General features: G+C 37.9%; 4 protein-coding genes across 4 annotated transcripts; 2 read left to right on the plus strand and 2 right to left on the minus strand.

Annotated features, from left to right (window-relative positions):
- Positions 1–9,914: 9,914 nt before the first annotated feature.
- On the minus strand, positions 9,915–13,741 carry LOC133704876 (LOB domain-containing protein 29-like). Its single transcript, XM_062129921.1, has 2 exons — positions 13,039–13,741; positions 9,915–10,075 (listed from the first exon to the last, which is right to left on the minus strand). Exons 1-2 carry the CDS (start codon positions 13,739–13,741, stop codon positions 9,915–9,917), a joined length of 864 nt encoding a protein of 287 aa, XP_061985905.1.
- A 7,849-nt stretch (positions 13,742–21,590) lies between these two features.
- On the minus strand, positions 21,591–26,153 carry LOC133681244 (mediator of RNA polymerase II transcription subunit 9-like). Its single transcript, XM_062104369.1, has 5 exons — positions 26,106–26,153; positions 24,834–24,875; positions 24,624–24,708; positions 21,834–21,888; positions 21,591–21,675 (listed from the first exon to the last, which is right to left on the minus strand). Exons 1-5 carry the CDS (start codon positions 26,151–26,153, stop codon positions 21,591–21,593), a joined length of 315 nt encoding a protein of 104 aa, XP_061960353.1.
- A 13,835-nt stretch (positions 26,154–39,988) lies between these two features.
- LOC133681260 (L10-interacting MYB domain-containing protein-like) lies at positions 39,989–41,068 on the plus strand. The gene is made up of 2 exons (XM_062104370.1): positions 39,989–40,309; positions 40,412–41,068. Exons 1-2 carry the CDS (start codon positions 39,989–39,991, stop codon positions 41,066–41,068), a joined length of 978 nt encoding a protein of 325 aa, XP_061960354.1.
- Positions 41,069–42,663: 1,595 nt separating this feature from the next.
- On the plus strand, positions 42,664–44,239 carry LOC133681276 (uncharacterized). The gene is made up of 3 exons (XM_062104372.1): positions 42,664–43,353; positions 43,457–43,688; positions 43,788–44,239. The coding sequence occupies exons 1-3, from the start codon at positions 42,664–42,666 to the stop codon at positions 44,237–44,239; spliced, it is 1,374 nt and encodes a 457-aa protein (XP_061960356.1).
- The last annotated feature ends 27,850 nt before the right edge of the window (positions 44,240–72,089 follow it).

A 72,089-nucleotide genomic window follows, 5' to 3' on the forward strand; every position in this document is an offset into this window, starting at 1 on the left:
AACGTTTCAATTCTTGCTTTAGCTTTCTTAGTTTGCAACACAGCTGATACATTGGACAACCCCCCGAATTCTGATCCCATACCTTCTTCACCAAGGGCATGAACTCGTCATGATCCATCCACATATCGAAGAATCTGAGTGGTTTCTTTATGTTGAGAACTCAATGGTAACAAGTTCACCTTCTTTCCATTCAGCATAAAAGAATAAGTGGTATTATAAAGGGCATACCCCAGATTTACAATGATAACATAAACATAAAACAACAGATGGCTACAGGCTAGCCACCGACCAAAAAACTGAAACCTCACTAGATTCGTTTGGGAAACCAATACAACCAGCTAACTAACAAATTAAGAAACTATGGTATTCACCCTCCAAGCTCGTTGGATCCTTTTGTTTTCATTTGTTGGTACGACATTCCTCATCAAATCAAGCTTATCACGAATGATACATTCGATTTGATTAAAGACCAAATTCGAAGTTCTAGACATTCCAGCAAAGATCCTTGCATTCCGTTCTTGCCATACATGATACACTGTAGCTGCAACTCAGTTTACGAGAAAAATTGACGAAACTCTTGCCATGCCAAGAGACAGTGGCCCATCGAATCCATTCATTCCAGCCTTTTATCATTCTTGGAATGTCGCATCTGTCACAAACATCCCACCAGATCGCTTTAGTATAGGAGCATTCAAAGAACAAGTGGTTGTGATCCTCATTGTTGCGGAGACAGAGTGAGCATCTATTGGGACCATGTATACCAAACCGATGAAGTTTATCTTGAGTTGTGAGTTTCTGTTGGACAGCCATCCATAGAAGAAAGGAATGTCTTTTTTTTTGTAAGTTGACATATGTATGAAAAGAAGAAGATACAAACATTATAAGGGGCATACCCCAGATTTACAATGATAACAGAGACATAAAACAACATATGGCTACAGGCTAGCCACCGACCATAAAACTGAAACCTCACTAGATTCATTAGGGAAATCAATACAACCAGCTTACTAACAAATTAAGAATCTATGGTATTCACCCTCCAAGCTCGTTGGATCCTTTTGTTTTCATTTGTTAGTGCGACATTCCTCATCAAATCAAGCTTATCACGAATGATACATTCGATTTGATTAAAGACCAAATTCGAAGTTCTCCAGCAAAGATCCTTGCATTCCGTTCTTGCCATACATGATACACTGTAGCTGCAAAACTCAGTTTACGAGAAAAATTAACGAAACTCTTGCCATGCCAAGAGCCAGTGGCCCATCGAACCCATTCATCCCAGCCTTTTGTCATTCTTGGAATGTCGCATCTGTCACAAACATCCCACCAGATCGCTTTAGTATAGGAGCATTCAAAGAACAAGTGGTTGTGATCCTCATTGTTGCGGAGACAGAGTGAGCATCTATTGGGACCATGTATACCAAACCGATGAAGTTTATCTTGAGTTGTGAGTTTCTGTTGGACAGCCATCCATAGAAGAAAGGAATGTCTTCGAACACCATTCTTGAACCACACAATTTCATGCCATTCAACCATCTGACGATGACGTCTTAGTTGTTCCCAAGCTACTTTGATCGAGAATCTGTGATTTGGCGAATCCAACCAAACTATCTCATCCTTTTGCCCCATCTTAGGATTAGAATTGGAAGGAATAGCTTCTATAATGGGGTGCCAGCCAATAGCTTGGGTGGTAGGAGTTTTCCATTCTGAGTTATGAAAGTGGATAAAAGAAAGAAAGTGTAGGAGCTAGTCTCTTCGCAAATGATTCATTCATGGACAGGCTAGATAAGCCGTAACTATTCTCTTACAAAATTAACGATGCTCTTCAATGAGCGAGTATAAACTGAGTCTCTGTTCTCATGGCTCTTCTCTCTTAGAGCCTTGTAAATATACTTCCTTGTTTCTTTCTTTTTTCCATTTTTTCAGGTCTCTTTCATGCTGGAATTTCTCCTCCTGATAAAATTTAATACTTTTTGTCTTATTGGATCTATTTTTTAAAATTTTAGTCGAGGAAAAGAAATGAAAGGTAGAAGCATGTCAAAGCGTGAAATCAATTATAAAGTAGATTCTTGCGTGATAGGCTGGAAGACGAATTCTCCTTCTCGAGGTTCAGTTCAGGTTTAGCTCTTCCATCAAACTATGGAAGACTGGCTTAATCCATTTCTCTTATTAATGTGATTTGAATTTAGCAGTATTGGCCGTAGAATCCAATATTGAGGGTGACTAACCACTAGATATGTCGATCGAGACCTTGGTCTTCCTACAGTGCTACAGCCTTTTGACTCTCTATGGGTTTCAGGCTAACGCCTTAAATCCTCCAACGGTGAGACTAAGTGTATTACTTTACTTTCTCTTAAGACTAAAGGGGTACGTAAAGTAGAGGTCCCTCAACTATCTTTAAAAACTTTTTTGGGTGACCAAGACATAGACTAAGATCCTTTGTATCCGCGCTTACCTCGCTTGTTAGAGATCGATGCTTCGCTTCATCCGTGCTCATTGGAAAACTTGACTTTTCAATAGATTCATCTTAACTTAAAAAAGTAGTACTTTCTATTTGCCTTCCCGTCTTTTCTCAGCGGATCAGCCACATCCTCCGAAGTAACATTAGTTACGGGAACGTAGCTATTTTTTGGTCAGGTTTTCTGGGGGGTTGGTTCCTCTACTAAAGTAGATTCCGAACGCCTCATTTCTCTTACTTTCGGTTCACTATAGATATCTCAAGAACTTATCTTCTTTACTAGGATAACACTCTTCCTTCTCAAGGATTTGCCTTTTTGTTCACTTGTCCCCGCACTACTCAAGTACCCAAGATTACCTTGTAGCTTCTTTCGCACCCCTTACATCCTTCAGAGGTGGAAGAAAGGTTACTAACTATATATATATATAGTTAGTTAGTTAGTTAGTTAGTTAACTAGGGCCCCAAAATGCTAAAAAGGTGGGGGAACAAGAGTTGTCATGATAAGAAAGAGAAATGACTTAAGAGAGTGTTTGGATGAGAGGTAGCTTATGCTTTTTTTTTTAGTAAAAAGCATGTTTTTATAGCTTTTAGAGGTGTGGTTTGTGCTTAAAATGTATTGTACCTTTGAAAAAAAGCCATCACACCTCCAAGCCAAACACCCTCTAAGTAACCAACGATTCTCTCTTCTTAAACAACCTATATCCTCCACACTTAATCAGTATTTGATAGATTATCCAACCCCGAGCAATCTTAGTTATTGGTGGGGGTTCGGTTTGTTAGCTGGTATTTGTTTAGTCATTCAAATAGTGACTAGTGTTTGTTTAGTTATGCCATTACACACCTCATGCGGATCTAGCTTTCAATAGCGTAGAACATGTTATGAGAGATGTTTAAGGGGGCTGGTTGCTCCGTTATATGCATGCTAACGGGGCAAGTATGTTTTTCATTGTGGTTTACCTTCATATTTTTCACGGTTTATATTATGCGAGTTATAGCAGTCCTAGGGAATTTGTTTGGTGTCTCGGAGTTGTAATCTTCCTTTTAATGATTGTGACAACTTTTATAGGATACGTACTACCTTGGGGTCAGAGGAGCTTTTGGGGAGCTACAGTAATTACAAGCTTAGCTAGCGCCATACATGTAGTAGGAGATACCATAGTGACTTGGCTTTGGGGTGGTTTCTCCATGGACAATGCCACCTTAAATTGTTTTTTTTAGTCTTCATTATTAACTCCCTTTTATTTTAGTAGGCGTTCGTCTTCTTCATCTGGCTGCATTGCATCAATATGGATCAAATAACCCAATCGGGTCAGCGCAAAACAACACACCATCCCCTCCCGATGGAGAACTTAAATTCCAAATGCATGTCATGACGAAGATGATGGAAAGAATGAATTTTATGATGGGGAATGTGTGTGACAGACTTGAGAAGGTGGGAAAACATGGTAACATGGCTGGAACATATACCCAAGACATGAGAAAAGTTGGGGCTCAACACAAATCTAACAATGGCAGTGGGGCTAAAAGGCCAAGGTAGGCTGATTATGAGGATTTTGAGGAGGACACTGATGATATTGGTTTAAGGATGAGATCATAGGCCATCGAGAATGTTTTTGGCAGCCTAGAAATCAAAGGGATTTCATGTATTTTGATGAGGTGTTATGGCAAAAGAAAAGGAGGATTCAAAAAGAGAGGTGGTATCAAATAGAGAGAAATAAAGAGATTAGTGTTCTAAAAAAAGAATCCAAGAGTCTATCCCGTATTCTAGGGGAGATGAAGCAAGAACTTGATGTGCTAACGGCATCATTCAACGCCCAGCAAGCTTCAGAAAGAGAGGAGAAAATACACTGCAATGATGATATACGAAATAAAACGGCTGCTACTTTCATCCAAAGTTGTTGGCGATGATTGTTGGCAAAAAAAGAACTCCAAAGGCTTCAAAAAGAGGCTAAGGAAATGTCCATTCAACTTCTTGGTGATTCGAGGAGGAATCATCTTGAAGAGAGAGGGACTGATACGATTCAGGAAATGTCAAATTCGGATTTTGATATAAAATGTGCAACTATCAAGCTGTACGACAAAAGTCATAATTCTCCGTTGGATCGGGCTAAAATTTTACGTGGAGTCTCTTGACATGTTTTCCTACATTGAGATAAAATGTCAGATCAATAGGAGTTTGAGAAGGCATCGAAACACAGGTCAATAGAGGCTATATGAATATTATTATTTATTTCCTTCTGACTTGTGGACTTCCTATTTGGCTAGGATTCTTTTCTTAAAAGGATGTGGCAGCTTATTTTGGGAATCTCCTAATTCTACAAAGATCTTGAATGGACTGCAACATAGTTTCCAAGGGTAGCAAGGATTCATAAATATTTTAGAATCCTTTTCTTACAAGGATTCCTTATTCATCCTAGTTACAAAAAAAAAAGGAAAGAAGATTTCAGAATTAATTCTACCTTCAAATTTGATTCTCCTAGCTTATATGGGACTTCTAAAGGGCAACAAATCTGATCCTATCATATTTAGAATATTAAATTCATATTTATTATTTTTATTATTATTTTCTTCTTAGTTTAGGGTTTATTTATATTATTTGGTCACGCAACCCTCACGCAAAGACACAAATTCCCGGAAAGCCAAGTAAATAAGGTTTTATAGGAGTGTGACACAAAGATAACTTGTATTTAGGCACCAACACTATTGAAAACGGAAAACCCCCACCCAACGAATATTGATTCGCGAACGAGAAGTATAAGGATGATGCCACGAAGATAGTTGTTCTTTGATAAGTCATTTTTCAGTTCTTTAGAGAACCATGGAAGGGAGATTATCTCACCAACACACAAAGTGCGGCAAACAAGAAGTTTTATTAATCTGAATTGTCTAACCTTACATGTCTAGTTATGCCCTTATTTATAGTGACTCCAAACTAAAAATAAATCCTAATGGACCCCTTATGTGGACTTATATAATGCCCACTTACAATTAAACCCAAATAATATAAATAAACCCTAAACTAAGAAGAAAATAATAATAATAATAATAAATATGAATTTAATATCCTAAATATGATAGGATCATATTTTTTGCCCTTTAGAAGTCCCATATAAGCTAGGAGAATCAAATTTGAAAGTAGAATTAATTCTGAAATCTTATTTCCTTTTTTTTTTTGTAACTAGGATGAATAAAGAATCCTTGTAAGAAAAGGATTCTAAAACATTTATGAATCCTTGCCACACTTGTAAACTATGTTGCAGCCCATTGAAGATCTTTGTAGAAATAGGAGATTCCCAAAATAAGCTGCCACATCCTTTTAGAAAAAGAATCCTAGCCAAATAGGAAGTCCACAAGTCACAAAGAAGTAAATAACAAAATTCGTACATACTCTATTGACCCATGTTTCGATGCCTTCCCGAAACCTGATTGACCTGGAATTCTAACTCAACGTAGGACAACATGTCAGAAGACTCCATGAAAATTTTCAGCTCGATCCAACGGTCGGATTGAGAATTATGAGTGTTTCCGTAAAACTAGATAGATGCACTTTTTATGTCAAAATCCAAATTTGACCTTTCCTACATAGTATCACTCCCTCTCTCTTCAAGATGATTTGTCCTCGAATCACCAATAAGTTGAATGGACAATTCCTTAGCCTTTTTTTGAAGCCTTTGGAGTTCTTTTCTTGCCAACAATAATCGCCAACAACTTTGGATGAAACTAGCAGTCGTTTTATTTCGTATATCATCATTGCAACGTATTTTCTCCTCTCTTTCTGAAGCTTGCTGGGCATTGACTGATGCCGTTAGCACATCAAGTTCTTGCTTCATCTCCCCTACAATACGGGATAGACTCTTGGATTCTTTTCTTAGAACACTAATCTCTTTATTTCTCTCCATTTGATACCACCTCTCCTTTTGAATCCTCCTTTTCGTTTGCCATAACACCTCATTAGAATACATGAAATCCTTTTGGTTTCTAGGCTGCCAAAAACCTTCTTGATGGCCTATGATCTCATCCTTAAAACCGTCATCACCAATATCATCAGCGTCCTCCTCAAAATCCTCATAATCAGCCCACCTTGGCCTTTCGGCCCTACTACCATTGTTAGATTTGTGTTGAGCCCCAACTTTTCTCACGTCTTGGGTACATGTTCCAGCCACGTTAACATGTTTTCCCACCTTCTCAAGTCTGTCACACACATTCCCCATCATCAAATTCATTCTTTCCATCATCTTCGCCATTATTTAGAATTTAAGTTCTACATTGGAAGGGGGTGGTGTGTTGTTTTGCGCTGACATGATAGTACTTGTAAAAATTGGTTAGTGGTAAAAAAAAATCCTCACATCACTCGTGTTTCGCTCAAACACTCTTAATATCATCACATGCTCACACCTCTCGTCCACCTTCTTGCGGTTCTTGCAGAACTCAAACCAATACCAAATAGAACCAACTTGGCAGCGTAATCCAATTATGTATTGTTGCGATGTCGTGGTCGCATAAATTAATTACCCTAGCTTAAAACACAACACACAAGATAGTATAGAGCAAGCAAGGGGTTGATCCTACGAGGAAGGTTCAAGTCAAATTTTTATGCTAGATGATATGCAATTTAGGGGGTTTGGACGTTATCTAGACTAAAGCAAAAGAAATAGAAAACTATCAAGTGAAATTAAATAAAATCAGAAAACTATCAAGAGAACAAACCTTAGTCGCAAGTAAACATCCCACCTACAGAAATCAAAACTGATCATGGAAACAAAACATCAATTTATATTTTGAATATTTATCTCTTCTTAACATTGGTTAGTTAACGGATCCACCCTATAACTAACCCTAACCATCAAACAACCACAGTGTCCGCATTAGTAATTTAATTCAATGGCAGCCTTAGGAACTAGATAAGTTGATTAATCAAGAAAACATAACTGTCCGCAGTCTATGTTTGATTTGATTAAATATTCTTCCTAAGATAAATAACGTAGATCCGCCACAATTATTAAACTCAGTTGCTTCACAAGTTCATATACCACAACTCCGGTTTTGATATCAAACTTAGCAATAGATTGTCTACAATAATAACTTAAAGTCCGCTTTAACAATTAAAATAAACAATCATTGGAAAAATAAGCATAGAAGAACAAACATATTAATCATATAAACAGAAAAGAAAAGGTAAAATAAATCTCACAATTCTTGAAATCCGAAGGTTTCCGTGTCCTTGCAACCAAGAAAAAAGTGTTTAGCTTTGCATGTTTATTGAACAACTAATAAAAAAGAAGGAAGAATGCATAATTTTGAGTTTCTTAGAGGAGGGGGCGTTTTTCTCCTCTTTGCTGGCTGCCCTCCTTCTCTTCTCTCATTCTTTTTATATCCTAGGAAACCCTAGTCTCTATTTTACAAAATAGTCCTCCCTTAAGTACATTGTTTACATTTAAGTACTTCAATAACTATTTTCCTAAAAAAAGAGAAATAGCCTTGCATGAAATCTTCAAGCTTTGACTTAGAGGGGCTAAATTGCTGAAATAAAAACTTGGATATAGGTTTAGATGCTTCGGAACGTAATTTGCACTCGTTTCGTCACGAAACCTGTTTGCTGGCAGAATTCAGATGTCATCTTTGAAAACTCATATCTCCCTTATATGACATATTTTTTGACTGAAATTTGAAGCGTTTATAGACCTTTGAGTCATGAATCCAAAAAAATTTTGTTTGCATCAATTGGACTTCTGTAGCTCCAGATATTCAAGTTGGAATGGCCGAAGGTCAACACTAGCAGATTGCGAGATTTAACATTGAAGGCTGCGATTTTCATGCTCTTCCTTATTTTATTTTCTTGCCTTAGATGTCCAGAAATGTATGGATATTACCTTTTTAATGCCATTAGAATCACTTCATTTCAATCACTAGAGCTCACGCTCTGCACAAAACATCGACTGATGGTCAAATCTGCCAATTATTTCCAATTTACTCCTTTTTGCATCTTTCATCCAAAAGTGCCTTCAAAACATAAAATAAAGAATATCATGGCATTTTATATATAAAACATAAGCAAAACACTAGTTAAATATGGGTGAAACTATCGAATAATATGGTTACATCAGTCAACCACTGGGTTAAGTTTAAAAACTATGATTATTATTACTTATTTAGGTCAATTGTAAGTGGACCTCATATAAGTCCCACCTAAAGGGGGTCCATTAGGGTTTATTTAAGTCTAGAGTTAGTACAAATAAAGGCATAATCAGACATGTAAGTTAGACAATTCAGATTAATAAAACTTCTTGTTTGCCGCACTTTGTGTGTGTGTTGGTGAGATAATCTCCCTTCTTTGGTTCTCTAAAGAACTAAAAAATAACTTATCAAAGAACAACTGACTTTGTGGCGGCATCTTTATACTTCTCGTTCGCGAATCAATATTCGTTGAGTGGGGGTTTTTGTTTCTAATAGTGCTGGTGCCTATGTACAACTTATCTTTGTGTCACACTCCTATTAAACCTGATTTGCTTGGCTTTCCGGGAATTGGTGTCTTTGCGTATGAGTTGCTTGACCGCATGATCAAGAGGTTTGCATCACTATTTAAAAAATCATGTAACCAAAATTTCAACAGCCATTGATGAATATTATTTCTAAATTTTTCAGATAATTTTTGTATTTTTCAGTTATTGAACGAATTGAATCTGACTTATCGAAGGTTAACTGGTTTCGAGACGTCATTCTACTTCATTCTAATAGTGTTGGTGTCTTGAGGCAGCTTTTCATTATGTCACACTCCTATCAGACCTTTTTTCGGCTTTCCGGGATCAGATCTCAATCTTGATTATGGGTTGTATGACCAATCACGAGGTTTGCATCACACATGTTTACCAATCCTTGTGTATTAAGAAATCCTTGTACCGACTGAAATTCATAATACACAAGGAAACAATGTTTCTCCAATTTTCACACGTTCCTGACATATTTCGGTCCTAACTTTAAACATGTCGTTCTCCCTTTTCTAACATATATTGTTAGAAAGGTATGGATGTCTATTTTTCAACCCAATTGGAATCTTAGCAGAATTCCTTCTATTCTACAAAAGTCCAGCCAAACAGATTTGACAAGATTCATCCAATAACTTCTACTCTCTAAAATAATCCATTTCTAAAATCTGATTAAGTTGAAATTTTAACCGAATGTAGAACATCATGCATATAAACTCATGTAAAGATATCATCTCAATCCAATGCTAAAGTTAAAAATTATGCTTAATCACATAAAACTGGATAATAAAAAAATTTATTCTAAAATCTAAATCTAACATTCCTTGAATAATAATTGTTACCAGATCAGAAATCGAAGCATGCATGCAACAAGCACTTCAATTATTCTCAATTTCAGCGGCTCTGCATGCGTCATCTCTCTAAGCTTAATAACAACAAGGATAATACTTGTAATATTGTGATCAATTGATTATCTACGATGATATAAGCAACTGCGTCGACGGTACAAATCTTGTATCAACTAATGAATCCCGATCAGGCTCAAAGTTGACGTTCCGTACATCAAGAAGGGGCTTCATATTACCATGCATAATACATTGATCATTACCATGATAAGAGTATTGGGCACGTGGATCTCTTGCTACTACTGCATGGAGAGAGTCTACGTGGAATTACTTTATGTTTTGTTTGTTTCATTGTTTAATTTATTTCATTGTTTAAATAAGTAATTGAATGGGTTAGAGAATAAGTAACGGGATTAGCAAGAGCATCCCTAGTCTTCAGCTCTCCACTACTGGAGTTCCTATTATTTAGTTTACAGTTGTATTGAATGACCTATTTAGGCTCACTGTTTGGAGAGGAAAAGCATGGAATCAATAAACAATCACCTTTTCTCTTATTATCTCTTCTTCCTCTAAATCCATCTTATCAGTGGTATCAGAGCTAGGTGAAATCCATGGACACGCGTGGTAAAACTAATGCGGAGTTTCGTGCTGAGATCACAGAAACTCTCGGACGACACGACGCCAATTTTGATGAATTGAATCACAATTTCAATCGAGTCAACGACGCCTTTCAGGGAGTCATGGCAGAGCTACAAGCGATGAGGATCGCCCATTCCCATCGTTCCAGTGAGAGGGAAGTAAATCCTTTTGCTGGGGGAAGTACTTCTCACGACAGGTCATCTGCAACCTTCAATGCCGACAGAAACCACACTACCCTCAAGTTGAATTTTCCAACCTATTCTGGAGAAGGGGAGGATCCCACTGGCTGGATATTACCGAAAATTTGTGAGAGGATTTGGCGTCATAGCTGCACCATTAAATCAGCTCCTATCCAAGGAGGGGTTTCGCTGTTCTGAGGAGGCGCTCATGGCTTTCAATAAACTAAAGCAAGCCCTCACGTCCCCACCTGTGCTGCGACTTCCAAACTTTGCACAGCAATTTGCAGTGGAGTGTGATGCGTGTGGTGATGGCTTGGGAGCAATTTTATCTCAAGACAATCAGCCAATTGCTTATTACAGTGAGGCCTTGAAGGGCAAGGCTAGATTACTGTCAACATATGACAATGAGATGCTCGCAGTAGTGAAGGCAGTGCGGAAATGGCGACCGTATTTATTGGGCAGAACCTTTGTGATCAAGACCAATCATCAAAGCTTGAAGTACCTTCTTGAGCAACGACTTACCACGCCTTCTCAAGCCCGTTGGCTGCCGAAGATTATAGGGTTCGATTACAGCATTCAGTATCGCAAGGGCAAGGAAAATCAGGGAGCTGATGCTTTCTCTCGCGTGGCAGCAGCACAATTACACGCTATATCAGCTCCTATTACAGACTGGTGGGAAACTCTACAACACGAAGTCCAGCAGCAGCCCTATTACAGCACTGTGGCCACCAGTCCCACTTTAAAACTGGTTCAAAGAGATGGGGTTTGGATGCAGAAAGGGAGGATACACGTGAGTCCTACATCCTCTTTGTTACCTGCTGTTTTGGCCGATGGGCATTCATCCCCTGCAGGTGGACATTTTGGCTATTTGTAGACCTTGACCCGCATCTCCTCCAGCTTTCTATGGCCTGGCATACGAACATCTGTCAAGAACTTCATTAGAGAATGTGAGGTGTGCCAGCGTTGTAAACATGAAACTTTAAGGCCAGCGGGGTTACTTCAGCCTCTCCCAATCCCCCAGCGCATTTGGACGGACATATCTATGGATTTTATCGAGGGCTTACCATCTTCGCAAGGTTACAGTGTTATCATGGTTGTGGTGGATCGCCTCTCCAAATACAGCCATTTTATGCCACTTAAACATCCCTACACTGCAGTGACGGTTACGAAGTGTTTCTTAAATAATGTGGTCAAATTACATGGCATGCCGCGTTTTATAGTGAGTGATCGGGATAAAATCTTCATCAGCTCCTTCTGGAAGTCCTTATTCACGCTACATGGCACGACACTTAACTACAGCTCCAGTTACCATCCGCAAACGGACTGCCAAACCGAAGTGGTTCATAGGACCTTGGAACAGTACCTGTGCTATTTCACTTGCGACCACCCAAAGGCATGGATGGAATGGCTGGCTTGGGCTGAATATGGTTACAACACGGCCATTCATTTAACAACGAAGGTTTCTCCATTTGAAGCTGTGTACGGGGTCCCTCCTCCATCTATGATCTCCTATATACCAGGAACTACAAAGCTTCAAGCAGTAGATCAAATGCTGCGTACAAGAGAGGTCATCCTGCGGGACCTCAGATGGAATTTAATTGCTGCACAGGGACGCATGAAATCTCGGGCAGATTTGCATTGTCGAGAGGTCACATTTCAGGTTGGAGATTATGTGTTCTTAAAATTGCAACCATACCGCCAAAAAACGGTAGCTTTCAGGAGTTCCTTAAAGTTATCACCCAGGTTTTTTGGCCCCTTCAAGGTTCTCGCTCGCATTGGACCAGTGGCATACAAATTAGACCTTCCCACCGGGTCACGCATACATGATGTTTTCCATGTCAGTTTACTCAAGAAACAGTGGGGAGATATAGCCAAGGACACGGTGATCACCCTTCCTCCAATTACGTCAGATGCTGTGGTGTTACCAGAACCAGAAGCAGTCCTTGATAGAAGGGTTATCCAGAAGGGGAAATACAGGCCACGAACGGAAATCTTGGTGAAATGGAAAGGGGCATTGCCAGAAGATTCTTCGTGGGAAAATTTGTGGCGATTTGCAAAAACTTATCCTCAATTCAACCTTGCGGACAAGGAGAATTCAAGGGAGAGGGAATGATAAGAGCATTGGGCACGTGGATCTCTTGCTACTACTGCATGGAGAGAGTCTACGTGGAATTACTTTATGTTTTGTTTGTTTCATTGTTTAATTTATTTCATTGTTTAAATAAGTAATTGAATGGGTCAGAGAATAAGTAATGGGATTAGCAAGAGCATCCCTAGTCTTCAGCTCTCCACTACTGGAGTTCCTATTATTTAGTTTACCGTTGTATTGAATGGCCTATTTAGGCTCACTGTTTGGAGAGGAAAAGCATGGAATCAATAAACAATCACCTTTTCTCTTATTATCTCTTCTTCCTCTAAATCCTATCTTATCATACCATTATAATTAGCTTGATTAAAATCATCTAAATAAGTTGCTGATGATATTGACAAGCAAGGATTAATATCCTGCACTGGCACCGCTGCCCATGCATTTGGATTTGCATGATCTTCTTGTAAATGTGCTTGATTATAAATAACAAATTCTTGTTGATCTTGATGTGATTGTGGGTACTGATCATGATATTGCATCACAACTGTATCATACATGTCAAATGTATCTGTAATAATGATATTTTCGCAATCAAGCCGTGTTGAATCATCATGATCGGTCTGATGATCAGGGCCTGCTGCTGCTGCCGCAGCGGTTTGGATCAATTGAGTTTGTTGTTGAGCTGCTGCTTGTGCACGATATAAAGCCAGTTGATGAAGAGTAATATCAAGTTCAGCCCTAGTATATTCGATTTGACGTTGAAGCTCTCGTATCATTCGATAACAGCCTCCGACAGGATCATTTGCTCGTACATCTGATTGAAAAATGATGGTACGCATAGCTTCATCCTTCTCAGGAGGGTTAAGGTTCTTGATGATCTTGCTAATATTGCTCACACCAAACAATTTATGGGCATTGAGGAATTGTCTTTGGCGATTGTGAGGGAAATAAGGGGCCAAAATGCAGTCAGGGGCGCACTTCCTGCGTTGGTATTTGCAAGCTGCACAAGCTTGGGTGGTGCTGTTACCAGTCCTTGAAATGTTGGTCATATTTTTTTTTCCCTGTTACTACTGTTTGCTTTTGTTGAATTAGAAATGCCAAGAGAATCCGGATGCGTTGCTGGACTGGTGCTGTTTTCTTGGAAATTATGGGTTTCTCTTCTTTTTCTCTCTTCTGCTAGTTGCAGATCCTTTCTTTTCTCTTTGCGAACTAACCAAGGATCAATTGTTGGAGGATAGAGAGAAATAAGATGAGAACAAACATACATGACACCCAGAGACAGACAGTTCGACCCTTGACAAATTCAATTAGTTACATATGATAGAGTTTTCTTTTTGGGGACAAATTTATGTTAAAAGGTGTCCTGTAAAGACTTTTTTTGGGCAGGGGCTTATGAGTCCTGTAATGAGAAAACACTAGAGACAGTCAAATTTAGTTAGGTGTTCAAAATTAATGTGTGGTGTTCAAATTAGAAACCAAAAATAGAGTTTCTGTCAATATGATCTGTATTCAGAATGCTTACAAGGTCAAAACAATGAAAATGATTTTGCAAATAAAGTTTAGTGACATTTTCCAAAGACTTAATCAAATTTTGGAGCTCCTAATTATTTCATTAAAAATTAAATACAATACATGCAGCTTAATTTGGCCGCTATCAATACCTGACATTTTGGTATGCGAGTAAATGAACAAATCTTGACATGCAAATGCAAATTAGGGACAATAAACTGGCCTGTCCTTGCATTGATTGGCTTGCTTGGATAACAAGATGTCTCTTTCGACAACTATTTAATTCCTAGAGATGTATTTAAGTAATCAATTTGTAGCTTATTTTTTGTACATTTTGTAGCAAATCAGTTGGAACTTTGGTTTCAGTTTGTTCCACAAGCACACTCTTCTGGAGGAAATAAGTTACACAAAGTGGCCCAAGTTTGGGTGAAATTGCATTTGTTTTTTGAAGGTACATTCTGTTTGATTGGCAATAACTATTGGCAAAATCAATATTGGGGCCATTTAAGGCAAGAAAGAAAAATAGCTCACAAGTTGTCATTGCAAAACGCAAGAAAAACTTGCCCAGAAATCTGATCAAGAAATGTTCAAATTAATGCTGCTGCCTGGATATTTTTAGTCTTTCAATAATGCTGTCTCTCAGACAATCCTGTTGAACCAAGGATTGGTTTCATTCTTTAAAAGATGGAACGGCCCAAGCAACTCTACAAAAAGGGTTCTCAAGGGATGTAGCATAATGGTAAAGAGCTTGAAATTTGCACAGCAGGTCTCAAGTTCGAGTCAGGGCGTGCACTTCTTATAAAAACCTGGAACAACTGGTGTTTTACTCACTCACTTGAGTTCACAAAGTATGTTTTTCAGGGGGTGGGATTTCCTTGAATCCAAAAAAAAACTTTACGAAAAGGGTTGATCCTATATCGCAGCATGATCATAACCTTTTTTTTTTTTTTTCAAATGAAAAATCCTCGTCTCGGTCGCTGAAATTTCTAAGAGGAGAGAGAGAGAGAGAGAAAAGAGAGAAAGAGAGAGAGAGTGGTGCTGTCGGAGCTACATCTACTCCGTCCACCGTTGGATTATTCTCATTTTTGACTATGTTGTTCCTTCCAACCTTCTCTCAACATTGACCGAACGGATTTGTTATCCAATCAACGAGGTAAGAGATATTGATCTCGCAATATTTCTACTATTCTGCATTTTCAGTTCTGGAACTATAGAGAAGTGGTGAAATTGCAGCATATTGCATGGATTTTCTTCATGATTTCTGTTATGGCTATCATAGACATGAAGGCCTTTGCCATATGTGAAGATTAAATCACAGTTCTTTGGAAAAGTTTCATTTTTCTTGCTAGTTTCAGAGTGGTTTGTCGTAGCTTGATCTTCTTTGTTCACCGTTGGATCGTTACCATATTTGAGTATGTTGTTCTTCGGTACCTACTCTACGTCTTGACCGAACGGATTTTTGTTACAATCAGTGTGCTGGGAGATATTGGCCTCGTAATTCTGTTATTTCTGAGCTTAGGTTGCTTCTTGAACTCAGTTTATCTTATTAGAATTTTGCTCTCTCTAATATTTGTATGCTACCATAATGTCTCTATGTTCTTCTGTGGAAAATGTCCCAATGGTTAGCTCTCACATTGAACAACACAATCAAGTTAAGTCTGGACATACATTAAGATTAGAATTGCAAGATATGTTGAATAGCCATGGGATGAGATTTCTCAGTTTCAAGCTGATTCTGATGCTAGTATAGAGAAACACTCTACTGCCCAAGCTTCTAATGTTGTTCCAGAAATGAACCATGTGTTGGGTTCTAAAGTTGATGAGGTGAAGGTAGGGTCTCATCAACAAGAACAACTAAAACCTAGACCCAAATTGAATTTTTTAAATGCCTTGAAGGGTTCTGATGTTGATGACAATGAGGGTAGCAAGACCCTTGGCATTAGTTCAGTCCGTAATCTGCACTTTGCTCCCCCTACTATGACTGATGGTCGTATGACAGTAGCTCCTCCACTTGATGTGTTTGAAGATGGCTGTGAATTTTGGAAATCCACCCTAATTGGTCATTTTGTGGGGCAGAAATTACCGTATCTCGTGGTTAATTCTATTGCCAAAAGAATATGGAGCTCCTATGGTCTATCAGAAGTTTTGTCTTCGGATAATGGCTTCTTCATCTTCACCTTTGATTCGGTTGATCATGCTACTAATGTGCTGGAAAGAGCCCCATGGCACATGGCAAACAGGCCTTTGGTGCTTAAACGTTGGCAACCGAACATGCAATTTTTGAAAGATGATTTGGCAAGAGTTCCGGTATGGGTTAGGCTGTATAATGTCCCTCTCGAGTATTGGACTATTAAGGGGTTGAGCTGTGTAGCGAGTGCTATTGGAGTCCCCCTTCATGCGGATCATACGACATTGTTGCGTAAAAGGCTTAGTTACGCAAGAGTTTGCGTTGAGATAGATGCTTCGAAGACGTTGGTTAAGGAATATGATCTTCGCTGTCCAAATGGGTTATTCATAACAATTTCAGCTGAATACGAATGGATACCGTCGAAGTGCAGTAATTGCAATGTCTTTGGACACACCACAACGCTATGTGCTACTAATAACATTGATAATCTTAAAGTGGTGGCAGAGGGTAAGAGGAATCTAGGAGCTATGACCTCTAAATCTGCGGATAACAAGCCGAATCAGTTTCAGTGGCAGGTCGTTGGTAAACGAAACAAGGGTTCTGTGAGTGGGGAGAATGCTCCCTTGGCATCTAAAGTGGGTAATTGTGATGAGAATGGTTGTTCAACATCTGGTATACATATGCCTGATTGTAATATGAATGATCATGCGACATCAGATGTGTGCAATGCTGGTTGTCATGAAGATGAAAATCCTTCCTCTCCTCTTGTCTTGAAGAGTTTACGAGAAGACATGAAACAGGAGCAAGGGGCTGCAAGTACTGCTTTAGATCAAGATATGGACGCAATGGGAGGTGATACAGATGGGGAACCAACCGATATCATGACAACCCCTCAAACCCTGAATTCCACCGAAAGGGAAACTGTTAATCAGTTAGCTATTAAGGCTAGAGACTCTCTAGAGAAAAAGAAAAGGGGTTCAAGAGCCTCTTCAAAGAAGAATAAGAAATCTGGCTCCTCTCCAGGAGGCACGTCAAGGTAATCTTTGTGTTGCTGTTTGTACTCCTCTCTATTTTCCTATGATTATTGGATGTTGGAATATTAGAGGTTTGAATGATCCTTTAAAGCATTCAGAATTGCGTAGACTCATCCATCAAGAGAGGATAGCTTTTTTTGGTTTGGTTGAAACTCGAGTTAAAGACAAGAATAAAGATAATGTTTCTAAACTTCTTCTGCATTCTTGGTCCTTCTTGTATAATTATGATTTCTCTTGTCGTGGTCGTATTTGGGTTTGTTGGAATGCTGATACGGTGAAGGTGGATGTTGTTGGAATGTCAGACCAGGCTATTCATGTTTCTGTCACTATATTAGCTACCAAAATCAGTTTCAATACTTCAATTATTTATGGAGACAATAATGCTTCCTTACGTGAGGCATTATGGTCTGATATAGTGAGTTGTAGTGATGGATGGGAGTCAACCCCGTGGATTCTTATGGGTGACTTTAATGCTATCCGCAACCAGTCGGACAGGTTAGGAGGGTCTACTACGTGGGCTGGTACTATGGACAGATTGGATACATGTATTCGAGAAGCGAAAGTAGATGACCTTCGGTATTCAGGTATGCATTATACTTGGTCGAACCAATGTCCCGAGAATCTGATTATGCGGAAACTAGATAGAGTGCTTGTCAATGAGAAGTGGAATCTGAACTTTCCATTATCGGAAGCGAGATTTTTGCCTTCGGGTATGTCAGACCATTCTCCCATGGTGGTAAAGGTTATTGGCAATGATCAGAACGTAAAGAAACCATTCAGATTCTTTGATATGTGGATGGATCATGACGAGTTCATGCCCTTGGTGAAGAAGGTATGGGATCAGAATTCGAGGGGTTGTCCAATGTATCAGCTGTGTTGCAAACTAAGAAAGCTAAAGCAGGAATTGAAACTTTTCAATATGGCTCACTTCTCCAACATTTCAGATAGAGTTAAAGATGCAAAAAACGAAATGGATAAGGCTCAACAAGCTCTGCATACAGCGCATGACAATCCAATTTTGTGCATGCGAGAAAGGGATGCTGTTCGTAAATACGCTTCTACCGTCAGAGCTGAAGAGAGTTTTTTCAAACAGAAGGCAAGGATACAATGGCTTAGCTTGGGGGATCAGAATACTAGCTACTTTCACAAATCAGTAAATGGAAGACAGAATAGAAATAAGCTTCTATCACTTACAAGGGAGGATGGAGAGGTTGTCGAAGGACACGAGGCAGTCAAATCAGAAGTAATTGCATACTTCCATCGTGTGTTAGGAGTGGATCAGATGCCTAGGGTTCTGAACGAAGAAGTGATGGACTCGGCAATTAACTTGAAACTGTCTTCAACGCAACAGCATCTACTCGCACAAGATGTAACAAGGGAGGAGATTAAGCATGCTATGTTTAGTTTGAAGAACAACAAAGCCCCTGGTCCGGATGGCTTTAACGCAAGTTTCTTCAAAAGAATGTGGCACATAGTTGGGGAAGATGTATCAACGCTGTTAGATCCTTCTTTCAGACTCGTAGAATGCTTAAAGAAATGAATGCTACATCCATTTCCCTTATTCCTAAAGTTGCTAATCCTACAAGATTGATAGATTTTCGTCCTATATCTTGCTGCAATACAGTGTACAAATGCATCGCTAAGATTCTAGCTGGGAGAATCAAAGTTGTTTTGCCATCCTTAGTTGGTCCATATCAGACTGCTTTTATCTCAGGACGGAGAATCAGTGATAACATTCTTTTGTCTCAGGAACTAAGGAAAGGCTATCATAAATCTACGGGACCTGCTCGTTGTGCTATGAAAGTTGATCTGATGAAGGCCTATGACTCGGTCCGGTGGGATTTTGTTGACGCTATGTTAATAAAAATGGGATTCCCTAGAACAGTCATTGATTGGATCATGGTTTGTGTTACATCATGTCAATTCTCTATCAACGTCAATGGTGAGCTTGCAGGTTACTTTCAAGGGGGAAGAGGGCTGAGACAAGGGGATCCATTGTCGCCATATTTTGTTGTCCTATGTATGGAAATCCTTTCGGGGCTATTCTGCAAGATGAGTGCCAACCAAGAATTCAAGTTCCACTGGAGATGCAAGAAGGACAAAATTTCTCATCTTTGTTTTGCTGACGACTTGATGATTTTTAGCAATGGGGATGTAAACTCAATTCGTATGATCAGAACTGTGCTCACAAAGTTTCAAGACCTATCAGGTCTGTATCCAAATCCAAACAAAAGTGACATCTTCTTGAGCGGTGTGTTAAATGCTGAGAAGGAGTAAATTATTCATATTCTTGGGTTTAGAGAGGGGGAGCTCCCTATGAAATATTTGGGAGTACCTCTTCTCTCATCCAGACTAAAGGCTGTTTATTGTAAGGGCCTCGTGGATCGAATCACCTCTAAAGTTCGACATTGGACTTGTCGAACACTCTTGTATGCAGGACGGGTACAACTGATTAATTCAGTTTTATTTTCCATACAAGTCTATTGGGCATCTCTCTTTCTCTTACCTGGGCAAGTAATTAAAAATGTGGAGCAAATTATGAAATCCTTTCTTTGGTTAGGTTCAGATATGAGAACTACTGGGGCTAAAGTGGCTTGGGATCAGGTATGTCTTCCAAAAAAGGAGGGGGGCTAGGAATAAAACGGATAACAGAATGGAACAAGATTGCTTTGTTGAAACACATTTGGAACCTCTGCAATGACTCAGATGGCTCAATATGGTCTACTTGGATCAGATCCAATCTGTTGCGAGGTAGGAATTTTTGGACAATCAAGACGCCACAGAATTGCTCTTGGGCTTGGGGAAAGATTCGAAAGCTCAGATCCTTAGCATGGCCGAAGATGAAGTACATCATAGGAGATGGAATGACAACCTCTCTATGGTTTGACAATTGGCATCCTCACAGCCCACTCGCGGATTCTTACGGGGAAAGATTCATCTATGATTCAGGTATGGCCAAGAACGCGAAGGTGAATGTGCTAATTCATAACTCAGAATGGAAAACTCCTACCACCCAAGCTATTGGCTGGCACCCCATTATAGAAGCTATTCCTTCCAATTCTAATCCTAAGATGGGGCAAAAGGATGAGATAGTTTGGTTGGATTCGCCAAATCACAGATTCTCGATCAAAGTAGCTTGGGAACAACTAAGACGTCATCGTCAGATGGTTGAATGGCATGACATTGTGTGGTTCAAGAATGCTGTTCCAAAACATTCATTTCTTCTATGGATGGCTGTCCAACAGAAACTCACAACTCAAGATAAACTTCATCGGTTTGGTATACATGGTCCCAATAGATGCTCGCTCTGCCTCCGCAACAATGAGGATCACAACCACTTGTTCTTTGAATGCTCCTATACTAAAGTGATCTGGTGGGATGTTTGTGACAGATGCGAAATTCCAAGAATGACAAAAGGCTGGGATGAATGGATTCGATGGGCCACTGTCTCTTGGCATCGCAAGAGTTTCGTCAATTTTTCTCGTAAACTGAGTTTTGCAGCTACAGTGTATCATGTATGGCAAGAACGGAATGCAAGGATCTTTGCTGGAATGTCTAGAACTTCGAATTTGGTCTTTAATCAAATCGAATGTATCATTCGTGATAAGCTTGATTTGATGAGGAATGTCGCACCAACAAATGAAAACAAAAGGATCCAACGAGCTGGAGGGTGAATACCATAGATTCTTAATTTGTTAGTTAGCTGGTTGTATTGGTTCCCCTAACGAATCTAGTGAGGTTTCAGTTTTATGGTCGGTGGCTAGCCTGTAGCCATATGTTGTTTTATGTTTCTGTTATCATTGTAAATCTGGGGTATGCCCCTTATAATGTTTGTATCTTCTTCTTTTAATACATACGTCAACTTACCAAAAAAAAAGAAAAATCCTCGTCTCTAGTCACCTGAACTCCGCAGTTTGCAATCTCATTTATAGTTTCTAAAGAAACTGAAAGTCTCCTCACCCAAAAGAATTAAGATGTCGTACATATAAGGTTAAAAAAAAGGAAAACAGATAGTTGATAAAAAAAAAAACTTGTAAGTAAATTTCCAACGACGTCAACAGCAACTTTGTAACCAACATCAATCACACAGCTCAGGCATAATCCAAAAACAATTAAGAGTTCCGCTCCCACCAAAAAGTACACGTGGCTTCATATTTTTACTTAGTAATCTGCTTTCACTCAGCTGTTACCAAACTCTTGTTGGGTTCAGGTTCTAATGTATTTTTCCTACTCTTTGCTCAAGAAGGAAAAGCAGTTATGGCTCACTTGAGAAACTTTTTTAACAGAATTTCTATAATTGCCAATTAGCTCCCTGATATGGAGATACACACACATATGTATGTATGTATATAAATACATACACATATACATATATTCTTTTTTGTCAAAGAAACAAGATATAAATCAATTTCCTGTATCAAGCAAGTCAAGAACAAAAGCGGAGAAAAAAAAATCTTAGAGAAGATTTACCTCCTTTGGTTTAGCAATTGGTATCTTTCGTCCAGCTTTCGCTTTTCTCCATCAACTGTCTACATAAAATAGATAAGGATTCCAAAATCAGACAATGCAACTTTGACGGGCATCTCCCAGATTTACAATGATAACAGAAACATAAAACAACAGATGGCTACAGGCTAGCCACCGACCATAAACTGAAACCTCACTAGATTCGTTAGGAAAGCAATACAACCAGCTAACTATCAAATTAAGAATTTATGTTATTCACCCTCCAAGCTCGTTGGATCCTTTTGTTTTCATTTGTTGGTACGACATTCCTCATCAAATCAAGCTTATCACGAATAATACATTCGATTTGATTAAAGACCAGATTCAGAGTTCTAGACATTCCAGCAAAGATCCTTGCATTCCGTTCTTGCCATACATGATACATTGTAGCTGCGAAACTCAGTTTACGAGAAAAATTGACGAAACTCTTGCCATGCCAAGAGATAGTGGCCCATTGAATCCATTCATCCCAGCCTTTTGTCATTCTTGGAATGTCGCATCTGTCACAAACATCCCACCAGATCGCTTTAGTATAGGATCATTCAAAGAACAAGTGGTTGTGATCCTCATTGTTGCGGAGACAGAGTGAGCATCTATTGGGACCATGTATACCAAACCGATGAAGTTTATCTTGAGTTATGAGTTTCTGTTGGACAACCATCCATAGAAGAAATGAATGTCTTGGAACAGCATTCTTGAACCACACAATGTCATGCCATTCAACCATCTGACGATGACGTCTTAGTTGTTCCCAAGCTACTTTGACCGAGAATATGTGATTTGGCGAATCCAACCAAACTATCTCATCCTTTTGCCCCATCTTAGGATTACAATTGGAAGGAATAGCTTCTATAATGGGGTGCCAGCCAATAGCAGGTGGTAGGAGTTTTCCATTCTAAGTTTTGAATTAGCACATTCACCTTCGCGTTCTTGGCCATACCTGAATCATAGATGAATCTATCCCCGTAAGAATCCGCGAGTGGGCTGTGAGGATGCCAGTTGTCAAACCATAGAGAGGTTGTCATTCCATCTCCTATGATGTACTTCATCTTCGGCCATGCTAAGGATCTGAGCTTTAGAATCTTTCCCCAAGCCCAACAGCAATTCTGTGGCGTCTTGATTGTCCAGAAATTCCTACCTCGCAACAGATTGGATCTGATCCAAGTAGACCAGATTGAGCCATCTGAGTCATTGCACAGGTTCCAAATGTGTTTCAACAAAGCAATTTTGTTTCATTCTGTTATCCTTTTTATACCTAGCCCCCTCTCCTTTTTTGGAAGACATACCTGATCCCAAGCCACTTTAGCCCCAGTAGTTCTCATATCTGAACCTGACCAAAGAAAGGATTTCATAATTTGCTCTATTTTTTTAATTACTTGCCCAGGTAAGAGAAAGAGAGATGCCCTATAGACCTGTATGGAAAATAATGTTATCACTGATTCATAGCACAACGAGCAGGTCCCGTAGATTTATGATAGCCTTTCATTAGTTCCTGAGACAAAAGAATGTTATCACTGATTCTCCGTCCTGAGATAAAAGCAGTCTGATATGGACCAACTAAGGATGGCAAAACAACTTTGATTCTCCTAGCTAGAATCTTAGCGATGCATTTGTACACTGTATTGCAGCAAGATATAGGACGAAAATCTGTCAACCTTGTAGGATTAGCAACTTTAGGAATAAGGGAAATGGATGTAGCATTCATTTCTTTAAGCATTCTACGAGTCTGAAAGAAGGAGCTAACAGCGTTGATTACATCTTCCCCAACTATGTGCCACATTCTTTTGAAGAAACCTGCGTTAAAGCCATCCGGACCAGGGGCTTTGTTGTTCTTCAAACTAAACATAGCATGCTTAATCTCCTCCCTTGTTACATCTTGTGCGAGTAGATGCTGTTGCGTTGAAGACAGTTTCAAGTTAATTGCCGAGTCCATCACTTCTTCGTTCAGAACCCTAGGCATCTGATCCACTCCTAACACACGATGGAAGTATGCAATTACTTCTGATTTGACTGCCTCGTGTCCTTCGACAACCTCTCCATCCTCCCTTGTAAGTGATAGAAGCTTATTTCTATTCTGTCTTCCATTTACTGATTTGTGAAAGTAGCTAGTATTCTGATCCCCCAAGCTAAGCCATTGTATCCTTGCCTTCTGTTTGAAAAAACTCTCTTCAGCTCTGACGGTCAAAGCGTATTTACGAACAGCATCCCTTTCTCGCATGCACAACATTGGATTCTCATGCGCTGTATGCAGAGCCTGTTGAGCCTTATCCATTTCATTTTTTGCATCTTTAACTCTATCTGAAATGTTGGAGAAGTGAGTCATATTGAAAAGTTTCAATTCCTGCTTTAGCTTTCTTAGTCATATTGAAAAAACTCGATCCGTTAAGCTTTGTATGACCAATCTTAAATAACTGGTTTTGCATTGCAATTTCATGGGAATTTGCTAATATATATACGTCATGTATTAGGCCAATGATAGTGGGAGGTGACTCACTAACATTTTTATATATCTTCTGTTCTAATTTTGAAATGTTTGTCATCTCAACATTAAAACATCGCATTAATTCCTCATTTTGAAGACGAACTGATGCAACATGCGCAGCAAGAAAACAACAATATGTCCACAATTAAAACACAACAGTATATGTAGATGTGAGTATTATATTTCATTAAAAAAAAGACAAAAAAACTAAAAACTCTAGATAAATTGACAAAAAGAAGAAGAAGAAGAAAGATAAATGGTTTAGAATAAACCCATAACAGCTTTAGCGTTAATTGAGCTTGAAATTGAATTCAACAGCTGCTGACACTTGTCAAAGTGAGTGTTCAATTCATTAACCTTTACAGTGAAAGAAAAGAAACCCATTTCAGATTGAACCTTATAAACTCCTATCTTCTAAATTCTGAAAAGAAACCCACAATTCCCGTATCAATAATATTTTTTTTTTTCAAAAAGAAACAAACCAAAGCATCAGAATGCTGATCCCGAGTTCCATTCTCAACCAACTACAAACAAATAATGATTTGGTTACATGTAAGAGATGGAAGTAGGGGTGAGCAAAAAAACCAAAAAACTGATTAAACCGAGAAAACCGAAAAAAAAATAACCGAAAAAACCGAACCGTGAAAAAAACCGATTAAACCGATTAGAATTTTTTAAAAACCGACCGGTTTGGTTCGGTTTCGGTTTGATAAGCCTGAAACCGAAAAAACCAAACCGAACCGAACCGGTTCAGTTTTTTTAAAAAAATACTATAAAATCCCCTTCTAAATTTTTAACCCTAGCACTCCCCCTCCTTCTGCATCGCAGCCGCCCCGCCCCGCCCCCCCAAAAAAAAAAGCACAGAACTCTCAAATCTCATTCTCTCACACTCTCGTCCATCACTAATGGCCAGATCCCCCCCTCCAAAAGCACACAACTCTCAAATCTCAATCTCTCACACTGTCGTCCATCACTAATGGCCAGATCTAGACTTCTAGTCATCTAACAAAACTTCAACAAAGCTTCAATCTTCATCTTCAAATCTAACAACCCAGGGACTGGTTTAGTGTATGCTTCAAATCTTCATCTTCAAGGCTTCAGTAATTGGGCATGATAGTTTTTATGAAGCTTATGATGACAGATTCATCTTCAAGGCTTCAGTGATCTTCATCTTCAAGGAAACCATTCTCCTTACAACTCTTTGTTGTCTTACTAGAACTTTATAATCTGCAGTCCCATGATAGTTTTCATGAAGCTTATGATGACAAATTTGTTGTTTGTTGAGTAATTGGGCTTTTGAAATTGTGGGGTTTGTAGGGAAAAACAAGAGGGAAGCTGGAGAAGCTATAGAGAAGATTGTTAAAAAAACCCGGTCGGTTTAAATATAGGTTTTTCCGGTTTTTATGTTAAAAAAACTGAACAGGACCGAACCACAACCGGTCGGTTTGAACCGATTCCGGTTCGGTTCTGGTTCAAATTTTTCAGTTTTTCAAAATTTTATTTTGGTTATTTTTTTAGGTAAAAACCGAACCGAACCGAAAATGATCACCCCTAGATGGAAGTGAGAGGCCAATGGCTGGTGTTGACGTTTGCGGATGCTGTTGTTGAATAAAACGTTGTTTCTGTGGCTATTGCTGATATTGGTGGTGCTGCTATTGTTGAAATTGCTGTTGGTTAAGCTGCTGCTGCTGCTGTTGTTGAAGGAGGTAAAACTAGTCTTGATTTGAGTGTGCAGGGGAGCTACTGTGTGTTACCAAGTTTGGGATCTTTGTCCAGCTCCCTCCTCCACTGAATGAATCCATATCTCTCTCTCTTTCTTTTTCTCTCCCTCTGTGTAATGGGTGGAATGAGAATGGCTTCTCCTATTACTAATCTCAGTCTTAATTTGATTAATTGGTGAAGATCGCAATCAGATATTAATTGGATAGATGAAGAAGAAATGAAAATTGTATAGAAACAAGAAATGATTCACCCAAATCTCTCTTCATGCATTTCTTGCATTGCAATTTTTCAACATTGTTTCTATTATGTTGCAACCAATTATATACACACACAATTTGGTTATTACGAACTTAAAGGTAATATTCTTTATTACACGTGTCTCCTAATAATATTGCCAAATAAACTAAAACGATGCGTTTAGTCCTTGGATGCTTTCCCTCTCTGATCTTTGATTTAAATTTCCATTGTTCCTGTTATTGTTTGTCCCTCGTCTTTGTCTCATGTAATTTCAACAGTTATAATGTGTGACAAATCTTCCCCCATTAAAACAACCTTGTCCTCAAGGTTAAAGTGTGGAAAACGAGTTGCGATTTCCTCTGGATATTCCCAAGTAGCGTCTGCAGGTGAGAAACCCCTCTAATGAATTAATATTTGAGTAGCGGCCTGATTCTTTCTCTTTACGATGCATCTGTCCATTGTTGCTTGTGGTTGTAATGCAGGGGTTAGAGGCATTTGTGGTAAGGTAGTCTGCACTGGTTGGCTCCCGACATGCCTTTTAAGTTGTGAAACGTGGAACACTGGATGTATGGTCGAGGAAGGTGGAAGTTCTAGTTTGTACACCACGTTGCCAATTTTATTGATCACTAGGTAAGAACCGAAGAACTTTGCTTATAGTTTCTGTAATGATCTGTGGACTACTGAATTTTACTGGTAGTGTTGGAGTTTAAGATAAACATAGTCCCCTATAGAGAAGCTCCTTTCGCTACGTCTGTTATTAGCAATTTGTGTCATCCTGTTCTGACTAGCTTGTAGGTTCCTCTTGACTTGCTTAAGCATTTCTTCTCGCCTAGTTAGAATGTCATCAATTGACTCCACCGTAGAGTCTCTAGGAAGATAAGGAACATGTATAGGAGGAGGAAACCCATACAGTATTTCATAGGGAGTGAGCTGAGTTGAAGAATCGAAATTGGTATTGTACCACCATTCTGCAGTGTGATAGTCATCGTGCCCACTGGTTTGGGTTGGTCCCTGTCATGCATCTGAGGTAGTTTTCAACACATTTATTGACGATTGGTGTCTGACCATCAGTTTAAGGGTGATATGCTTAGAAATATTGGATCCCTCTCACTAACAACTGATGCTGGAAGATCATGTAATTTATACACATTATCCATGAATATCTTAGCCACTGTAGGTGCTGAATAGGGGTGGCTGAGGCTCATAAAATGAGCATATTTGCTGAAGCGATCAACTACCACCATAATAACGTCCTTGCCTTCAGATTTAGGCAGCCCATCGATGAAATCCATGCTGATATTGATGAATGGAGCATGAGGAATAGGCAGAGGTTGTAGTAGCCCTAGAGTGGCTACATTCTCATGTTTGTTTTGCTAACAGATTGAGTATGCTCCCACAAACTGTCGGACGTGTTTCTGCTGGCCCTTCCAGTATAACAAACTACCCATCCTTTTTGCAGTAGCCGTGCTTCCTGAGTGACCACCCATGGCTGAGTTGTGATATAAAGAGAATAACCTTCTGTGTAAGTCCACATCACGTCCCACCACAAATTTTCCCTTCCTCTGCAGGTGGCCATTGACCGATGTGTAGTGTGAATGTGAAGTGGGAGAGACTTGCAGGTTTTGAATGACAGTCTGCAAATGAGGATCCTTTTGCCAAGATTGTGCAATGTCCTTCATAAGCTTGGTAGAGACTGAAAAAACAACCAAGGAATAAAGTAATTGGCTTGAAGTTCGTGAGAGGGCATTAGCTGCCATATTGTCTTTTCCTTTTCTGTATTCGATCTCATAGTCATACCCCATTAATTTAATTAACCATTAGTGCTGCATAGGAGTAACTATCTTTTGGTCTAGCAAATATTTAAGACTTACATGATCCATGCAAATATTAAAATGTCGCCCCTAGAGATAATGCTTCCATTTGTTGACTGCATGCAGTATAGCCAACATTTCCTTTTCATAAATAGACATGGCTTGCTGTTTAAGGCCTAGAGACTTGCTGATGTAGGCAATGAGATGCCCCTCTTGCATCAGTACTGCACCTACACCCACTATGGATGCATCGGTCTCTACAACAAACAATTTATCTAGAGTTGGCAAGGCTAATACTAGAGGAGTGGCCATCAGCTCTTTGAGTAATGTGAACGCAGTAGTTGCTTCTAGGTTCCAGCCAAAGGCATCCTTTTTTTAGGAGTTGTGTCAAGGGTTTGCAAATGGATTCGTATCCCTTGACAAATCTTCTATAGTAGCCAGTAAGCCCCAAAAACCTTCTGAGTTGCCGTAAGTTCCTAGGCAATGGCCACTCAATTATAGCTTTGATTTTGTTAGGGTTGGTAGCAATATTTGGATATAATGTGGCCCAAGTATTCGACTTGTTCGCTGCCAAAGCTACACTTACTTTCCTTTGTAACTAGCTGATGTATCCTTAAGAGGTCAAAAACAGTCTGTAAATGTTCATAGTAAGCTGCAGATGTCTTGCTGTAGATTAATATGTCGTCGAAAAATACCAAGATGAACTTCTTGAGATGTGCTCTGAAACGTAGCTAGAGCGTTGGTTAACCCAAATGGCATAACTAAGAACTCGTAGTGGCCACTGTATGTCTTGAAAGCTGTTTTGAATTCCTCCCTCGAACCCATCCTAATATGGTGATAACCAGATCGAAGGTCAATCTTTGAAAATATTGTTGCTCCCACCAGTTCCTTCAGTAGCTCTTCCACCATCGGAATGGGGTATTTATCCTTGATAATCAATTTGTTCAGTGCTCTATAATTTACATAGAGTCGCCATGTGAAATCCTTCTTCTTAACCAACACTATTGGGGAGGCAAAAGGGTTGTTGCTAGGCCTTATAATTCCAGTTCCCAGCATTTCCTCCACCATTTTTTCGAGCACATCCTTCTGCAGCCTTGAGTACCTGTATGGTCTCAAGTTAATGGGTTGACTCCCTTTCTTCAAGGGTATAACATGATCATGGCCCCTAGTTGAGGGTAGTCCTTCAAGCTCCTAAAGAGGTCACTGTAATTCTCTAACAATTTATTTAACGTGGTATCCTGGTGGTGATGTTGCTTTACTGTCAGGGAGCTAAGAGTGAGATCATCATCCTCCAAGACTTGTAGACTACATAAGTGAAGTTCTGCCACCTGCTCTGAATTGTTTAATAACCCCTATAGTTGTGCAAGCTCAATAGCTTGGAATTTGATTGGACTTTCTCCCTTCAGCAACAGCCTCCAACCCTTCCAATCAAAGGACATCCAAAGATGTTTGTAGTTGCACAGAATGTCCCCTAGCATTGACAGCCATTGAACACTAACACCATGTCATAGTTACTCAGGTCCATGATGAACACATATGCTTCAAAACACACCCCTTGTATCTCCCATTTCAGGCCCTTACACACTGAAGTACACGACATCTTTCCTCCATTGGCAGCTTGTATAGTTATAGGGGTGATGGTGGTTAAGTTGTTCTGTAGTTTATAGGTTAGTGAAGAGTTTAGAAAGTTATGAATGCTTCCCGAATCCATCAGAATATGGAGAACCTTCTTCCCTACCTTCCCTGTGACTTTCATGGTGTGGAACCCGACAGTCCCTTCTAAAGCATTTAATGAAATCTGGGGTATTAGTTCTTCAATTGGACACCTCTCCTTACATTGCTCCTCTCCTCTAATTTCTTCCTCCTCTTCTATAATATTTAGATAATACAACCTCTTGTTTCTGCACCTATGACCTGGGACAAATTTGTCATCACACTAGAAACATAACTCTTTTAATCTACGTTCTTCAAACTCTTGGTTTTTTTTATAGATTTGGTAGGTTTACTGGCAATTTTGTTGAAGGAATTTTGAGCACTGTTATTTTGCCAATATGTAGGATTAGCCTTGGGTAAGTTGGCTGCTGTAAGATTTGTAGGAGTTAAGTTTGGTGGTTGCATGGTTTTTTGTGGCAGGCTGTGGCTGGTGGTGGAGGCTGAGTGTTTTGGTGCAAATCCCACATTTTGTCTGTGAGCTAAGGTATTGGCATGCAACTTAGCGAGGTTGTAGGCTTGCCTCAGGTCTTTGGGTTCGAACATTTTAACAGTGTTTTTAATCTCCAATTCTAGACCCCCTAAGAATATAACTAAAGCTTGTTTCTCCCCTATACCTGCCTTATTCCATAAAATGTCAAAATCGTGGATATAGTTTTCTAGTGTCCCTATTTGTTTCAAATCAATCAAGTCTTTCATAGGATCTTTCTGCCCTCCAAATCTGTAACACAAAGCTTCTACATACTCATCCCAACTCACTCTCCAGTTATTTAAGTTTCTTATAAAATTTTGGTGCCAATATAGAGCTATGCCATCTAAATAATAAGAAGCAAGTTTCAGTTTCTCAGGATCCTCAATATCCTCAATCTCAAAGTACTGATTGCATTTATACAACTATCTATGCACATCATCCCCTCCGAATATTGGAAAGAGGTGTTTTGGCCTGTATACCTTATAAGCAGCTGGTCTTCCCTCATTAGAATAGCTAAGTCTGCCTGTAGATTCATTCTGATAAGCCGCCTGCTTATCCCTACCTTTACTTGATTCCCTTGCAGCAAATGGAATCCTTTGCATGACAAACTGTAGCTGTTGCGCCAGACCATTGAGCAAATTCTTTATGTCTTCGATTTGAGTTCCATGACAGTTTGTGGTGGTGTCTAGCTTCTAGCCTTCTTCTTTCACGAGAGTGACGAGTAATTCATACTTGTGGTTGGTTTCTCTTTTTGTCAGTTCAACGGACTCCTCAAGCCTTTTTATCTCTATGGTTTGTGTGTTAGACGCCATAGCCTCAGCCAAGAAAGGTTAGCTCTGATACCAGTTGTTATGGGTGAAATGGGAATGACTTCCCTTGTTACTAATCTTAGTCTTAATTTGGTTAATTGGTGAAGATCGCAATTATATATCAATTAGATAGATGAAGAAGAAATGAAAATTGTATAGAAACAAGAAATGATTCACCCGAATCTCTCTTCATGCGTTTCTTGCATTACAATTTTTCAACATCGTTTCTATTCTGTTGCAACCAATTGTATACACACACAATTTGATTGTTCCGAACTTAAAGATAATATTCTTTATTACATGTGTCTCCTAATAATATTGCAAAATAAATCCTCGCTCTAATCTTTGATTTAAATTTTCATTGTTCCTGTTATTGTTTGTCCCCCGTCTTTATCTCTTGTATTTTCATTAGTTATATTGTGTGACACCCCGCCCCCTCTCCAAGCCTTTCTTTCCTAATTGCACCTTCCTTGAAAAGAAAAAAGAGAGGAGGCCGAGGCATCCAGGCAGGAAACTACTGGTCGTTTGGTTCGTAAATAGAGCACCCGTCGTTCGTAGTGGTGGAATGTCATCTGCCCATAAAGTAATAAACGCTGTGTGGTTCGGAGAAGAGAAGACACGTCGTTTGATAGGACTAGAACATCAACTGCGAAGAAGACAAGAACGAACGGGAGAGGAACGAAGAAAGCCATTTGCGTTGAAGCTCCTCCAAGATACAAACAAGCAAGGATAAAGAAAACGAAGACAGAAAAAGAAAGGTTGCTTACTTGCTTGTTTTTTTCCTACGCTCTCTCATTATTATTTCTGTCTCATTTTATTTCCTTCACTCTAAGAAACCATCAAGCTTCTCTCTTACTTCTTCTGTATTATTAACATTTTTTTTTCTTTATTTATTGGATATTGAGGGTAAAATGTGTTATGGTTTTTTTTTTTTTAATTCGATGGTAATTTGTTCGAAATCCTCGAGAGTTTGATCAGATATTGCTTGGGAGCACAAAGTATAGAGGAATCGAATGTGGTTGGCATATAGAAATGTAATTAAAGAATGCTCTCTGGGTGGTTATGAATTGTTTTTTTTTCATTGAACCTTTGCAAATTACTATTTCAGATAATGTTTTGTGCCTTGTGATCTGCGTCTGCATTGGGTAACACTAGTCTTTGCTCGTTTGCGCTGCCTACTTGTGTTATGTTACATTTAGAAGGTCCAGACTGCTATTTCGTCGAGGTTTGAATTACTATTGCCAATTTGTCGTTAGATAGATAGATAGATATGTCTGATAGCAGCGAGTATACATACCAAAAAATGAGAATGGGCACAAAGAGGGGAACTAAGAATTGTGTTTAGACTGGGCTTTGCATTGTAGCAGTTAGTGGGCATATCTTTTCCATTTCTGCAAAGGAGATGGAGAGAATCTGCTGAAAAACTTTTCTCAAAGACAAGTTTCTCGTCTCATCCTTCTTAACATTTGAACTTTGAAGAGATGCTCGTATTGTTCTTTTCTTTTTGGCCCTTCTTTTGAACTACTTCTGAAAAAGGCAGTCACTCGTGCCAAGAATATGACTGTTCTCATTGTTTTTAAAGCTTTTCTTTGAAAGTATTGAAACCTGTAGTTACACTTTGAAGAAGAAACTCTGTACATATCTAAAATGTCATAAAGAAAGAACCAACTAGGGCTTAAACATGTTATGGATTGGAGCAGCAAAATCACACATTTGAACAGTTTTTGCTGGTTTAAGATGTTCTTGTTCTTCCTTTCATTTAATTAACAAAACAATGTTATTATATACTCTTAAGGCTCATTTATTTTGATAAGTTGTTAATATTGTCAATTTGGCATGGTGTTTTTTGGCTGTTATGCTAGGTATTAATACTTTCAGCATTTGTTTGTTATTTGCATGGACAAGATAACTTTTTTTTTATTATTATTTTGTCGCATAAATGTTTTTTTTTTTTTTTGCAGTTCCCATAAGAAATGGCAGTAAAACCAACAGTTGCCTTGAGGGCTGCACTTGTAGGAGGTGTAGCAATATTTGCAAAAGTAGCCGGTGCAATGAAGGCTGCTGGTGGTGTGAAGCTTGGAGCTGCTGCAGCAGCTGTCACAGCAGCAGCAACTGCTGCTGTTTCTGGACCCAAAAAGGATTCTAATGATACTTCACCTTCAAAATGATTACTTTTCAGTTTCGGGTTCATTTGTTGCTCAGGTAATTTAGTAATGTAGCAATGTTGCCAGTTCCCATGTTGAGGGGAGATTGGACCATAATCTTGATCAAGAAAGAATGTTTAGGCCACAGGAAATAATAGAAAAGACATTGTTGATTTGCATTGAAAGCTTCCGATAATACAGATGACATTGATTATTTTGCTGATTTTCTTTCGAAATTTGGGATAAATTGTTGTATTAAAGCCAGTCATTGTTCCATTTAAATGATACTTCGTTGTATTGTTGATGATATGACTACGCTGCTTGATGGATATTTTTTGGTTCTTTGTGATACTTTGTGATTCTCCTTATCTGTCGTCATAGGAATAGAATTAGAAGGAAAAGAACATCATATGAAATGTAGAGTATTTCTTAAATAGCTGGGAGAGTTCTCTATAAAACCAAGCCTGCAATAAATTTCATTTTTCTAAAGAGCTACACATTTGAGTGGACAAGTACCAGATATGCGTAAGAGTCAATGACAGAGTAATAATGATATGCATCATAATTCTAACATGGAAGGGGCTAGGCTGATTCTAATGTGTATGGGCTCTCAAATGATCCAATAACAAAAGCTAAGGCGAAACAACTACAAAATACCTTAATAAGTCAGATTAGCATGACTGAAGTTTCAATGAGTTTTGCGGCTTATAAACTGAATGGAAAGGCTCAAATATGCTTGTATGTTTTCAAATAAAGCCTGGAATGACAACCTCTCTATGGTTTGACAATTGACATCCTCATAGCCCACTCGCGGATTCTTACGGGGAAAGATTCATCTATGATTCAGGTATGGTCAAGAACGCGAAGGTGAATGTGCTAATTCATAACTCAGAATAGAAAACTCCTACCACCCAAGCTATTGGCTGGCACCCTATTATAGAAGTTATTCCTTCCAATTCTAATCCTAAGATAGGGCAAAAGGATGAGATAGTTTGGTTGGATTCGCCAAATCACAAATTCTCGGTCAAAGTAGCTTGGGAACAACTAAGACGTCATCGTCACATGGTTGAATGGCATGACATTGTGTGGTTCAAGAATGTTGTTCCAAGACATTCATTTCTTCTATGGATGGTTGTCCAACAGAAACTCACAACTCAAGATAAACTTCATCGGTTTGGTATACATGGTCCTAATAGATGCTCACTCTGTCTCCGCCACAATGAGGATCACAACCACTTGTTCTTTGAATGCTCCTATACTAAAGCGATCTGGTGGGATGTTTGTGACAGATGCGACATTCCAAGAATGACAAAAGGCTGGGATGAATGGATTCGATGGGCCACTGTCTCTTGGCATGGCAAGAGTTTCGTCAATTTTTCTCGTAAACTGAGTTTCGCAGCTACAGTGTATCATGTATGGCAAGAACGGAATGCAAGGATCTTTGCTGGAATGTCTAGAACTTCGAATTTGGTCTTGAATCAAATCGAATGTATCATTCGTGATAAGCTTGATTTGATGAGGAATGTCGCACCAACAAATGAAAACAAAAGGATCAAACGAGCTTGGAGGGTGAATAACATAGATTCTTAATTTGTTAGTTAGCTGGTTGTATTGGTTTCCCTAACGAATCTAGTGAGGTTTCAGTTTTATGGTCGATGGCTAGCTTGTAGTCATCTGTTGTTTTATGTTTCTGTTATCATTGTAAATCTGGGGTATGCCCCTTATAATGTTTGTATCTTCTTCTTTTAATACAAACGTCAACTTACCAAAAAAAAATAAAGCCTGGATTATGATTTGAGAGTTTTGAAGGGTTTAAGTTTGATGTCAGCCCATGGGCCAATTTGAGCCTGAATTTTAATCATTTTATTGCATTAAAAATTAAGCTTATTTTATATGATTTTCAAGTTCAGAATATCATCTTTCCAAATTATACGCATGCATTGGAGTTTTGTATGAGAAATTATTGTTGTTTTAATTTTTTTGTGTCTGTGTGTGTTCTATAAATAAAAATGTGTGCTATTTATTATTTGTCTAGTTTTCTAAACAAAGTCATTTATTTGGGTATCAATTATATAATTTTGGTATATTTTAGACTTGAAGGGTTGTTCCAAGTATATAACTTTATCTCTCATTTCCATTACAAATAATGTAATTTTCAGCCTAAACACCATAAGAAAAACCATACAATCAAATTTACTTTCCTTCATCTTCATATCAGTTGCTAGTTTGTTCAGGTTAAGAACCTAAGACACATCATCTTGGTATCGGAGCAAAGATTTCAGAACTAATTTGGGACTTTATATGTGGCTAACTTGGAAAAAGAAATACCAGGGATTGTGGACCGGAACAAATTGTTTTCTTTGACTTGGGTTTGGATTGAGATGAGTTTTCCCTTGCTGATTGTGGTGGCTATTTGTATTCTTCATTGAATTTGTGATTTGAGTTGAAAGATAGTGATTTTCGAATGTATTTGTGAATTGTGAGAAATTGATATACTATGGCTGAAGAAAAAGATGAAGTTTTGAGGGGAATCAATTTGAAACAAGCGTAAATTATTGGGCTACAACGATCTTGCGGTGAGGTTTGAGAAAAAATGACAGGAATTCATGATTAGATAAATGCTCTCATGCAAATGATGCAAAAGAACAATTTGCAACTCCAACAAAGGCAAGCTCATAGGGTGCAATGAAATGTTGTTGTAGAGGCTGAATTAGAGCCGAATGGGGAGCGCGAGGTCGAACAAATTGCAAAAGTTTATAAAAAAACAAATAAAGAACGTTGCACGTGGGCATTCGACGTGAGCGATGTCATAGGGGTCAAGTAATCGTCACTAGGAGACTCGAGTATACTGGTCTTATTAGAAATTCCAGGGATAAGGGAAGGGTTGTGGTTAAGGAAGGTATTAGCCCCCTAACATACCTTACCTGAAGTAAGCTGCATTATATGGTTCAAATATGGTTTAACATTTTGATGAGTTCCTAACTGATGGTCTGTCTATGACTCAAAATAAAGATTTACTCTTATAAATTCTTATGGGAAGGGTCTATGTAGGTGCCCTGACAAGATTCGCATATCCTTAAAAGGGAAAGGGTTCTTCACTACTCGTATATTATGATAAAAAAATACTCCTAATTTAAATTGGTAAATATCTAAAATAATTCTAAAATTTTTCTAGTCAACTTTTGATATTTAAATGTCAACTTACTTATAGGTCCAACATTTATGCCTAGATGCTAACCATTAATTTTCATGAATTAAAATTTTTAGGGTTATTGAAATATAGGTCAAAACCTAATTTAAACCTGTTGTAAAATTCATGCAATATCTTTTTTTAAAACATGCCAAAGTATTTTAGATTTTTTAAATAAGAAAATGCTTAAATAATTTTAAGGATTTTCGGCCATATGTAAGAAAAAACATTTTTTATATATATATTTTTATAATTTTTATTGTGTTTTTTTTTTAAAAAAACTTTGTCCGGCAAAAAACCTATTTTTCAAAACAAACAAAAACACCAAGCTTATTCATGAAAACCTTATTTTTCAAAACTGGCAAATAAAAACAAACAACATTTGAATATTTATTTGAATCAAAACAAACAACAAAAAAACAACAAATCATTAAAAACATACATGAAGTTTATTCATGCATTTTGGATTCAAAAATGATTTTCAATACATATGTTGGTCGTGACCAAAGCCCTATAAACCCAGGATTAACATCATGGCTTATCAATGCATTAACCAAACTAAAAAAACTAACTTAACTAGAGGACTTTTATTACAACAACAAGATCAAACACATCCTAAAATGCTTTAGAGAACAACATCAATCCATAGAATAAAAAACTACAAAAAAAAGAGAAGAAACAAGCACCTCTCAACTTTTCAAGCATTTCAAACACATTTCTATACTTGTAAACATAAACATAAATCAAATAACAATCAAAATCAACTCAAGCAGACCATATGGACTCTCCTTTTAGGTTAAGAAATGTATTTTCAAACCCTAAAACAGCTATTGCTCTTCTTTGCCTTCCTTTGTATTTTTTGTTTCCACAAATTTGCTTCCTTTTTGAAGATGAAGAAACTCTTATGCTAGGCTCATAAACCTTCACAACTAGGGTATTTTCTTGGTATTTTCTTAGTATTTCTCTTCTTTTTTTCCTCCTCCCTCATGTTCAAATTTCCAAGGGTATTTATAGGGTTTTTATGGATTTCATCAAATATTAATCAAAGCTTAGCTCTTTGATCAAAATGAGAGAGTTCTAAACATATTTTCATAACTGGAACCTTTGTCCTTCAATGGTTTTTGCAATGATGGTTTTGCCCTAGGTGGTTTTCCTTTACTTGAAGACAAAGGCATGCATTCTTCACCTTCTAATCTTGGGGGTACAATTTATAACCCTTAATAAGAACCCTCTAGGACCTTTGAAGTGTGAACACACGAAGAGGTTGGGTGGTTTTGCACCAATGGATATCTTAGTCAATGTTGACTAAGTTGGCCACTTTCAAAACTTTGTCGAAGCAATTCCAACGTCATCGTTATCATAACTCAATTTTTGAACAAATAATAAAAATGAAATATAGTTGACAATGAGATTATTAAATTTAAGAGTCAATTGATCAATAATTGAAGAATTAATAAGTTTAGAAATTTAATTAAAATTTGAATTAGTTTAATTAATGAAATCAGAAGAATTAATAAGTTTGCGGACTTAATTAAACTTTGAGTTAATTAATTAAATAAATTTAGGGATTTAATTGAAATCAACCCAAGGGCACAATTAGAAATCAATTATTACTGATTAGGATCCCAATTGTTAAGTTTAAACTGTTTAGGGGTCAAAGTGAAAATTTCCATTTCTGCCGAAACGGCATCGTTGCTGGGGAAAAGTCGTGCGTCTTCTTCGAACATGTTTGGTAACGTGGGAGCGTCCACGTTTCCTACGGTTCCATTGAAATAAGCTGTTTGGTTAACAGCTACCTACGTTTTCAAACTCTATGGGACCCACACGAATTGCGTTCCAAACGCAGGACAAGCAAAAGCAACTAGTTGTTGCTTTTGCCGTGGCTGCTGTTCAGAAAACGCTGCAACCTTTACCAAAAAATTAATTTCAGCCCTATCTGTCCGTTGCATCACGGTCGTCTCCCCTCCTCCACATTCGCCTCCCAGAGCTCTCCTTCTCCACGGCTGCCCTCTTCTCAAAAAATCAGTACTCCTCATCACATTTTCAGTACACACACTCTTCGTCCATTATCTCACGCAGGCTGTCACCAGTGTTTGTAGCCGAGTGTAGATCAAGCCCATCTGCCACAGATCCGCTGCCATGATGAACTCCTCTCGCGGTTGAAGAAGACACGCACTGAACCAGGTAATTTTATTCGCACTTGACCTAACAAAAATGTATAGATCTTGCCTTATAAGCTAAAACAAACTGTTTTCTCTAACCAATATGTTCTCTTGCTGTGTGTTTTCTTTGCCGGAACCAAAGAGAGCATCGAAATCAGCCTCCTGGAAAGCTCAAGCATAAGCATCTTACCAATCTCTGTCTCTGTTGCACAAGAAAATTCACGGTCAGTTGGTCTGTTTCGGTTGCACAGTTACTTTATATCTCTGATTCTCTTTTTACATGTGCTTTTGGCTGTGCGTGGTGTGAAACCATCAAAATGTTAACATTTCCTTACACTGTTATGCATAGCTAGGCACAAATACATGTGCTTTCGTGTTAAAGACTTTGGTTTTGATGTGGGTTTTTTATTTAAATGGGAGCTAGTTAGTCATTACCTGCTTTGTCTCTGCTAAATTTGGTTTAGCATTAGTAGAATGATGTTTTGTTTTTGTTTTAAATTAGTAAATTTAATCAAGAAAAGGTTAATCATTGCTGTCAAGGGAAGGTTTCAAGAGAGTGGAGTAATACCTTTTATGTTAGCTAGAATTGCTGCAAAAAATTTTTTTGATCAACTGGGACAGGATAAAAATTATAACATAAAGGATGTGATTGCGGAGTGTGGAATGTGAAAAAAGGATGGTCTTTTTTTTGCAGGAAAGAAGAGAGCATATGATTTTGCAATATGTGGATATTGGTGTTGTGGAAATTAAGAGTTTCTTTTGCACCGGTTTATTAGTTTAGAGTGGCAATTTAAGTTTCCAGGACTGGATTTTTTTGGTTGCAATTGTATAACATGAAGGGAAGTTTCAAAGTATTAAGAGGGGATGACAAAAGTTCTGGTTTATAATGTATATATGAAGGGCTAAGATTGTGTGGGGATTTTGTTGTTGCAAGGAAAGGGAGATGGTGAGTTAAATCTGTTGGTTTTTTCTTGTGTTTGTACTTGATATGCTTGTAAATAGTCTTCGTTCACAAGTCTCATAGTGACATATAAGCTTTCTTTTTTAGAATATAAACTGAAGGTTTTCTTTGTCTAAACTTCTGCCAACTGTAATACTTTATAGAGCACATATTAATATATTATCATTATATTCTTTGGCATTAAATTTGAATAAATATTAGTAATACTAGGCAATGCAAACATTGGCTTGTTGAAACATTAATGGAAATAAACCTAGCAATTACAGTGTTAAGTTGATTATGTTAAGTCTATGTTCTCAATTTGCATTTTAGGTTGCGATTTATTAATTAAGATAGATTGTGCATTCCATGTCCTTTACATCGCCTCCAAGAAATTAACCTGTTAATTATATATTAGGCAAAACATTTTAACCGATAACATGGACGATTCTCAATCACAAGATAAGGCTTGTTGGACTAGAGAGATGTTGCATGCTTTTTGTGACATATGTATTAAAGCAATTGAGCAAGGTATGCGACCCAACACACATTTCGACAAAGCTGGGTGGAAATATGTTATGAATTGCTTTAAGAATCAAACTGGCCATGCATTAACGAAAGCACAATTAAAGAATAAGTGGGACGGAATTAAAAAAGATTGGAGAATATGGAAAACGTTGATTTCCGAAACAGGAGTAGGCTGGAGTGCTGAACTGGGAACAATTGCGGCTCCTGATGAATGGTGGAAAGCTAAAAACCAGGTCTGTTTTGTTCAGTATGTTTAGAGCTGTAATAAACTGTTTGATTGCATGCTTTTACATCATTTTTTATGCATTTTTTTCTTCATTGTCCCTTTATTGTAGGAGATACGCGGAGCAAGAAAGTTTAGGCATGTTGGCATCGATCCAACATTGTGTTGTAAATATGATATCATGTTTACAAACACTGTTGCTACCGGTCAGTATGCTTGGGCTCCATCACAGGGTCTGAATTCTGATGAAGATGGTGTCGGTCAAAGGCAAACTAACGCAGTAAATGAGGACCCTCATCTTCAGGAAGGTAGTGGAGATTCTGAGGAGGATAGTCTACCAAATTTTGTTGCCGATGTCAATAATATGGTGGCTGGTGTCAATTTTTCCAACAGCACAAGCAATCCCACTAGTAGTAGTGGGAAGAGAAAAGGTGTGCAACAAAGTTCCCAACAAAATTTGAAAAAAAAAAGGGCTGCCGGAAGGGGATCACATTTGTTATCGCGATTAGATAAGTTAGTTGATAGTGTGTCTACCAAGAGTGAATGCACGTCAACTGTTTTGGATAAAAAAGGATGTAGCATAGAAGAGGTGATGAAGGAGTTTCACTCCATTGAGGAAGTGGTGTTCGGCAGTGAGCTGTATTGTTTTGCAACTGAGTTTTTCATGGTTAGAAGTAGGAGGGAAATGTGGGCAGCAATGGGTGATGTGGACCGAAAATTTCAGTGGCTGAAATTAATGTTCGATCGAAGGGCAACCTACAGACCTTGAAGTAAGTTTACATTTGATTTAGGGAAAAATAACAGTTATGTATGTTATTTTGTGTTATATGTTGCAGCAATTAAATTTTGTTGTGTGTCATATGTTTCGGTAATTATTGCATGCATTTCATATCTCAAGTGTTTTTGAATGTTTAGCACACTTCTAATGCTTGATTTGTATTCCAAAGAGCCGTTAACATGTTGTATGGTTATGTGTTTTCTCACAGTTAAAAGTCCACAAAAAGGTTGGGTGCATGAGGTGTTGTTGCAGCTGTAGAATTGCCAAATGGTTGATGCAAACGGTTATGCCTTTGCTGTTTTTTTCCAGGTTTCTTAACTTGTAACGTATCATATGTTGAGCACTTCATTTGTATTTGTAGTTGTCGGCTCATTGGTTATGTTTGAGATGTTTTTAACAGCTATTATTGTACCTTTTACAAGCTGTAATTGTAGGTTTCATGTTGACTTCTATAGACTAGTTTGAATAGCTGGAACACTTTGTGTTCAGTTTGCTTTTTCAGCCTTGAATTTCATATTGTAACTTGACAGATTTCATGGTTTTTTATGAGTTGAATGGCAACTGATTGGTTGAATGTTAGTTGACTTGAATTGCTGCTACAGCCTTGAATTATTGTTCCTTACTTGAATGTTTGATTGTGGGTTGAATGAGAGTTGCTGGGTTGAATGGTTGGTCATGGTACAAATACTGGTTTGCTGATGGGTATGGCAGTAAATATATGTTCGTTTGTGCTGTGTGTGTGTTTCTATTTAAGATGCATTATCATTCCAAAGCATTTTCATTGGCTGGCCACAAAATTTGCAAGCATTCCCACGTGTATTGAGGGCTGTTTTCAGAAGGTTTTGTTGTTGTTTTTACACTGCAACGTCAACTTCATTGACTTTAGAAGGTTAGTTGTTGATTTTAAGGCTATTTTTTAGTTAATACAGCTTTATCTTTATGTTTTGTTATCAAATTTAGATGGTAAATCCGATAGGGCTGCTATTATTGTCAATAAAGCAAGTTTATTTTTTGTTTTTTCCCTATTTATACAGCAGTCCCTTATCTTTAGTTTTTTTTCCTCATGAAACCTTAATGGCCTGCCACCACATATTTCAAGCATGCCAACATGTATAAACACTGTTTTGAAGGTTTAATTTAAGTTTGTGCTGTAAAATATTGAATGCGTTACTTATAAGTAAAATGTGTGTGATTCGTTGGGGTTGCTTCAATTTAAATGTTTTTTGCTTAAATTAATTTCGCCGTAAATAAGTTCGATTATTAGGGATTGATGCAATGAAGATGTTTTAGGATAAGTTAATGTCGTCATTAATGTTTAAAATAATGTAAACAAATTACGCAGTGAAAACTGTCATGTTACCGTTACGTTGCTAGTTGAAAATTACAATTATTGTTTTGTTGAAAAATATTGAATGAGTTACGTATAAGTTAAAGATGTTCGATATTTAGCGCTTCATCAAGCATAAATGTTTTGTGTTAAGATCGTTGTTAACGACACAACAAATCAAAAAATATTATTCAATGAACATGTATTATTTACTGATACTCTGCAGGTTGGAAATTGATATTAAGTTGTGTTTTTAGATATGGATCCGAATTGGTTTACTGCGCTTTTTGATGACCATTATGAAAATGTTATGAATAATGCTGGTCGATATGTGTCGGATGGGTTTGCCGGTACAAGTTCAATAAGTGGTTTTGGAGGTAGTGTCGGTGATGGTTATGGGAACTATAACAGTGAGGTTCAGGACGACGACCTAAATCAACAGGATGACAATGACGGTGGCGATTTATTCTGGCATAGAGAGTGTGATCGAACTAAATTAGTCATATGCACTGCTGGAGCACTGACGATGTATTACAATACGTATGTTTACAAAGAGCCATGTATGAATTCATACAACACTGGCATGCGATGGTTGACGGAAATTTTAAATGGGCATTGGATGCGTTGTGTGAACATGTTTCGGATGGATGCGGACACATTGAAGAGTTTGGCTTTAGAGTTGGAAACGATGTACAGGTTGAAACCGTCTAGACGGATGAGTGTTATTGAGAAAGTAGGCATGTTTCTCTACACTTTAGCTCTAGGTGCTTCAAATAGGGAGGTGCAGGAGCGTTTTCAGCATTCAGGTGAAACAGTTTCCAGAAATTTCAAAGAGGTTCTTCGTTCTGTGTGCTTGCTAGCAGCTGATTTCATTAAACCAGTAGATCCGGAATTCACAACAACACCATTGGAAATTGAAATGAATCCGAGATACATGCCCTATTTCAAGGTAAGCAATACTCTGTACAAGTAGTTAAATATTTCAAAAGGTTACAATCAAATATTTAAGTGTAATTAAATTGTCTTCGACAACAAATTTTTTGTTTTTGTAGAATTGCATTGGAGCGATTGATGGAACACATGTACGTGCATGTGTTTCACAAGAAATTCAAATACCATTTATTGGTAGAAAAGGTATACCGACGCAAAATATAATGGCAGCATGTAGCTTTGACATGCAATTTACATTTGTTTGGGCTGGGTGGGAAGGCAGTGCTCACGATACACGAATATTTTATGAGGCGATTGGAAATACAAACATACAATTTCCGCGGCCACCGGAAGGTATTAACCCGAAAAAAAATATGGTTGTTGTTCAGCTGATCTAATTTCTTTTTTTATAAAGTATTTTGTAAGCATTAAACAATTAGTACATTTATGCAGGGAAGTATTATCTCGTTGATTCGGGATATCCGAATGAATACGGTTACTTGGGTCCATATAGAGGGGAGAGATATCATCTTCCAGAATTTCATCGACGAGGACAACCGCGAAGTCGGGAGGAACTATTCAACCGAGTCCATTCATCATTACGATGTGTTATCGAACGTACATTTGGAGTTTGGAAGAAAAGATGGCGAATCTTGCAAACCATGCCTGAGTTTCCTTACAAATCACAGGTTAAAATTGTTGTCGCATCAATGGCGCTGCACAACTATATTCGACGGAAGTCAGACCAAGATGTTGCATTCAACAAGTTTGATAGCCATCCTGATTTCGTTCCTCCAGATACTTTTCCCGATGTCGTTCCACAATCACAAACAACTGGACACCAGAGTGCGTCGCGTATGGATTATATTCGTGATGCCATTGCAAATAGTTTGATGGGGCAATAATGTTTAATTGTAATAACAAATCAAGCTTTTATTATTTTGCTAGTATATATGTGGACAAAATATTTTATTTTCTCTTAACACAAAGAATTATTTTATTTATGTCATTTTTCATCATTTTGTGTACCAAAGCAACCGCAACCACAGGTTTAACCAAACATGTTTTTAACAACAATAAAGTCAAACCACACTTTTAACCAAACACTCAAATTATATACACAAACCACAGAAAAAGTGCTTTTTGAAAAAATCACTTTTTTCCAACCGCAACCACAACAGCAACAGCAATACCAAACATACCCTTCATCCCGATTCAATAGGGAAGCTGGAAAATCGGCAGCAAAGCCGACCCAATCGTGACCACGTTCTCTGCCCACAATCCCGTTCGTGGAGGGATAACAGTCCTGCAAAGCCAGGACTGGTTTTAGGGCAAGCTCTTTAGGCCTTATAAAAGGCAGAGCAGAGCATAGGCAAAGGAGGAGGCAACGAAACAAAAAAAAATAGGGGCCGAGAACCGGAGACAAAAACGGAGAGGCAGGTAACTAAACAGGGAGAACGAACAGGGGGGAAGAACACTAGAAACAGAGAACGAGTGGAAGACGAATAACACAGGGGACTAAAACAAAGAAAAAAAGAGACAAACGCAATAAAAAAACCCAGAGGACCAACGTTAACATCACTATCTTCTCGAACGCAGGGGACTGAGAGAAGAACGAAAACACAGGGAGAGGGGAAACAGAGGAAAAAATAAAGAGGCGCGCGGAAATACAAAAAAATAACACGCAGAGCAGGGGAGAAAAGGGGCAGCATACACACAGACAAGGATTGATTGTCCCTGCCATCGTTTTCTCCCATCGCCTCGCAGACCAGGTAAGCGACTTCTCCTTTTCAATTAAGTGTAGCTGTGCAAGTGAATTTTAATTCACTTGCACAGTGCAGCAACACGCGTGCATTAGCGCACGCGTGTTGCTCAGCCCAGTGGCCCCAAAAAATTATGCTAGCCCAGCCCAAAAAATAAAAAATAAAAAATAAAAAAATAAAAAAAATAAAAAAAATAAAAAATATGTATGCATGAATAAAAATAATGTAAATTTATTGGTTCATTCACTGATACTAGAGTCAGGAATAAAAATACCAGTTTAAATTTATATTATTTTTATTCGTTGTATTTTATTTTATTTAGCTAGAAAAATAAAAATAAATATGTGCATGCGTAAAAATAAATTTATTTTTATTTATTTATTTATTGGCGCTAGAGTAGGGAATAAAATTTATTTTATAGCTACGTAATATTTACCAACGCCAGAATTAGAGACATTCGTAGTTGACTGACGCCAGAGTCAGGAATATTATAAGCAAATTATCATAGCGTAAACTAATAAACATTTAGCAATTTAAGACAAAACCAGCAATGCAGTCTGTCTCAGGCAGAACGTTTAAGGGGTAATAATATCTTCCCTTTTACGTAACCAGTCCCGTACTATAGAATCTCTGTTGACCAGTTAGGGTTTCTAGTGACCATAATATTAGGTGACGACTCCTTAGACAAGAATATTCCCCATTAAAGAACAGGATGCCAGAAATCCATTCTTTCCAAAGATAAAATTTTTTAAGGCCGCCACGATATCAGGTGCGACAATCGTCATTGAAGACCACCTAAAGTTGATAGAGCGGGGCATATATTTTTTTGTTTGAATCCAACCTTACTCAATTTAAAGATTCATAGCTTCACATTCACTCATTTGAAGATGCCAACTTGATCCACTTAAAATCTAAAAATTAAGTGATAACTGATCAGAGACAAGATGTTGGAGACTTTTATGGAAGAATTGAAATGTAAACGTCTAATTTCAGGGAAGTAGGAATGTAGAGAGGATGTTCCTCTTCCATTTGTAATAAGATGCTAACTTGATCATCGTGAATGCCAAGAAAGAAAATAAATAGAGACTGAACAACGTGTCGTCTAGATTAAACCATAAAATTTAAGGTTTCTAATTTGGGATTTGAAAAAGTTTTAATTTAGTCATTGTTCTTCCAATTATGGCACATGCACTAATTGACATAAAAAAAAATTAAATGCATGTAATTTAACCTCATCAGACTTGAAGTTTAACGCTATTTTTATTTTGATCATTGGTTTGATAAACTGACGCAAAAACGTTATGAATGAGACCTGATCAGACCCAAATTAGAAACCGAAAGCAAACGATATCCAATTAACCCCAAAATCCATATGTGGTGCAATTAGGACCCCAGTAATTAGAGTATCAAATTTGAGTAATTCCGAGTTGATTTGATCCAATTTTCTCTTGTTTAGTTTTCTACGGCAGAATTCAATAAACGTCTTTTTGAACATTTTTTTTTTGCTTTTCTTTTTTCTCCTTTTTTTTTTGTTTTTGATGCTACTGATATGTTTTGAATAATAACATAATGAAATAACAATTTATTTTTTTATATGCTGCAAATTCAAGGAGAAGAAGAAATTGGATACTAAGAAATTTTTGCGGAATCAACAAGAAACGAAGGTATGGCAATCGAAATCAGATCTGACATTCCGTATGGCCATACGGGTCGTATTTCCTCGGTGATCAGCCCCACTATTCTGATGCTTTATTGAATTCACCTCATCTTTCAGATCCTTATACATTCTAGACAACAGCTCAACTTGCTGGCCTATGGCTCACAATTAGAAAGCTACGTCAGCGTTTTGTGTAGTTGATTCGTTGTTTTCAGACATTCTTTGAATCTGTAAAATTTGGTTAGTAGCATAAAATATATCCTCACACCTCTCGTGTATCACACAAAAAAAAATCAAGGCTTTTCACTCTAATAAGCTCACTACGTTTTTTACCTCATAACTTTTCTTTTGGTTCTTTAGGAACTAAAATCAACAAATCAAAATCAGTAGCCTTCGCAGCGCACTCTAATTATAATTTTCAGACTCAAGAATCAATAAATATACTGAAAACAAAGCAAAACAAAACTACGATTACAATTTTGCGAGTAGCAATGCAAATTCGTTCGAATTGTGGACGAAACGAATACACGAAATAAAACAGAAGCGAATATTAGCAAAAATAGTTACTTGACTCCTTGATAACCCAAATATAATAGAAACAAAAAGATTTGGACAAAACTAAACATTAAGGATCATGTTTTGAAACTTGACGCAAATCTAAACTGTTACGCAATTTTTACGTAATAGAATTGAAACCCAGACCAAACGATCTCAAAATGACCTCAAATTCAATATTTAGTATTATAATACTAAAAAAACAACAAAAATTAATTTATAGGTCGTTCTTTTATGTCTAGGTACCCAAACCTCCAGAAGCCGATGTCAAAATAAGCCCAAATTTAATATATGGTGCGATCTCATCCCCAATACACAGAATATGAATTTCAAATTTAATATGAAGGGCTGGTTCACATCAATGACCCATTACATGTTCCAAATGGTTCAATGACTTGGTCTAAGACAAAGGAATTGAAAGAGGCATTGAGTGTATTGGTTTTGAAGGTTTCAACCAAGTCAGAATTGAAAGGTCCATTGCAGTATCGAGAGGAGACTCTAGCACATCTTATCCATGTGCAAGAGGGGTCCAATACAACCTTATTTGGGCCATGAGGTGAGGACACCAAAAGAAACAAAAGAATCCTACTACAACTTGAAAACAACACAGGTGGCTACCTTTTCCTTTTGTTTCTAAGATTAAGGGGTTGTATGGAAGGCTATAAATAAACCTTGAATCATTTCTGTAATATTTTACTTCCTTCTCTTCTTCTCATGGCAGAACATGGATTTAATATTAGGGGCTTTATTTTTCAAGGACTATTTAAACTCATGTAACCAAAATTTCGACAGCTTTTGATGATTATTACTTCTGAATTTTTCAGTTTTAACATGTGAGAGTGATTCTTGCATTCTTCAATTCTTGAACGAATTGAATCTGACTTATTGAAGATTAACTGGCTTCCTGGCGTCATTCTACTCATTCCAATAGTGTTGGTGTCTTGGGACAGGTTTTCATTGTGTCACACTCCTATCAGATGTGAAAATTGGGTCTCTTCCCTTTCAGGGAAACATGTAATATTACACAACTTCTAAAGAAACAACCCATGTTCAAAATGGAAACTTGAAATGATAACTATGGTCGAACAAAAAATGAAGATGTTAATGGGTGAAATAAGAAAAACATAAAATATAAAAAAAGGAATAATTGAAAGAAAGATCCATATTGGTTGTTAATGTGATTATTATGAAATGTATCCTGAAATGAGGATAATTTATGAGATATGACTGTGATTACATGAGGGGCCATGGGCGTGGTGCAGTAACTTTTTTTTTTGGTAAGTTGACGTATGTATTAAAAGAAGAAGATACAAACATTATAAGGGGCATACCCCAGATTTACAATGATAACAGAAACATAAAACAACAGATGGCTACAAGCTAGCCACCGACCATAACACTGAAACCTCACTAGATTCGTTAGGGAAACCAATACAACCAGCTAACTAACAAATTAAGAATCTATGGTATTCACCCTCCAAGCTCGTTGGATCCTTTTGTTTTCATTTGTTGGTGCGACATTCCTCATCAAATCAAGCTTATCACGAATGATATATTCGATTTGATTAAAGACCAAATTCGAAGTTCTAGACATTCCAGCAAAGATCCTTGCATTCCGTTCTTGCCATACATGATACACTGTAGCTGCAAAACTCAGTTTACGAGAAAAATTGACGAAACTCTTGCCATGCCAAGAGACAGTGGCCCATCGAATCCATTCATCCCAGCCTTTTGTCATTCTTGGAATGTCGCATCTGTCACAAACATCCCACCAGATCGCTTTAGTATAGGAGCATTCAAAGAACAAGTGGTTGTGATCCTCATTGTTGCGGAGACAGAGCGAGCATCTATTGGGACCATGTATACCAAACCGATGAAGTTTATCTTGAGTTGTGAGTTTCTGTTGGACAGCCATCCATAGAAGAAATGAATGTCTTGGAACAGCATTCTTGAACCACACAATGTCATGCCATTCAACCATCTGACGATGACGTCTTAGTTGTTCCCAAGCTACTTTGATCGAGAATCTGTGATTTGGTGAATCCAACCAAACTATCTCATCCTTTTGCCCCATTTTAGGATTAGAATTGGAAGGAATAGCTTCTATAATGGGGTGCCAGCCAATAGCTTGGGTGGTAGGAGTTTTCCATTCTGAGTTATGAATTAGCACATTCACCTTCGCGTTCTTGGCCATACCTGAATCATAGATGAATCTTTCCCCGTAAGAATCCGCGAGTGGGCTGTGAGGATGCCAATAGTCAAACCATAGAGAGGTTGTCATTCCATCTCCTATGATGTACTTCATCTTCGGCCATGCTAAGGATCTCAGCTTTAGAATCTTTCCCCAAGCCCAAGAGCAATTCTGTGGTGTCTTGATTGTCCAGAAATTCCTACCTCGCAACAGATTGGATCTGATCCAAGTAGACCATATTGAGCCATCTGAGTCATTGCACAGGTTCCAAATGTGTTTCAACAAAGCAATCTTGTTCCATTCTGTTATCCGTTTTATTCCTAGCCCCCCCTCCTTTTTTGGAAGACATACCTGATCCCAAGCCACTTTAGCCCCAGTAGTTCTCATATCTGAACCTGACCAAAGAAAGGATTTCATAATTTGCTCCACATTTTTAATTACTTGCCCAGGTAAGAGAAAGAGAGATGCCCAATAGACTTGTATGGAAAATAAGACTGAATTAATCAGTTGTACCCGTCCTGCATACGAGAGTGTTCGACAAGTCCAATGTCGAACTTTAGAGGTGATTCGATCCACGAGGCCCTTACAATAAACAGCCTTTAGTTTGGATGAGAGAAGAGGTACTCCCAAATATTTCATAGGGAGCTCCCCCTCTCTAAACCCAAGAATATGAATAATTTGCTCCTTCTCAGCATTTAACACACCGCTCAAGAAGATGTCACTTTTGTTTGGATTTGGATACAGACCTGATAGGTCTTGAAACTTTGTGAGCACCGTTCTGATCATACGAATTGACTTTACATCCCCGTTGCTAAAAATCATCAAGTCGTCAGCAAAACAAAGATGAGAAATTTTGTCCTTCTTGCATCTCCAGTGGAACTTGAATTCTTGGTTGGCACTCATCTTGCAGAATAGCCCCGAAAGGATTTCCATACATAGGACAAACAAATATGGCGACAATGGATCCCCTTGTCTCAGCCCTCTTCCCCCTTGAAAGTAACCTGCAAGCTCACCATTGACGTTGATAGAGAATTGACATGATGTAACACAAACCATGATCCAATCAATGACTGTTCTAGGGAATCCCATTTTTATTAACATGGCGTCAACGAAATCCCACCACACCGAGTCATAAGCCTTCATCAGATCAACTTTCATAGCACAACGAGCAGGTCCCGTAGATTTATGATAGCCTTTCATTAGTTCCTGAGACAAAAGAATGTTATCACTGATTCGCCGTCCTGAGATAAAAGCAGTCTGATATGGACCAACTAAGGATGGCAAAACAACTTTGATTCTCCCAGCTAGAATCTTAGCGATGCATTTGTACACTGTATTGCAGCAAGATATAGGACGAAAACCAGTCAACCTTGTAGGATTAGCAACTTTAGGAATAAGAGAAATCGATGTAGCATTCATTTCTTTAAGCATTCTACGAGTCTGAAAGAAGGATCTAACAGCGTTGATTACATCTTCCCCAACTATGTGCCACATTCTTTTGAAGAAACCAGCGTTAAAGCCATCCGGACCAGGGGCTTTGTTGTTCTTCAAACTAAACATAGCATGCTTAATCTCCTCCCTTGTTACATCTTGTGCGAGTAGATGCTGTTGCGTTGAAGACAGTTTCAAGTTAATTGCCGAGTCCATCACTTCCTCGTTCAGAACCCTAGGCATCTGATCCACTCCTAACACACGATGGAAGTATGCAATTACTTCTGATTTGACTGCCTCGTGTCCTTCGACAACCTCTCCATCCTCCCTTGTAAGTGATAGAAGCTTATTTCTATTCTGTCTTCCATTTACTGATTTGTGAAAGTAGCTAGTATTCTGATCCCCCAAGCTAAGCCATTGTATCCTTGCCTTCTGTTTGAAAAAACTCTCTTCAGCCCTGACGGTAGAAGCGTATAGACGAACAGCATCCCTTTCTCGCATGCACAAAATTGGATTCTCATGCGCTGTATGCAGAGCCTGTTGAGCCTTATCCATTTCGTTTTTTGCATCTTTAACTCTATCTGAAATGTTAGAGAAGTGAGCCATATTGAAAAGTTTCAATTCCTGCTTTAGCTTTCTTAATTTGCAACACAGCTGATACATTGGACAACCCCCTGAATTCTGATCCCATACCTTCTTCACCAAGGGCATGAACTCGTCATGATCCATCCACATATCAAAGAATCTGAATGGTTTCTTTATGTTCTGATCATTGCCAATAACCTTTACCACCATAGGAGAATGGCCTGACATACCCGAAGGCAAAAATCTCGCTTCCGATAATGGAAAGTTCAGATTCCACTTCTCATTAACAAGTACTCTATCTAGTTTCCGCATGATCAGATTCTCAGGACATTGGTTCGACCAAGTATAATGCATTCCTGAATACCGAAGATCATCTACTTTCGCTTCTCGAATACATGTATCCAATCTGTCCATGGTACCAGCCCACGTAGTAGACCCTCCTAACCTGTCCGACTGGTTGCGGATAGCATTAAAGTCACCCATAAGAATCCACGGGGTTGACTCCCATCCATCACTACGACTCACTATATCAGCCCATAATGCCTCACGTAAGGAAGCATTGTTGTCTCCATAAATAATTGAAGTATTGAAACTGATTTTGGTAGCTAATATAGTGACAGAAACATGAATAGCCTGGTCTGACATTCCAACAACATCCACCTTCACCGTATCAGCATTCCAACAAACCCAAATACGACCACGACAAGAGAAATCATAATTATACAAGAAGGACCAAGAACGCAGAAGAAGTTTAGAAACATTATCTTTATTCTTGTCTTTAACTCGAGTTTCAACCAAACCAAAAAAAGCTATCCTCTCTTGATGGATGAGTCTACGCAATTCTGAATGCTTTATAGGATCATTCAAACCTCTAATATTCCAACATCCAATAATCATAGGAAAATAGAGAGGAGTACAAACAACAACACAAAGATTACCTTGACGTGCCTCCTGGAGAGGAGCCAGATTTCTGATTCTTCTTTGAAGAGGCTTTTGAACCCCTTTTCTTTTTCTCTAGAGAGTCTCTAGCCTTAATAGCTAACTGATTAACAGTTTCCCTTTCGGTGGAATTCAGGGTTTGAGGGGTTGTCATGATATCGGTTGGTTCCCCATCTGTATCACCTCCCATTGCGTCCATATCTTGATCTAAAGCAGTACTTGCAGCCCCTTGCTCCTGTTTCATGTCTTCTCGTAAACTCTTCAAGACAAGAGGAGAGGAAGGATTTTCATCTTCATGACAACCAGCATTGCACACATCTGATGTCGCATGATCATTCATATTACAATCAGGCATATGTATACCAGATGTTGAACAACCATTCTCATCACAATTACCCACTTTAGATGCCAAGGGAGCATTCTCCCCACTCACAGAACCCTTGTTTCGTTTACCAACTACCTGCCACTGAAACTGATTCGGCTTGTTATTCGCAGATTTAGAGTTCATAGCTCTTAGATTCCTCTTACCCTCTGCCACCACTTTAAGATTATCAATGTTATTAGTAGCACATAGCGCTGTGGTGTGTCCAAAGACATTGCAATTACTGCACTTCGACGGTATCCATTCGTATTCAGCTGAAATTGTTATGAATAACCCATTTGGACAGCGAAGATCATATTCCTTAACCAACGTCTTCGAAGCATCTATCTCAACGCAAACTCTTGCGTAACTAAGCCTTTTACGCAACAATGTCGTATGATCCGCATGAAGGGGGACTCCAATAGCACTCGCTACACAGCTCAGCCCCTTAATAGTCCAATACTCGAGAGGGACATTATACAGCTTAACCCATACCGGAACTCTTGCCAAATCATCTTTCAAAAATTGCATGTTCGGTTGCCAACGTTTAAGCACCAAAGGCCTGTTTGCCATGTGCCATGGGGCTCTTTCCAGCACATTAATGGCATGATCAACCGAATCAAAGGTGAAGATGAAGAAGCCATTATCCGAAGACAAAACTTCTGATAGACCGTAGGAGCTCCATATTCTTTTGGCAATAGAATTAACCACGGGATACGGTAATTTCTTCCCCACAAAATGACCAACTAGGGTGGATTTCCAAAATTCACAGCCATCTTCAAACACATCAAGAGGAGGAGCTACTGTCACATGACCATCAGTCATAGTAGGGGGAGCAAAGTGCAGATTACGGACTGAACTAATGCCAAGGGTCTTGCTACCCTCATTGTCATCAACACCAGAACCCTTCAAAGCATTTAAAAAATTCAATTTGGGTCTAGGTTTTAGTTGTTCTTGTTGATGCGTGGTGCAGTAACAACAACGAGGGAGTGCTAGTAGACCTTCTACTGCAGGTAGGTGATCCACCCCTATGCTTTCTAGTTAAACTCCATGATTTGATATGTCTTTTCACCATGCATTGATGCCTACGGGGCATGGACTAGCATACATTTAGAGTATGTTAGGATCCCGGGTAAGGGGATCATCATGCATCGATGCCTACGAGGCAATGGTGATACTAGCGGAATTGGTATCAACAATGAGTTAGGCGGAAATGGTGCCGGTTGATTTTATGGAATCTCGAATGGAAAATGAAACAGTTTTTAGTAGCTGAATGAGAAAGAGTTCCAATGGAAACAAAATGGGAGAAGTGCATAGAATATGAATACATCTTTGTCATTCTAAATTGCTGGATTTTTGTGTTACTATACTTGCCATGATAACCATGTCTCAATAATATGTGTTTTTGATTCAGGACCATCGCATGCACGACATAAGTAAATCCTAGCTTTTGTTCACTTTTTGTATTTAGTTATAGGGAGTATTTTGTAACATTAGAACATTTATATAACTTATTTTGTATAATTAATGTTTAAATTTGAATAGATGAACTTAACTCTAAAATTCATATAATCATGTTCTATGTATGCGTGTTTATTTTATTTATTCCTATATAATGTTATTTGATGATCAATGTATATTATAAATATTGTGGTGATGATGATGATGATGTTTATGGGTTTGAGACCCAGGATGATTGGGTCGTGATTGAACTAAGAGATATGAGATTTTAGAAGTGTAAACAGGTTAAATGTCGATAACTTGGGACCTCTTAATATAGGGGAGATTTTGCTGAAATTTCAGTGGACTTTTATATAAAAATTGTATAAACACAAAAAAAATTACCTTGTTTGCTTAAGTGTTTGGTGGTGATTTGTTCTGGAAAAATTAGGAACGTTACAGGGGCTGTGGAAAGGAAAATTCGGTATCTTCAAGAAATGACCAAAACAATATTAAATGAATTTGATACCTCTAAATACTTTTTGGATGGAAGCTGTAAACACATCTAACTAAGTTTTAAATCGTGTTACCTTGAGACCAGAGTTGAAAAGACTCCATATGAGCTCTGGAGAGGTAAGAAACCCAACATCTAGTATTTCAAAGTTTTTAGTTCAAAATTCTATATTCTTAACACCAAAGATAATTTGGACAAGTTTGATTCAAAATCCGATGTTGATATTTTTTCTTGGTTATTCCTCATCTAGCAGGTCTTATAGAGTATATAATCATAAAATACTTTGTCTTGAAAAAGCTATGCATGTTACCTTTGAGGAAACTCAAAATGACAAAATTATTGAGATTTTAGATGACATTAATGAAAGTGTTCAACATTTGGGTCTTGATGATAAGACACATATGGAGGTCATTAATGAAGAAATGAATAAGGACCGACCAAGCATAAGCAATCAACAAGAGATGGTAAGTAACTCTATGCCACTAAAAGACCTAAGGTACGTAAGCTCTCATCCTTTCAAGTTAATTATTTGTAATCCCTGTTGTAGTGTGCATGGACTTGAATGATGGGTCTGCCTCCTGCAATTGAAGGGTTTTGGGTTGAATAATAATATTATGATTTAAGAGAGTCATTACCTAGTATCATGGTCACTAGGAAACCTATTGTCTATAAGAGTTTAGGCAGGGGGATTAGTTGTGAAGGGGAAGACACGTCACCCTCAGTGCACCCTACCTGTGGTAAATTTACTGCACTACTGATTGATTGTTATTCTAAGTCGTGTTTCTATTTGTTGGTTTCATTTTAGGTTCAAGACATATCTCCCTTCATGAGAAAGTCTTTACCTTATTGGGTTAAATCCTAATTGTTCTAGAGTCTAAACATCATAATGCATTACATTTTAATGTTACGGGGAGTCTAAGGAAAAAATCCTTGATGAACTTGTATTTTACCAACAAATATTTTTCCTTTGAGTGCACCTTTGAGCTCTTATCACCAAGATAGTGTGTTGTCTAGCTCTATCTATATTTCTTTTGAGTGCATCTTTAAGCCCTCATCACCAAGATAATGCATTCTAGCCTTATCTCTTTTCCTTTCAGAACGCGCCTTTGAGCCCTTAACTTCAAGGTAGTGCGCTTTCTAGCTTTATCTTTTTTTTTAGTCCGCCTTTAAGCTATCATCTCCTACATAGTGCACTTTCTAGCCCTATCTCTTTCTGAGCGTGCCTTTGAGCCCTTACTTCTAATGCTTTTGGAAGGATTAACCATTTCTCAATCTGGTATATACATAATCACTCATTTTTTATTCTTCTTTACAAGCTTACTATCTAAAGCCTAAGAGACTTTCTATTGTAAGCATTGTAAAGAGAGGGCAACTGTCATAACCCATTTTTGGGTTGCCCCTTAATATTACCCTTTTCTTTTTAAAAATAAAAATAAAAAATCAAAATAATAATAATAATAATAATAATAATAATAATAATAATAATAATAATAATAATACTGGCACTTGCAAAAAAAAGCTAGGGAGGGTTTCAAATGTATAGAAGAATCATGCTGGAGTTTTGGACAAAATTGAGAGCCTAATCATACCCAATTGCACCCAAAACTAAAGAGATAATTTAGATTCAAGGTTAAATTAAATGATTATTGGACGAATCTGCATACAAATTAAGTCTAGGAACTTAATTAGATTTTTAATAGACCAATTTGATTTAATCATGAGCCAAATTATACTTTAATTTGGCTAATGATTGAAAGATTTAATTAGGTGCAAGGACTTAATTATACTTTAATTTGGTCAAATTAATTTTATTAGAAACTTAATTGGTGAAAAATTAAGTTGGCTAGTCCAATTTGAGTTTAATCATGAAGATTGGAACTTTAGAGGACCAAATTTAATTTTTACAAAATCAATTGATTGAAATCAGGGATAAAATTACAATAAAATCAAAATTTAGGATCAATTAAAGGTTATCTTGAAGAAATTCACCACTAAGGACCTTTTTGAAAAAGGCACTAAACTTTAAGGACTCAATTTGGTTGAAAACAAGGGTGAAATTGAAGCAAACTGGAAGTTAAATTGTCAATTGATGATCGATTTGCATAAATCCAAAACTAGGGATCAAAATAAAAAGGCAACTTCAGAGTTGATATTTGTGGTTGGCAAGGGTAAAATCACATAAAATTAAAAGTTTTCTATTAGAGATGCAATTAAAAAAATCAAAAGGCAAAGGACTAAATTGAATTTTAGTCAAATCCCTAATTAAAACCCTAAGGATGTCAAAACGACACCATTTCATTTAAATGAAACAATGCCTTTTGATTAAAACAGTTTGTTTTGGTAGAAAACGATGTTGTTTTGACAAACATAAAAAAAAAAGAAGGGTGCCGGACTACTTGTTTTCTAACTATTGTTCATCACCTTCAACTTTTTGTACCTAAAAGAATCCTCAAGTGGCTACTTTCAAGGGCATTTACACCATACTACACCCCCAGCGTAATTCTTTACAGGCCAACCTGATCAACCTTTGCAACCAAATTTCATAGCTTGTGATGATGATTTTTAGCCAAAGGTTGGAATCCCTTTTCCATTTGAATCAAGAACCAAGATTTATTTCCAATAAAGACTAAATACCCCTCTTTCATCCTTTATAAATAGAGATGAATTTTGCGCATTAGGCCAATCAGGGTGGAAAGTGAGCCAAAACGTCAGCCTTTATACAACATTTTACAACTGTACAACTAGCCTTGTTTCCTTTTCAACTTCCTCCTCATCGTGATAACACATCCAGCCATCACCAAGGACAACAACCCCTCCCCTTCATGGTTTCCTTTTCTCATGTCATCGTCAGCCCCCATAGTGATAAAGATAGTAGACTCTTTTCCCTCTCCACTGTAGCCTCAACCGCTCCAGCTAATGTCCGTAACAAAGACCACACTAGCAACCTCCTCCCCTTGACCAAACCACCCAAGATAGCTAGCTCCTCTCCTCCATTTCATCTGTGAACAGTAGTAGCACCAGTTCAATAACTTAAACCGCTCTTACTCTTAACAACATGAGCAACAACCTCACCATTTCCTCACAAAAAACACGCGACCCGTAGCCCAACCCACATGGCTGGGTTGTGTGTAGGCCATCTTATTTTTTAAAAAAAAATGTTGGGTGAATCGTCCTAACCCCATTGGACCGAGATTGGGCCTCGGGCCCAACCAACCTATTTCTTAGACAAAGAATGTGTTTGGCTAACACACCTTAATGCTTTTCCCTTCGTTTTAATCTATTGTTATATTAATGTTAAGCCAAACAAGCCTAATAAAAAGACAAAAATCTAAAAAAAATTATAGGACCATCTTGAAATCATTTATGGGTTTGTCGCGTGTTTTTTTAACAATTTTGGCTAATATCGGGCAATAGACTTACACTGTAAGATACAGACCCGGTATTAAAAAATATATGATTTTTCTCTGAAGTTTCAAAATATCCAAAAAAATAAAAAAACCTCCCTCATTTCAAAAACACAAAAAATGTTTTATTTTAGTGCATACAACCAAATCCTAAAGTTTTTCATGCATATTTTCTAAAAAGGATTAAATCACATTTTTATCACGTTTTAAAAATGCAAAGTGGATATCATAACTGGTTAATGATTATACATTAAGGTTTGACCAAAATACCAAAAATCCCACAACGATGTATTTGTTATTCGGAGTGTTAGGATTTAGCTGTAGACTTTAGAATGGTTAGGATTTAACCCAATAAGGTAGAGATTTCCTTACGAAAAGAGATCGGCTTTGAACTTTAAATCAGACCAATGAATAGAAACATGACCTAGAAAAAAATTAATCAACAATGCAACTTACCTTAGATACGGTATAGTAGTATGATGTGTCTTTCCCTTGCACAACTAGTCCCCTGACCTAGACTCTCGCAGACCGTTAGGTTTTCTACTAACCATAATACTATGTGGAGACTCTTGAACTCCATAATCATAACTTTATGATTAAACTCAAAACCTCCCCTTTAATTATAGGAGGCAGCTTCATCATTCGATGTCGTGCACGTCACCCCACGTGGAATGACGGGTCTGCTTCTTGGAATTGAAGGTGTTTGGTTATAAAATTATAATTGGAGGGAGTCGCCACCTAGTATTATAATCTGCGAGAGTCTTGGTAAGAGGACTAGTTACGCAAGGAGACGACACATCACCCCTAGTGCACCCTAAATATGGTGAACTATATTATTGATTGATTGTTATTCTAAGTCATTTTTCTATTTGTTGGTTTCATCTAAAGTTCAAGGCAAAACTGCTTTTGTGAGGAAGTCTCTACCTTAGTGGTTTAATTCCTAACCATCGTAGAGTCGAAATTTTAGCATCGTATTTATTTCCTTTTTTTTTTTTATCTTTAATACCTAATGATAGACTTTACATTGTAATTTTGTACCCTCAAATAATAAAGTCTACAACTAATTCCTGATATTTATTGCTATTAATTTATTTAATTTAATATTGGGTGTATGTTTTACTTTGTAAAATTCATACCCCAAATATTAATTCAAGAAATTAATTCCTGTGATATATTTGAAATTTTGGCCAAATTCTAATGGATAATCTTAAATTGCTTACGATATCCATTTTGTATTTTTCAAACATGATAAAAATGTATTTTTTTTGTTTTTCAGAAAATATACATAAAAAAACCTTTAGAATTTGAATGTATGCATGAAAGCAAAACATATTTTTGTATTTTCTAAAATGAAGTATTTTTTTTATATTGAAACCATATCTTACAGTCTAAGTCTATAGCCTAATATTAAGCATGTTTGAAAAACATTTGGGGACTCACAACTAATTTTAAAATGATTCTTGAATTGTTTTAGAATTTTTTGGTAATCTTTAAGGTCTGTTTGGCTAGAAACTAAAATAAGGCCAATCGAAAGCTACGACATGAGACCCAATGATATGATCCAGGCAAGGTCAAATTCGGATTCTGACGTAAAAAGTGCACCTATCCAGTTTTATGGAAATAATCATAATTCTCAATCCGAGTGTTGGATCGGGCTAAAATTTTATGTAGTGTCTCCTGATATGTTGTACTACCGTGGGCTAAAATTTCAAATTAATCGGAGTTCGGGAAGGCATCTCAATACAGAGGTCAACAGAGACTGTACAAATTTTGTTATTTACTTTCTTTTGACTTGTGGACTTCCTATTTGACTAGAATTCTTTTCCTAAAAAGATGTGGCGGCTTATTTTGGAAATCTACTAATTCTACGAAGATTTTTAATGGGCTGCAACATGATTTCCAAGTGTGGTAAGGATTTATAATTATTTCAGAATCCTTTTCTTACAAGGATTCCTTATTGATCCTAGCTACAAAAAGGAAAGAAGACTCCATAATAAATTCTACCTTCAAATCAATTTTCTAGTTTATTTGGGGCTTCTTAATGGTGACAAATCTGATTCTAGCATATTTAGGATGGCAATTTTTGGATTTTAATTTTCTTCTTCTTATTCTTTGGGTTTTTATTACTTATTTAGGTCAATTGTAAGTGGGCTTAATATCAGTCCACCTAAGGGGGGTCCATTAGGGTTTGTTTAAGTCTAGAGTGAGTATAAATAAAGGCATAACTAGACATGTAAGTTAGACGATTCAGATTAATAAAACTTCTTGTTTGACGTAATTTGTATGTGTGTGTTGGTGAGATAATCTCCTTTCCATGGTTCTCTAAAGAACTGAAAAACGACCTATCGAAGAACAACTGTCTTCGTGGTGTCATCCTTACTTCTCGTTCGTGAATCAATATTTGTTGGGTGAGGGGTTTTCGTTTTTAATAGTGCTTTGGTGCCTACGTACAAGTTATCTTTATGTCACACTCCTATCAAACCTGATTTACTTGGCTTTCCGGGAATTTGGTGTCTTTGCGTGTTGGTTGCGTGATCACGAGGTTTGCATTAGCAAGACTTAGGATAGAGTGTATTATATTGAACAGATTGTTGCTCAAGCTTCACTAGATATGGTGGCAAGTATGATTACTGCTAATGCTTAGAAAGGTTAGGCGTTCTTTTGTTAGTTATTCGTACTCCTTTGGGAAAGGAAATAGAAGTAGATAATGTTTATAAGAGTTGTATTGTATTCATAGTGAAACACATTTGGAACTTGTGCAATGACTCAGATGGCTCAATATGGTCTACTTGGATCAGATCCAATCTGTTGCGAGGTAGGAATTTCTAGACAATCAAGACGCCACAGAATTGCTCTTGGGCTTGGGGAAAGATTCTAAAGCTCAGATCCTTAGCATGGCCGAAGATGAAGTACATCATAGGAGATGGAATGACAACCTCTCTATGGTTTGACAATTGGCATCCTCACAGCCCACTCGCGGATTCTTACGGGGAAAGATTCATCTATGATTCAGGTATGGCCAAGAACGCGAAGGTGAATGTGCTAATTCATAACTCAGAATGGAAAACTCCTACCACCCAAGCTATTGGCTGGCACCCCATTATAGAAGCTATTCCTTCCAATTCTAATCCTAAGATAGGGCAAAAGGATGAGATAGTTTGGTTGGATTCGCCAAATCACAGATTCTCGATCAAAATAGCTTGGGAACAACTAAGACGTCATCGTCAGATGGTTGAATGGCATGACATTGTGTGGTTCAAGAATGCTGTTCCAAGACATTCATTTCTTCTATGGATGGCTGTCCAACATAAACTCACAACTCAAGATAAACTTCATCGGTTTGGTATACATGGTCCCAATAGATGCTCACTCTGTCTCCGCAACAATGAGGATCACAACCACTTGTTCTTTGAATGCTCCTATACTAAAGCGATCTGGTGGGATGTTTGTGACAGATGCGACATTCCAAGAATGACAAAAGGCTGGGATGAATGGATTCGATGGGCCACTATCTCTTGGCATGGCAAGAGTTTCGTCAATTTTTCTCGTAAACTGAGTTTTGCAGCTACAGTGTATCATGTATGGCAAGAACGGAATGCAAGGATCTTTGCTGGAATGTCTAGAACTTCGAATTTGGTCTTTAATCAAATCGAATGTATCATTCGTGATAAGCTTGACTTGATGAGGAATGTCGCACCAACAAATGAAAACAAAAGGATCCAACGAGCTTGGAGGGTGAATACCATAGATTCTTAATTTGTTAGTTAGCTGGTTGTATTGGTTTCCCTAACGAATCTAGTGAGTTTTCAGTTTTATGGTCGGTGGCTAGCCTGTAGCCATCTATTATTTTATGTTTCTGTTATCATTGTAAATCTGGGGTATGCCCCTTATAATGTTTGTATATTCTTCTTTTAATACATACGTCAACTTACCAAAAAAAAAATAGTTTTAACCACTTGAGCCAAAAGGCCAACCTAAAGCATATTATCCTTAGTGAGCCCCTTTTGAGCTTGTTCATCTTTTCTTTGCTTTATCCATGTATAAGCCTTAACTTTTTATATGTACTTATGATATCTCATGGAATTATGGTTGGAAATTATGTGAAAAGAAAGAAGTGATGCTTGATGAAAAGATGGGTAAAGTTGCCAAAGGTAAAAAAAGAAAAAGAAAAAGAAAAAAAATATTCCTTTATGTTCTTAAGATTTTATGTTGAAAAAGCATGAAATCAAAAGAAGTTAAGTATTGGTGATTAAAGATGGAAAATTTATGTGCTTTGATGGAATATCTTGGTTGAAATATTATTTTTCAGAATGCTTTACTTTCTTTGGTTTGAACCTTTTCTTTTACTCTCTTTTACCTCACCTTAACCTTTGCCCCATTATAACAAGAAAATAAGACCTTTTAATTCATGCATTATTTGTAATATGTTAGTAATGAAGATGAGATTGAAGAGCAAGCTTATGGTAAAACATATTCATTGATTGAATTTTAGAGATTTAAACACATAAGCATTAAACACGTGAGTGTTGGAGTATATATTAATGAGAGGACCTATCACTTATAAGGGAGGATGGAGAGGTTGTCGAAGGACACGAGGCAGTCAAATCAGAAGTAATTGCATACTTCCATCATGTGTTAGGAGTGGATCAGATGCCTAGGGTTCTGAACGAGGAAGTGATGGAATCAGCAATTAACTTGAAACTGTCTTTAACGCAACAACATCTACTCACACAAGATGTAACAAGGGAGGAGATTAAGCATGCTATGTTTAGTTTGAAGAACAACAAAGCCCCTGGTCCGGATGGCTTTAAGGCAGGTTTCTTCAAAAGAATGTGGCACATAGTTGGGGAAGATGTAATCAACGCTGTTAGATCCTTCTTTCAGACTCGTAGAATGCTTAAAGAAATGAATGCTACATCCATTTCCCTTATTCCTAAAGTTGCTAATCCTACAAAGTTGATAGATTTTCGTCCTATATCTTGCTGCAATACAGTGTACAAATGCATCTGATGAAGGCTTATGACTCGGTGCGGTGGGATTTCGTTGACGCTATGTTAATAAAAATGGAATTCCCTAGAACAGTCATTGATTGGATCATGGTTTGTGTTACATCATGTCAATTCTCTATCAACGTCAATGGTGAGCTTGCAGGTTACTTTCAAGGGGGAAGAGGGCTGAGACAAGGGGATCCATTGTCCCCATATTTGTTTGTCCTATGTATGGAAATCCTTTCGGGGCTATTCTGCAAGATGAGTGCCAACCAAGAATTCAAGTTCCACTGGAGATGCAAGAAGGACAAAATTTCTCATCTTTGTTTTGCTGACGACTTGATGATTTTTAGCAACGGGGATGTAAAGTCAATTCGTATGATCAGAACGGTGCTCACAAAGTTTCAAGACCTATCAGGTCTGTATCCAAATCCAAACAAAAGTGACATCTTCTTGAGCGGTGTGTTAAATGCTGAGAAGGAGCAAATTATTCATATTCTTGGGTTTAGAGAGGGGGAGCTCCTTATGAAATATTTGGGAGTACCTCTTCTCTTGTCCAGATTAAAGGCTGTTTATTGTAAGGGCCTCGTGGATCGAATCACCTCTAAAGTTCGACATTGGACTTGTAGAACACTCTCGTATGCAGGACGGGTACAACTAATTAATTCAGTTTTATTTTCCATACAAGTCTATTGGGCATCTCTCTTTCTCTTACCTGGGCAAGTAATTAAAAATGTGGAGCAAATTATGAAATCCTTTAGTATAGGATGAGATAGTTTGGTTGGATTCACCAAATCACAGATTCTCAATCAAAGTAGCTTGGGAACAACTAAGACGTCATCGTCAGATGGTTGAATGGCATGACATCGTGTGGTTCAAGAATGCTGTTCCAAGACATTCATTTCTTCTATGGATGGCTGTCCAACAGAAACTCACAACTCAAGATAAACTTCATCGGTTTGGTATACATGGTCCCAATAGATGCTCGCTCTGTCTCCGCAACAATGAGGATCACAACCACTTGTTCTTTGAATGCTCCTATACTAAAGCGATCTGGTGGGATGTTTGTGACAGATGCGACATTCCAAGAATGACGAATAGACTTGTATGGAAAATAAGACTGAATTAATTAGTTGTACCCGTCCTGCATACGAGAGTGTTCTACAAGTCCAATGTCAAACTTTAGAGGTGATTCGATCCACGAGGCCCTTACAATAAACAGCCTTTAGTCTGGATGAGAGAAGAGGTACTCCCAAATATTTCATAGGGAGCTCCCCCTCTCTAAACCCAAGAATATGAATAATTTGCTCCTTCTCAGCATTTAACACACCGCTCAAGAAGATGTCACTTTTGTTTGGATTTGGATACAGACCTGATAGGTCTTGAAACTTTGTGAGCACAGTTCTGATCATACGAATTGAGTTTACATCCCCGTTGCTAAAAATCATCAAGTCGTCAGCAAAACAAAGATGAGAAATTTTGTCCTTCTTGCATCTCCAGTGGAACTTGAATTCTTGGTTGGCACTCATCTTGCAGAATAGCCCCGAAAGGATTTCCATACAAAGGACAAACAAATATGGCGACAATGGATCCCCTTGTCTCAGCCCTCTTCCCCCTTGAAAGTAACCTGCAAGCTCACCATTGACGTTGATAGAGAATTGACATGATGTAACACAAATCATGATCCAATCAATGACTGTTCTAGGGAATCCCATTTTTATTAACATGGCGTCAACAAAATCCCACCGCACCGAGTCATAAGCCTTCATCAGATCAACTTTCATAGCATAACGAGCAGGTCCCGTAGATTTATGATAGCCTTTCATTAGTTCCTGAGACAAAAGAATGTTATCACTGATTCGCCGTCCTGAGATAAAAGCAGTCTGATATGGACCAACTAAGGATGGCAAAACAACTTTGATTCTCCCAGCTAGAATCTTAGCGATGCATTTGTACACTGTATTGCAGCAAGATATAGGACGAAAATCAGTCAACCTTGTAGGATTAGCAACTTTAGGAATAAGAGAAATCGATGTAGCATTCATTTCTTTAAGCATTCTACGAGTCTGAAAGAAGGATCTAACAGCATTGATTACATCTTCCCCAACTATGTGCCACATTCTTTTGAAGAAACCTGCGTTAAAGCCATCCGGACCAGGGGCTTTGTTGTTCTTCAAACTAAACATAGCATGCTTAATCTCCTCCCTTGTTACATCTTGTGCGAGTAGATGCTGTTGCGTTGAAGACAGTTTCAAGTTAATTGCCGAGTCCATCACTTCCTCGTTCAGAACCCTGGGCATCTGATCCACTCCTAACACACGATGGAAGTATGCAATTACTTCTGATTTGACTGCCTTGTGTCCTTCGACAACCTCTCCATCCTCCCTTGTAAGTGATAAAAGCTTATTTCTATTCTGTCTTCCATTTACTGATTTGTGAAAGTAGCTAGTATTCTGATCCCCCAAGCTAAGCCATTGTATCCTTGCCTTCTGTTTGAAAAAACTCTCTTCAGCCCTGACGGTAGAAGCGTATTGACGAACAGCATCCCTTTCTCGCATGCACAAAATTGGATTCTCATGCGCTGTATGCAGAGCCTGTTGAGCCTTATCCATTTCGTTTTTTGCATCTTTAACTCTATCTGAAATGTTAGAGAAGTGAGCCATATTGAAAAGTTTCAATTCCTGCTTTAGCTTTCTTAGTTTGCAACACAGCTAATACATTGGACAACCCCCCGAATTCTGATCCCATACCTTCTTCACCAAGGGCATGAACTCGTCATGATCCATCCACATATCGAAGAATCTGAATGGTTTCTTTATGTTCTGATCATTGCCAATAACCTTTACCACCATAGGAGAATGGTCTGACATACCCGAAGGCAAAAATCTCGCTTCCGATAATGGAAAGTTCAGATTCCACTTCTCATTAACAAGCACTCTATCTAGTTTCCGCATGATCAGATTCTCAGGACATTGGTTCGACCAAGTATAATGCATACCTGAATACCGAAGATCATCTACTTTCGCTTCTCGAATACATGTATCCAATCTGTCCATAGTACCAGCCCACGTAGTAGACCCTCCTAACCTGTCCGACTGGTTGCGGATAGCATTAAAGTCACCCATAAGAATCCACGGGGTTGACTCCCATCCATCACTACGACTCACTATATCAGCCCATAATGCCTCACGTAAGGAAGCATTGTTGTCTCCATAAATAATTGAAGTATTGAAACTGATTTTGGTAGCTAATATAGTGACAGAAACATGAATGGCCTGGTCTGACATTCCAACAACATCCACCTTCACCGTATCAGCATTCTAACAAACCCAAATACGACCACGACAAGAGAAATCATAATTATACAAGAAGGACCAAGAATGCATAAGAAGTTTAGAAACATTATCTTTATTCTTGTCTTTAACTCGAGTTTCAACCAAACCAAAAAAAGCTATCCTCTCTTGATGGATGAGTCGACGCAATTCTGAATGCTTTATAGGATCATTCAAACCTCTAATATTCCAACATCCAATAATCATAGGAAAATAGAGAGGAGTACAAACAGCAACACAAAGATTACCTTGACGTGCCTCCTGGAGAGGAGCCAGATTTCTGATTCTTCTTTGAAGAGGCTTTTGAACCCCTTTTCTTTTTCTCTAGAGAGTCTCTAGCCTTAATAGCTAACTGATTAACAGTTTCCCTTTCGGTGGAATTCAGGGTTTGAGGGGTTGTCATGATATCGGTTGGTTCCCCATCTGTATCACCTCCCATTGCGTCCATATCTTGATCTAAAGCAGTACTTGCAACCCCTTGCTCCTGTTTCATGTCTTCTCGTAAACTCTTCAAGACAAGAGGAGAGGAAGGATTTTCATCTTCATGACAACCAGCATTGCACACATCTGATGTCGCATGATCATTCATATTACAATCAGGCATATGTATACCAGATGTTGAACAACCATTCTCATTACAATTACCCACTTTAGATGCCAAGGGAGCATTCTCCCCACTCACAGAACCCTTGTTTCGTTTACCAACTACCTGCCACTGAAACTGATTCGGCTTGTTATCCGTAGATTTAGAGTTCATAGCTCCTAGATTCCTCTTACCCTCAGCCACCACCTTAAGATTATCAATGTTATTAGTAGCACATAGCGCTGTGGTGTGTCCAAAGACATTGCAGTTACTACACTTCGACGGTATCCATTCGTATTGAGCTGAAATTGTTATGAATAACCCATTTGGACAGCGAAGATCATATTCCTTAACCAACGTCTTCGAAGCATCTATCTCAACGCAAACTCTTGCGTAACTAAGCCTTTTACGCAACAATGTCGTATGATCCGCATGAAGGGGGACTCCAATAGCACTCGCTACACAGCTCAACCCCTTAATAGTCCAATACTCGAGAGGGACATTATACAGCCTAACCCATACCGGAACTCTTGCCAAATCATCTTTCAAAAATTGCATGTTCGGTTGCCAACGTTTAAGCACCAAAGGCCTGTTTGCCATGTGCCATGGGGCTCTTTCCAGCACATTAGTGGCATGATCAACCGAATCAAAGGTGAAGATGAAGAAGCCATTATCCGAAGACAAACTTCTGATAGACCATAGGAGCTCCATATTCTTTTGGCAATAGAATTAACCACGGGATACGGTAATTTCTGCCCCACAAAATGACCAACTAGGGTGGATTTCCAAAATTCACAGCCATCTTCAAACACATCATGTGGAGGAGCTACTGTCACACGACCATCAGTCATAGTAGGGGGAGCAAAGTGCAGATTACGGACTGAACTAATGCCAAGGGTCTTACTACCCTCATTGTCATCAACATCAGAACCCTTCAAAGCATTTAAAAAATTCAATTTGGGTCTAAGTTTTAGTTGTTCTTGTTGATGAGACCCTACCTTCACCTCATCAACTTTAGAACCCAACACATGGTTCATTTCTGGAACAACATTAGAAGCTTGGGCAGTAGAGTGTTTCTCTATACTAGCCTCAGAATCAGCTTGAAACTGAGAAATCCTCATCCCATGGCTATTCAACATATCTTGCAGTTCTAATCTTAATGTATGTCCAGACTTAACTTGATTGTGTTGTTCAATGTGAGAGCTAACCATTGGAACATTTTCCACAGAAGAACATAGAGACATTATGGTAGCATACAAATATTAGAGAGAGCAAAATTCTAATAAGATAAACTGAGTCCAAGAAGCAACCTAAGCTCAGAAATAACAGAATTACGAGGCCAATATCTCCCAGCACACTGATTGTAACAAAAATCCGTTCGGTCAAGACGTAGAGTAGGTTCCGAAGAACAACATACTCAAATATGGTAACGCTCCAACGGTGAACAAAGGAGATCAAGCTACGACAAACCACTCTGAAACTAGCAAGAAAAATGAAACTTTTCCAAAGAACTGTGATTTAATCTTCACATATGGCAAAGGCCTTCATGTCTATGACAGCCATAACAGAAATCATGAAGAAAATCCATGCAATATGCTGCAATTTCACCACTTCTCTATAGTTCCAGAACTGAAAATGCAGAATAGTAGAAATATTGCGAGATCAATATCTCTTACCTCGTTGATTGGATAACAAATCCGTTCGGTCAATGTTGAGAGAAGTTTGGAAGGAACAACATAGTCAAAAATGAGAATAATCCAACGGTGGACGGAGTAGATGTAGCTCCGACAGCACCACTCTCTCTCTCTTTCTCTCTTTTCTCTCTCTCTCTCTCAGGATAAACTGGTTTTATCAAGAGCAATATTCATGTTGTAATTATATTGTTTAATGGAAGTGTCCACTCCAAGTGAAATCCCCTCCTATATGAAAGAGTGAAAACATGCTTTTGTTGTTGTGGAATAAAAGCCTTTGTATCTTAATGCATGTATTTAATTTATTCAGAGTTATTAGAGCGGGGATCCATTTTTTAGGGAATATGAGAGATAACACGAATATTTCTAGTAAAATATCTTTCACAATCCCTGGAGAGATAGTTCACTAATAGACCGAGGGATAAGTAATTCGACTCATTCAGATCCAGATCGTGAATGTTTGAAATCCATATTATGCAAGGAGACATTGCTTTTGCTAATTCGAATTGAACGGTGATATAAAATCGATCTATTTCCAACTTCATATCCATAGTTAGTACATTCATCCTAGTTAGAAGCTCCAGCTCCGTATCAAGGTCATGGTCGATATCGTCACTCACATCAATATCATCACTATCATTAATGTCATCCCTATCATCAATAAAAAAAAAAAACCCTTAGGCTTGTTATCCAGGAACTTGTTTAGAAATACTGTAATAAAAGGAACATAGGAGTTTGTGGCTAGGTATTTGACCAAATAGTACTGTCCAGTTCCTATAGAACATATCACTAAAATACCCCTCGAGGGGGATAAAGCTAAGCGGAGCGAAAAGGGTTTTCCATGAGAAGGGAAATGAAAACTATTCGCCCCACACGAGGTTTGTGAATAAGTGACTATCTGATAATGAGCAAGGAATATCTGTCTTCCTGCTAAACAGGGTGTGTTGAACTCTAGAGGTTGAAATGAAGTGATTACAGTGGCATTAAAAAGCTAACATCCATACCTTTCTGGACATCTAAGGCAAGAAAATAAAATAAGGAAGAGCATGGAAATCGCAGCCTTCAAAGTCACATTTAGCAATCTGTCAGTGTTAATCTTCAGCCATTCTGACTTGAATATCTGGAGCTACAGAAGTCCAATTGATGCAAACTCAATTGTTTTAGATTTCTAACTCAAAAGCCTATAAACGCTCCAAATTTTAGCCAAAAATGATGTCATATGAGGGAGATATGATTTTTCAAAGATGACAATTGAATTCTACCAACAAACAGGTTTCGTGAAGAAACGAGTCCAAATTACGTTCCAAAGCATCTAAACCAATATCCAAGTTTTTATTTCAGCAATTTAGCTCCTCTAAGTCAAATCTTGAAGATTTCATGCAATGCTATTTCTCCTTTTTTAGGAAATAGTTATTGAAGTACTTAAATGTAAACACTTTACTTAAGGGAGGACTATTTTGTAAAATAGAGACTAGGATTTTCTAGGATATAAAAAGAATGAGAGAAGAGAAGGGGGGCAGCCAGCCAAGAGGAGAAAAATGCCCCCCTCCTCTAAGAAATTCAAAATTATGCATTCTTTCTTCTTTTTGATTAGTTGTTCAACAAACATGCAAGGCTAAACCGAAGTTGTGGTATATGAACTTGTGAAGCAACTGAGTTTAATAATTGTGGCGGATCTACGTTATTAATCTTAGGGAGAACATTCAATCAAATCAAACATAGACTGCGGACAGTTATGTTTTCTTGATTAATCAACTTATTTAGTTCTTAAGGCTGATATTGAATTAAATTACTAGTGCAGACACTGTGGTTGTTTGATGGTTATGGTTAGTTATACGGCGAATCCGTTAAATAACCAATGTTAAGAAGAGATAAATATTCAGAATATAAATTGATGTTTCATTTCCATGATCAGTTCTGATTTCTGTAGGTGGATGTGTGCTTGCGACCAAGGTTTGTTCTCTTGATAATTTTCTGATTTTATTTAATTTCGCTTGATAGTTTTCTATTTTCTTTTGCTTTAACTTAGATAACATCCAACCCCCCCGGTTGCATATCATCTAGTATAAAAATCTAACTTGAACCTTCCTCGTGGGATCGACCCATTGCTTGTTCTATATTATCTTGTGTGTTGTGTTTTAAGCTAGGGTAATTAATTTGTGCGACCACGACATCGCAAGAAATTTTGGCGCCGTTGCCGGGGAAGTAATTTTGGTTGATTCTTGTTATTATTTTTGGCTATTATTTTTATTCTCTGTGATTGTTATTTCTTTTTCTGAAAAAAAAATAAAATTTTTGCTTGCTGCGGCACTGTTCATTACGGTAGCGGTACTGTTCAAAATAGATTTTTTGGTGGAATTAGATATTGGCCTTTTGTGTTATTGGTAATGCTAGTTTCAAAAGGGCCTTGTGCGATTTAGGTGCATCCATTAGTGTTATGCCTAAACATGGTTATGATTTTCTTAGTCTTGAGCCTTTGAATAAAACTAGCATTGTAATACAACTTGCGGATCGTAGTTTTGTTTACCCACTTGGTGTGATAGAAGATGTCCTAGTCAAGATTGATAGTTTGGTCATTCCATGTGACTTATATTCTTGATATGGAACATGATTCTTGTGATTCATCAAATAGCACTCCTATATTGTTTAGGAGACCATTCTTGAAAACTGCCAATACAAAGATTGATTGTGGTAAGGATACTTTGTCTATGGGAGTAGGAGATGAAAAGATTGAATTTAGTTTTCATGATGCAATGAAATATCCTTATAGCAATGTTTATTCTATCACATGCTATGACCAAATTGATAAGTGTGTGCAACAAGTTTTTGATTTTGATTGTAAGGATGGATTAAGCATAGCTTTGAGCTATGGCTATGATTTTATCTAGATAGAAGAGATGGAGAGGCACATATGTGTTCCCCAAAACGTGCATGAATTAGCATTGGATTTACAAGTTTTGCAAACACCCCATGTTAATGTCTTCGTTGATTTAGTACTTTCACATAAAAAGCTTTTGCCATCTATTTTACAGGCCCCCGAGTTAGAATTGAAACATTTGATAGATAATTTGAAGTACGTATTCATTGGCGACAACAATACACTTCCTGTCATCATAGCAACAGGTTTGACAAATACACAAGAGGAAAAACTTATGAAGTTGTTGTGTGATCACAAGACGACCATTGGATGGACTTTTGCTTACATCAAGGGCATTAGTCCCTTAATGCGTATGCATTACATACTATTGGAGGACAATGCGAAACCAATAAGGAAAATGCAAAGGAGGTTGAACCCGTCTATGATGGAGGTAGTGAAAACTG

Source organism: Populus nigra, chromosome 1 (genome assembly GCF_951802175.1).
Source record: "Populus nigra chromosome 1, ddPopNigr1.1, whole genome shotgun sequence".
Lineage (NCBI taxonomy): Eukaryota > Viridiplantae > Streptophyta > Magnoliopsida > Malpighiales > Salicaceae > Populus > Populus nigra.

Bases quoted from the DNA above. Each gene is read 5' to 3' on its own strand.
- LOC133704876 (XM_062129921.1), bottom strand. From the start codon at position 13,741: ATGACCAACATTTCAAGGACTGGTAACAGCACCACCCAAGCTTGTGCA. The intron at 10,076-13,038 runs GTATGATAAGAT...TAGTAGCAAGAG, and splicing joins TAATCAAGCTAATTATAATG to ATCCACGTGCCCAATACTCT.
- LOC133681244 (XM_062104369.1), bottom strand. From the start codon at position 26,153: ATGGATTCATTCAGTGGAGGAGGGAGCTGGACAAAGATCCCAAACTTG. The intron at 21,889-24,623 runs GTTTATTCTAAA...TTATGTAGACAG, and splicing joins TAACGCTAAAGCTGTTATGG to TTGATGGAGAAAAGCGAAAG. The intron at 21,676-21,833 runs GTAAATCTTCTC...TCTCCATATCAG, and splicing joins CAATTGCTAAACCAAAGGAG to GGAGCTAATTGGCAATTATA.
- LOC133681260 (XM_062104370.1), top strand. From the start codon at position 39,989: ATGGACGATTCTCAATCACAAGATAAGGCTTGTTGGACTAGAGAGATG. The intron at 40,310-40,411 runs GTCTGTTTTGTT...CCTTTATTGTAG, and splicing joins GGTGGAAAGCTAAAAACCAG to GAGATACGCGGAGCAAGAAA.
- LOC133681276 (XM_062104372.1), top strand. From the start codon at position 42,664: ATGGATCCGAATTGGTTTACTGCGCTTTTTGATGACCATTATGAAAAT. The intron at 43,354-43,456 runs GTAAGCAATACT...TTGTTTTTGTAG, and splicing joins GATACATGCCCTATTTCAAG to AATTGCATTGGAGCGATTGA. The intron at 43,689-43,787 runs GTATTAACCCGA...ACATTTATGCAG, and splicing joins ATTTCCGCGGCCACCGGAAG to GGAAGTATTATCTCGTTGAT.